Source organism: Moschus berezovskii, chromosome 12 (assembly GCF_049115385.1).
Source record: "Moschus berezovskii isolate FMDL1 chromosome 12, NW_MosBer_1.0, whole genome shotgun sequence".
In the NCBI taxonomy this organism is placed as follows: Eukaryota; Metazoa; Chordata; class Mammalia; order Artiodactyla; family Moschidae; genus Moschus; species Moschus berezovskii.
In genome coordinates this window covers 67,527,926-67,588,873 of record NC_142471.1, presented here as the reverse complement: position 1 = coordinate 67,588,873, position 60,948 = coordinate 67,527,926, and the positions used below count along the sequence as shown (strand labels likewise).

Genomic DNA, 60,948 nt, shown 5'->3' with positions numbered 1-60,948 from the left:
ACGGACCTTGGTTGGCAAAGTAATGTCTCTGCTTTTTAATATGCTATCTAGGTTGGTCATAACTTTCCTTCCAAGGAGTGTCAAATTTCCTGGCTGCAACCAGCATCTGCAGCGATATCCAGAGCTATATATCTGCCTGTCAGGTTGGAAGTGGTCTTAAGCTCTGCCTCTACTCTGCATGGCTTCCCCTTTCTTTGTGCTGAGCTCCAAAAAAAGGAAGCCAGGCCAAAGGTATTCTTTTCCAGTCCTCTTTGCCTAATAAAAGAAAATACCTTCACCTGGATTTCAGAAGGTAAGATTCACGAGATCTGTTTGCACTGTTCACCACTGAATCTTAAAAACAGTGCCTGACATGCAGTAGCAGTACAGCTGTTGAATGCTTGTACTGAATAAGGTGATGTAAGAAAGAGATTACCAGATTACCACATTCCAATGGCAGAGTATATAGCAAATTATTAACTGGGTATATAACAGTGAACTGTGTACAACTATGGCTCGACATGGTTCCTTTCCAGAAACAGGAAATATCAAACTAAAAAACTGACTGAAGAATCCAATCCAAGACGATGAAATAGGTTTAAAAACTAGGAGGGGCAAGGGAAGAAACAGGACGTTCCAGATACTTAACCATCCCCACTCCCAAATAAATATTACCAAACACGTGTTCAAACTGAGAAAAAGCCATTTTAATAGCAGACACATACATTCATAGGACTTTAAACAAGATGTAGTATAAAATCTGTTAAAAAAAAAAAAGGGAGGAAAAATGAAATCTGCATTTACTTGTAAACTTCCTAAAAAGCTGGTGGATTACCTGGCTCACAGGACTGCCCAGGGAAAACAAATGCACAGATAATGAGGTGCACCAACACTGTTAATGAGTAAGAAATAACTGCAGCTCCCACGTGACATGCCCAAGCCATTGTACTCCAACCTGCCTTCTAAAGAGACAAACCAGAATGGTCCTCCTCTGATTCTCCAACTCAGTCACTCGCTAATGGGTCACTTCTTCAATTTTTTTTTTAATTTCAAAATTACTCTTGGTTTAAAGACTCCACACATTATTACTGGCCCATCCCCACCAACTATACCTATTTTGACAGAAATAAAAATGCAAATACTCCAACTGAGCCTGGATGATAACGCACCATTTTCTTCTACGTCCGGGGAGATTTTTGTGAAGTCAAAAGTAAGCTATTACTTGTACTTAAAAACAAAAACAAAATGCCAGCCTTCTAAAAGGTGACAAAGGCACCATTGTCACCAGGAGACAAACAGAAAATGTACAAACGTTATTTACTGCTACACAGATGCATTTTGTGCATGGAAAGCCTCTTCACTTAACATGAAATAACCAACGGAATTATACTTTAGATTAACAAGAAAAGCAGTTTAGATAAGGCAGTTACACACAAAAGCATAAACACTTGCAAGTACCTTAATTTTCAGCTTGCAATAAGGGCAATAAGTTTGACATACAGATCCAGAAAATTAGACAAGGTGATTTTTGACACAGTAATATTGCCAAACACACCACCACTCAGTGCAAGCTTTGTTTGCCAAGTCCAAAAAGTGACCTGACATTCTCTGTGCAACAAACATATCCCACCCCCCACTACCATCCCATTCACAGGGCAACAGCAGCAGGAGGGAGACAAAGCATGGGGACTCAGAGGGTGAAGGATAATACTTGATTTGGGAGAAAAGCCATGGGCTACTTGTGCTAAAGAGACTCACAAAAATTTTTGAGAGCCCCAATGAAAATACTGTTGGAATATGACCTGGAGACTAAGGATATCTACCAAGTCATAAATATAACGGTTCAAATTGATGTTTGGCCATTTATTTTAAAGGGACAGATGAACTTTTTTTCCAATGGAGAGAGACAATTAAAAATAGAGACTTTTCTTACTGGAACTCCTAAATAAAACGTATCAAAGTGGTTTTAAATTTGATGAGCAGTTATCTGCTGAAACTGCAATACAAAAGGGTCACTTAAAAAAAAAACCTGAATAACCCACTCATTCCCCTTTCAATGTACACGATTAGAAAATATTTACACACTGTAATTACAAGCAATATAAGCACTATTTTATACTTTGAGATATTGTACACTTTACACAATGCAAAATGAGAAAAATATGAACACTTATAAAATTACACACAAATAATGTATATCTACAAAATATTAAATTACAGAGTGAAAGCCCCCACTGTTGGGCAGATAGATGCCAGAGTTTCAAGCTTCTGTCAATATAACTCTTTGTATCTATCTCATTAACCATAAGTGGCATTTTCTAACAATACCCTTGAGAGGTAGTATCAAGATAATAATATTCTTACCAGTAAACGCAACAGAGAATAAAACTTTTGTTGGTCTGACTCTTGAAGCCTCATTCAGTCAGGGTTCTTAGGGACTAGATTAACTTAGTCTTCCCTATAAAATCTCTAACTGCTCAATGTTTGACATGGGCTCAAAAGTTACTACTGTAAATGAAAATTGAAGATAAAATGCTTTTTTACTGCTAAGCCTCAATTAGAGGTAGAAAGCTATTTTTCAAAATTTATTTTCTCCCCTCTCAAACTATAAACATCAAGTCCAAATCCCCTCCCCTTTATCCTTCTCCCACAACTGGAGGCAGCAGAGTGCTCAGAAGAGCAGTGTCATCCAAGTCAATATTGAAAGAAAGAAAAACAAAGCTGGCATCATCTTTCAAGAAACCAACCCTCCTAAAGGGACACTCAGTCAACAAAAGAATTCTTCAGTTAGCTAGTAAGAGTCTATTACTACCGAAGGCTTCAAAGGGCCCTGGGCTAAGACTAGCATGTGCATTTCTCCTAACCCTCCACCATTGAAACCAAAGGATGGCTTTCCAGTGTTTAAGAATTTAGAGCAGCTGTGGTTTTCAAGTGCAACAAATTTAAAATACAAGCACACACACGCACACACACACATACATACACACGCGTGCGTAGTGTACTGAAGAAAAAATGTTATTCAGGTCTCGGCTAAGGTTATATACTCATGAAAGTAAAGTTTTCGGAAACCTGTTCAGAGCTTTAGCTTTTACAATACAGACTTCTGTAATATGGCTACAAAGGGCCAGAATTCTTAGATTTAACCAAGATACTAAGATTTAACCAGTATTAAAAAATATATAAATGCATGTAAAATAAATCCAAAACAAACAGCAGATGTATGTTTTGGAATAAAAACAAAGTCACTATTTTATAGCTTAAACTCTTCCCCTTAAGGGGATCTGACAATGTATCAAACTTCTGTTTCTCAACTGTTTGTTTAAATGTATTTTAAAAATCCAAGAGATTTATAATCTTGAATAGCGAAGAAAAATGCATGGATTGAAACACCCCAGTGGTTTTACAGGTAACAGAAAAGATTTATCCTTTCAATTACTAAATTCAGTTCTAAGCTTTCCCTTTGAGTCATAAAATAACTAAAAAGGAAAATTAAATCAAACTGGAACTTGATCTTGGTTTCCAGGTCCAGCTTTTCAAGTTGGTCCAAGCCCTTTCTTACATACTTCCTGTGATTATCCAAGTGCTGCAAATATAATCCAAAAAAAAAAAAGATAACAGGCTTATAATTTAACAAGAGTAAACAGGGGAGGGTTAGATATGCAACTGTCAGCTGCTTCTACCTCTCCCCTCTTAAGAAATTCCTCTCTTTTAAAAGGCCAGTTGCTTTAATTAATCAGATTATATTTCATATCTGCTTCAAAAATGGCAATTTCTTCATTACCAGCTTCATTCTAGATATTCAAGTAGCACATCTGCTGCACATTTTCTTAGCTTTCCATTGGATTCTGTAGTATTCCTTTAGGAAAGGCTCTTACTGAATTTCTCTTGGTTCATAATTTTTTTGCTGCAACTCCTGTTAAGAATCTGGTACCCAAAAGTCATGAAGTTGCCCCTAGAAAAGGGAAGGGAAGAAAAATACCAGGATAAAGGAAAATCAGATTATGAATTAATCAATATAAAACCACTAATCACCAGACAATGGGCTTTGATAATGAAATTCATAAAATGTTGACACAGTACATTTCTCTGATAATTTATCGTAATCAGATTCAAGTTTCACATTTTATAGTCTAACAATTTAAACTAAGTATAAAGTATTACCAGATGTTTTCCTCAGCAACACACACAGGTGGAGGGATGTATTTGAAAAGATTAATGAAAATGTTAAGCTGATTAACAAAGTTTTGGTATTAAATTCTCTTGTGTTTTAATGCTACATCAGCCAAAAAGGCTGGCCTAAAACAAGTCTATGGAGATTAGTAACTGAAACAAGAACAACAAAACATTAACATAATATTTCTCAAAGACTTCTGTGTTCCTGTTACTTTGATACAATCCCATTTATTACTGTAGTTGGTCTGTAAATAAACAGGATGGTAAACTTTATAGCAAGTGTTTAAACAATGTCCTTCTTATGGAAAGTCTCCTTAGATATAATACCAAAACCCTAAGAGACAAAAAAAAAACAAAAACAAAACTGGACTTCATCATAATGAAAAACTTGTTCTTTGAATAATATCATCAAAACAATAAAAGACAACACAGAGAATGGGAGAAAATATTGGCAAATTATGTACCTATTGGGGAAATTTGTATTTAGAACATATGGAGAATTCTCAGTTAAAAAAAGGACAAAGGATTTGAATAGAGACTTCTTCAAAGAAAATGTATGAATGGCCAACAAACACATAAAAAGATGCTCAACATCATTAGTTATTAGGGAAATGCAAATTAAAATCACAATGACATTCCTTGTCCAACTCCCTACATCTACATTTGAAAAACAGATAATAACAAATGTTGGAAAGAATGTGGAAAAACTGGAAACCTCAAACATTCTGGTGGGAATGTAAAACAGTGCAGCCACTTTACCTATACACAAATGTTCATGTAAGCATTATTCACAACAGCCAGGAAGTGGAAACAATTCATAATAAGTAGATATGTAAATATACTAATAAGTAGATATATAAAATGTGATATATGCATATAGTGGAATATTATTTGGCGATACAAAGGACATACAACATGCCAAACATGCATTAATTTAACATTATGTTATAGAAAAGAAGCCAGTCATAAAAGACTACATCATATATGATTCCATTTGTATGAAATATAAAGAATAGGCAAATCTATTTAGAAGCCACTCCAGTACTCCTGCCTAGAAAATCTCATGGATGGAGGAGCCTGGTAGGCTGCAATCCATGGGGTCGCTAAGAGTCAGACACGACTGAGCGACTTCACTTTCACGCATTGGAGAAGGCAATGGCAACCCACTCCAGTATTCTTGCCTGGAGAATCCCAGGGACGGCGGGGCCTGGTGGGCTGCCATCTATGGGGGCGCATAGAGCTGGACACGACTGAAGCGACTTAGCAGAGCAGCAGCAGGGCTTGCAGGGAGTGGGGATGGGAGTGCAGGTGCTTGGGGAATGAGGAGTGACTGCTGATAGATATGAGTGTCACTTTTTGGAATGACAGAAATGTTCTAAAGTTAAACTGTGGTGATGACTGAACAACTGTGCATATACTAAAAAATACTGTATACTTTAATTGGGTGAAATGTATGACGTGAATTTTATCTCAATAGAGATATTAAGAAATACTCCACATGAAAGAAGCCCCACTGGATGCAGTGTAACATTTTAAAATAAATGTCAACCACCTTTGAAAATAAATTAATGAATATAAGAACAAAAATTTTTAAAACATACATAAAGGACTATATTGGAATTTTCAGTTTATCTTAAGATATCTACAAGTATTTTGTCATGCTTTTTTAGAACAGTATGAAGAAATAACATCATCAAACCAGTCAATCCTAAAGGAAATCAATGAATATTCATTGGAAGGACTGATGCTGAAGCTGAAAACTCCAATACTTTGGCTATCTGATGCGAAGAGCCAACTCATGGAAAAGAACTGGATGCTGGGAAAGATTGAAGGCAGGAGAAGGGGACAACAGAGGATGAGATGGTTGGATAGCATTACCGACTAAATGAACATAAGTTTGAGCAGACTCTGGGAGATGGTGATGAACAGCGAAGCCTGGCGTGCTGCAGTCCATGGGGTTGCAAAGAGTCAGAAACGACTGAGTGACTGAACAACAACAAATTGAGAACAAATAAAACTGTTTAATAAAATGACACCTGAGTAGGCCGACAGTTCTGGATTATTTCCTGCCATTTTCCATGTATCCTGGCAACCAAGTCTTTTACCTTAAAAATACAAAGGGGAAAAAAGATCAGATCAAAACACTTTAAGACTTGACATAAAAGACCTGATAACTGTGACAGACCCACCCCCAACAACTCAATGTAGTTTCTGTCAAGAAAGAATAAACTCCTCAACTTACAGAGGAGTTTCCAAGTCACAGTGATTAACTAAGACCTTTCTTCATTATCATGTCTAAGATGCTTAGGACTCCATTTTCGCTTTAGTTAACTAAAGATCATCCAAAAAAAACATATTTTCTTCCTTTAGGACACCTATTTTCAACTCGCTGGCTTCTGAACACCCAACAGGAAAGCTGAAGAGTGGGCTTCCCACTCTACAGGACCCAAGGCTTTGGCTGTTCCTTGCCTTTCAAGTTCTATTTGATTCAATGTCACAAAACAGGGTTGTTATTCGTTCCTTTTCACATCAAGTCGGTGATGCCATCCAGCCATCTCATCCTCTGTTGTCCCCTTCTCCTTCTGCCCCCAATCCCTCCCAGCATCAGAGTCTTTTCCATTGAGTCAAATATTAATAAAGCCAAGGATAAACAAACAACAAAACTCTTAAGAAAAAGGCATACTTACCTTAGTTCTATAAAACAGTCTTGCATCTTCCCTAATATCACACTTAACGTGCTTTTCCAAAGCCCCACAGAGGTGCACAAAGTGTTTCTATGTAAAACAAAGTATGAAAACAACTTTAAAACATTACAAATGAACAAAGAGATTATGTAGCTAGAACTGACCATCATTTAAAAAAATCTACCTTAGCAATTTCTGATATTAACTGTCCAACACAGTAGCAGTCATATAAGTAAAATGTAGTGAATGCCGCAACAGTCAGACAGTTATAGCTTATTGCTAGTTAATGCATAAAACATACACAAAAATAAAGATTTTTGCATGTATTAAGACACATTAATGAAAATTAGCCCCAGAGTTCAGACTATGATGTAGTGCCCAGAAATGTTAAGTCCTTCTGTTAACATGATTTCTAATGAAATATTCAACTAACAGCTGACCTATTTCTCTATGAACAAAATAAGGTTTACTAATAGTTCTTTGAAAAATTAAGTGTCCTAAGTTTTAGAAGTGTACAGTTCAAGAGTCCCACTCATATATATACTAAGGTGAGAATTAAAATGGACACTTTTGAGGAGGGAAATGTGGTAACAATCATTTTACAATAATTAAAATTTGAAAACTTTATAAATTTTGATTTAGCATTTCTACTTCTAGGAATTTACAGAAATGCTTCGAAAGGTTCATGTTAGTATTGTGTATAATCAAAGAAAAAGGAATGTTCATCAGTAAAGATTTTGGAATTCTATAGTTTAATTAGACAGAAGTGCTAAGTAATTTACAGTGGAGGAGAAAAGACAAGTTGCAAATAATGTGAATAGCATGACATCATTTTTTAAATAAGTAATTATGTTAGAATATCCATAAATTAAGGAGAAATTTACAGGCGGGCACTGGATTATAAAGTCTTTCACTTTCTACCTTACATGGTTTTATAGTAATTGAGTTTTAACACAATAATTATTGTTTTCTAATCAGAAAAAATTAAAAAATTTAAAGACCATATATAAGAACAGATAGATGACTGCATGCATGCTAACTTGCTTCAGTTGCGTCTGACTCTTTGCGATCCTGTAGCCTGCTAGGCTCGTCAGTTCATGGGATTCTCCAGGCAAGATACTGGAGTGGGTTGCTCTGCCCTCCTCCAGGGGATCTCCCTGATCCTGGGATGGAACCCACGTCTCTTCTGTCTCCTGCATTGGCAGGCAGGTTCTTTACCACTAGTGCCACTAGGGAAGCCCCACAGATGATTATATTAGGTTCCAATCAGGAGAGCAAACATAGTTCTATGTTCAACAGTGTTTATAAAAACACAGGAAGCAGTCTTGTGTCCTTTTTGATCATATTCCCTGGTGGCTCAGAGGGTAAAGCGTCTGCCTGCAATGCAGGAGACCTGGGTTCGATCCCTGGGTCAGGAAGATCCCCTGCAGAAGGAAATGGCAACCCACTCCAGTACTCTTGCCTGGAAAATCCCATGGACAGAGAAGCCTGGTAGACTAGAGTCCATGGGATTGCAAAGAGTCGGACATGACTGAGCAACTTCACTTCACTTCTTCAAGGAGATACAAAGTTTTAAACAGGGGTTGGATTACCTAAAGTGTGAAACATGGAGAATTAAACAAGAATTTTCCCCACAAATGAGGAACATGATAATAGAGGAAGAAGAAAATAATTCAAAATGAAAATCTTAACATGAGGAGATAACTTAGGAATGTATATCTCGAGTAGCCTGATTTACCATCAGTTTAATTTTGAAGGCAAACATTATTTCTAAAGAAAAAAGGAAATGGAGTGGAAGCAGAGATGGGAATGGAGCTAAGAGCTAGCTCATTTAGTATTTGGTGATCTTGATATTAATGTATTACACTACTGCCAAGTTATCACTGGCACAAATTACCAAGTGGTTATCAAGTGATAACCAAGTTATCACAGTGGTTAAGTTCCACTCCAATAAACAGAACAAACATTTGTAAATGAATAATTATCAACAATATGGCTGCAATCCCAGGTTAAGGAACTAAGATTCTGCAAGTCTTATAGCAAGGCAAGAAAAAAAAATGTTGAGTTTGGATGTCCCTCGTGGTCCAGCAGTTAGGAATCCACCCGCCAATACAGGGGACACAGGTTGGTCCAGGAACATTCCACATGCCATGGGGCAACTCAGCCTGTGAGCCACAACTACTGAAGCCCACACACTCTATAGAGACTGTGGGCCCTAACTATGGAGCCTGCAAGTTGCAACTACGAAGCCCACATATCCTAGGGCCTCTGCCCCATAACAAGAGAAGTCAATGCAATGAGAAGCCCACACACTGCAATAAGAGTAGCTTCTGATTGCTGCAACTAGAGAAAGCTTGCACAGCAATGAGGACTCAGTGCAGACAAAAAAAAAAAGGCTGCAAGGTTACTATCACTTCTCCCTTTCCAGTATACATTGTTATTTTGACAGTGAATCCAAAGTGAATTTGATAAAAGTTATTATATTTTCTCATATAAAAAATGATCATTAGTCCATCAATAGTGACATTTATTAAAAACAAAAAGGATGAAAAAATACCTACCCGTTGTCCAGAAGAAAAGGAGTGAGAACAACTAACCTCACCGATTAAATGAAGAAGAATGTAGGTCAGGTAATATGCCTAGTAGAGAAATGAATAAAGTCAACACCCATGGATGAAATTAGCTAGAACACATGTCATCCCAGTTTAAACATTAGGGAAGTTGCCCAGGAAGGACTGGATTTGCAAAAGTTAACTGGACTGGTAGTAAGCAAAAGTCAAGCATTTATCCCAGATTTTTGATTTCTAATTCAAGTTCATTCCTTTTACCACCTCATGACTGCCCTAGTGAAGGGCTACGAAAAATACTCGCAGTATTGTTACCAACAACAATCCTTTTATTTCAACCTTCAAGTTAACTGAAGGATTTTATGACAGCAATAAACAAAAATATCGTTCACCATGTAACTATGCTACAATGTATCTAGTCTCTAAATTCAGAAATGTTATGGTTAGGAAGCTGTCACAGGTTGTGCTCAAATGTACTCTTTTGAGATGATCTAGCCCTGGATACCTGCTTTTCAAGTTCCAAATGAATACTATCATCAATAGTGCCATTTGGTTGTTCAGCTCTTTTCTTCAAGACCATTTTCTTCAACAAATCTGAAGGCTTCATTTGCACAAGATAGCGATGTAAGACTGATATCTATCAAAGGAAAGAGGAGATAATGAAACATATGAGGCAATACACTTGCTCTTTCTTAGGCATTTTGTTTTTCAGTGTCCTCTGTCCATTTTGCCATCTCTAATTTAGCTTCTTAAAATTCAGTGATATCCATTTACTCTTTACTTAAAAGTCCCCAATCAAGGGACTTCCCTGGCAGTCAGTGGTTAAAAACTGTGCATTCCCAATATAGGGGGCACAGGTTTGATCCCTAGTCAGGGAAGATTCTGCATGCTATGTGGTGCAACCAAAAAAACGAAGTCTCTAGTTGACCCCCCAAGGTTCATGTGTCTTTTATATACTGTTAAACTTCATTGTAATAAAATGAGAGGGGAAAAAAATAAGTCAACTGCTTAAAAGGGATCTTAATTTTAATTTTTTTGGTTGCATTTTGAGGCTTGTAGGATCTTAGTTCCCCAACCAGGGACTGAACCCAGGCCCTGGCAGTCAAAGTGCCAAGTGCTAACCACTAAACAACCAGGAAATTCCCTAAAAGGGATATTAAATTTAAGATTTAGTACTTTTAATTGAAGATAAAAACTTAAAGAGGAGACCAAACTGCACTACCTAACAGAGGTCAAAGGGAATACTTTTTATGAAAAATTATTTGAAAGTCAGCAAAGTTGAATCTTCATCCTTGTGAGAAGTAGTCACTGAACTCTGGAAAGAATTCTCTTTTTGATGGCAGTAATATCACTGAAAGGACTGAGAGCTATTTCTAATTACCCTGGTGGCTCAGGTGTGGTCCCCCCCATAAATCTAGAATCAAATCTACTTCAACTCTACTATCAAAACAGCGGTCCTTTTCAATCTCTCTGTCCCACAGCACCCTGAGCATACTTCTGTCACTGTTCTTGCTACTCTGTACCACCAAGGTTGGTTAATTGTTTCAACCACTACAGTTTGTTTTCAAGGCCAGAATCTCTATCTCCACTTTATTTATTTTTAATCTGTAGGATGTAACAGATTATCTTATACTGCACTGCAATTCAAACAAGAACACAACATCGAGATCGGATTCTATGTTTCAAATTCAACTACAAACAGCCCCACTAGTGCTACTGATGTTTGTAAATAGCCTTCAGGACTTCTCAGAATGGGTTTTCTGTAGGACATGTTTATATACACTCATATATGCATGATATATTCACTATTGAACAAGTAGTTAATTAAAGGGCCACCGCATTTAAGCTCTATAATTTAAAGACTAATATAAAAATATAAAACAGGATGTAATTAACATTTAATAGTTTTGCAATTTCTAATCTCGTGATAAAATTGTTAATGTTGACAAGGTGAAATAATTAACTAATGTCACATTTACATAGCATACTATGATTTTCCCAGCACTTTTTATAAATTAATTCATCTAATTGTCCACAACCATCCTATGGTGTGATACTGTCTCCATTTCACAGATAAAGAAACTGGGTCTCACTGGTTAAATACTATGCAAAAGATTACATGAACAGTATTCGGCCTAAGAGTTAAGCTCTAACTACAGGACTTTTGACATAGGATCCACCATTTTTTTCCTATACCTCTCTCCCACTTATTAAAAGAAAACAAAAGTGCTATTTATACCTGCAGGTTATTCACATTAGGGATATCTTCACGTTTTTCATCCAAAAGCTTTGAAATAATCACTAGGCTGAGGCATTGTCTCAGTTGCCTGAAATCAGAATTTTAAAGTATTTAGGATGTGTTTAATCAATACTGCTTAAGAAGCAAATGAATGAGCCAAAATAAGTTCTTCTAATTTGCAACACAGCTAATGTTTCAAGAGAAGGCTATATAAGAATATATAAAGTTTATCAGAATAGTAACATTTTCATGTAAAATATTTGTACACAAAATTAAAAGTTGTCTGAAGTGCAGGAGAACCATTGAGAGCCTTTATTTTTGACCATGACGATTTACTGTTAGAAAATCTATTTGATTGCTGGAATTCCTTTTTACTAAAGCAAAAAAAAAGCGAACTGATTCATTTTTGTGGTATATGCCATCTATATTAAGTTATCAGATAAGCTAAAGCTAAAATTAACAATCAAGACTATTACGAAGTGATCTGAGCTGAGAATCAGAATCAGGCTGTCAATGCCTTTTCTTACAATTTAATATCAAATAAAAGACTCTGATCTAACATTCAAGAAATGATGAAAGGAAATAAAGGACCTAAAAGCATTTCATTAATGTAAACATGTATTTTTCTAATGTTTCACTCTCACTTTTCAATACCTTCCACGTGATGTCCAGTTAGGGACCAGCTGTACCAACCAGAGAAGGTTGTGGGGATGAGTGGAGAGTTCGTTTATGGCAAGAGAGAGTTCAGGCACCTGAAAACAAACCGTGAGCAAAATTTTTCACATAAGTTAGTGGAATCAAGTATCCAACAGATCATCCATGTCCCTTCTTGACTTAAGATTACAAAAAGAGCACACAGATTCAGTTTTATCTTAAACTCTAGAGTAAACTGAATACATACATTTATCAGAATTTAACTTTGGTGTTTTGTGCTACATTATATCTACATTGATTTTAACAGTCCTTCAAAGAATGATCTAAATACAAATACCAGTTTCCAAAGGTATATAATAAGAGTTGCACAATACATGTTCCTGACCAGGGATTCTTTGAATTTAGGAATCCTCAAGTTTGAATACTATTTCAGTATTCAAAATAATCCCTTAGTGAGAGTAGGGAAGATCTCCTGGAGAAGGAAATGGCAACCCACTCCAGTATTTTTGCCTGGGAAATGTCATGGACAGAGGAGCCTGGTGGGCTACAGTGAATGGGGTCCCAAAGAGTCAGACATGACTGGCCAACCAAATTTAAAAAAAACAAGGAAAGGAAGTATAGGATAAGGGTAAGAGATAAGATTGATTGTGTGCTGTGTTAAGTCGCTGCAGTCAGGTCCAACTCTGTGTGACCCAATGGACTGTAGCCCGCCAGGTTCCTGAGTCCATGGGATTCTCCAGGCAAGATAATTGGAGTGGGTTGCCATGGCCTCCTCCAGGGGATCTTCCCAACCCAATGATCAAACCTATGTTTCTTATGTCTCCTGCATTGGTAGGCAGGTTCTTTACCACTAGTGCCACCTGGGAAGCCGAAAATTGATTACATTTTGATGATTGCTGAAGCTGGATGATAAGTACTTAGGGGTTCATTAAACTGTTTCCCCTACTTTGGCACGTTTGACATTTTTTTACTAAAAAAAGATTGGAAAACATAACTTTTAGCAACCTAACAAAAATTATACATGTTTACCCTCAATGGCCAAAGGAATTTAACTCAAATTCTTTTATGTGTGATTCACTCTACCATTTCATGTAGGTCTCTATTCAAAGGTCACTTCAGAAAGGCCTTTTCTAACTGCCTCATATCAAATAGCAGAGGATCCCTGCCTTGTCCTGCTTTATTGTAATTTGTAGCATTTACTATAACTTAATATGGTATTATAATCTACGTTTACACCGTTTATAACCTAACCCTTTCACTAAAAAGTGAGGGGAGAGCAAGGGTTTTTGCCTTCACACAGCTTTATCTCTAGCACCTGTATTAATAATACTTGGCTCACAGTTAATCCCCAATAAACATAACATGTTTTTTGTTGAATGAATAGCTTCAGTTTTAGAAAAGATTCAGTTTTGTGAATTAAATACAGTTACAGCAAAGACAGTCCTTTTCCTCAATTAAATTTTCATCTGCTGAAGATCTCTCAGCTTAGGTTAGAAACTGTCAAGTCTGCATGCACTAGGAAAGTCAAACTGTGATGCTATACAAAAAACAATACTAAAGTTTTAAGTAATGTTACCTTTGTGTTCCAATCTCTGATGTTTTTCATCAGGTTTATTAAGAGGCTCTGAAAGTCCACTAGAGGAATCTGTTTCAATTCTTTTTCCAAACTCATTTTAAACAACATTAAAATCAGTAACATTATTTCACGATCCTGGTAACCTTCTGGATGTATAGATGTACACAAGCCTAGAAACTTTGACACACATCAGAGACAAAACAACTTAAGGAAATATATTTTGCTTGAAGAGTTTACAGTATAAAAACTTTTCGACAAAAAATGCAAATGGGAACTACACAGAAACCAAAACATCAACTATCTAGGAAAAGGCAAAAAACATACATGTTAATAGCTGAATTGCTAAGTATTTTCTTCTCCATTTTTAATTTTCAAGATTTTAACAGTTAATATCACTATTGATTCGATTCAGTCACTAAAGATGTTTTAATACTGATGAATTCTTGGTCACTAAGGTATACAGTAAATAACAGTTTTTCTTTGTATATTCTAATTCTAGAAAATTATTGGTTTCAAAAATACTAGTTTCAAAAAGCTTCTCGGTAAAGGTATTCCTAGAACTATTTTAATCACATAATGCTGATTTAAAGTTCCCTTTTGCTTGTAATATTAAAACAGAAATAAAAACAGCAAAATCAAGTTTTAATACAAAGAATATTGCTAAGGAATTTCAGACACTAGAAATGCCATGGTAAAACACTAGTGATGTTTTGTTTGAAAATCGCTAAGCAAAAAATGAAATGGTTCCAGCTCTGTGCTAAAGACATACCAAACAGTTTTTTTCCTACCTTAACCACATTTAAAATGTTGGTTTCAGGGAGAGAAGAAAAAATTGGCTTGTAAGATGAATCTTCATTTTTTTTCACCCCCAATGTCACCTGTGTTTCAGAACTATAGAAAAGTGAATAAAGCAGTGAGAAATTAGGAATAAAATTCTGAGAAGCACTGAACAACAAAAATTTTACTGATGTATAATTACATATGATAAAAGAAATATACACATTTAAAAATTTGATGAATATGTATATACTAGTGTAATCACCATCCCAACCAAGAAATAGAACATTCCTATTACTTCCCAGAGTCCTTGTCAGATCTGAGTTAATCAGCTATCTCTCACTCCAGGTAAATTTGATTTCCATCTCTATACATTTGTTTTCCCTTGAACAGCTGCTTTTTATAAGGCAATTTCCCTGTTGCTCTTGGTGTCTGAGAGCTATGCAGAAGGTGGCTCTGACTACAAAGAACTCAAAATACTTTGAAGACTCATTGGTGGCCCAATAAAATTGCCACAGCAATATAAACAATTCTAAGCATTTCAATTTTGGTTGAGGAAATCAGTGAAGGTTCATGGCAGAGAGACAAATGAACCAGCCTTCAAAATATAGGTAATATTTGCTTTAGTTTTTTTGAATAAATAACCCTTTCATATGGTTAAAAAAAGGTTAAGCAATATTAAGACTCAGTGTGCTGAAGAGAATGGTCCTTGCAGTCTAGGCCCTCAGCTGCTCATTTCCCCTTCCCATGGACAATCACTACTAGCTTCAGTTCTTCCTCCCACAGCTATTTTATATACATACAAATAAACATGAATATACCTCTCTTCAATGCTTTAATACTTGTATCTTGGAGATACTCCTATAACTACATGTACAGAACCTTCTTATTTTTTAAAATATCTGAGTAGCGGTAGTGACTATCAGATGAAGTACTATATATTAAGCCCCCAGAACCACGTCTGGCACACAGTAAAAATATGTAAGTATTGGTAGCTCCACTCAAATGAACAGTGCTTCAGGAAGTGAGACAGATAAGATTTTGGTAAGCAGACACTGAGGATGGAGGTGAGGGACTTGCATGAGGAAGATCCAATGCAACAATGGCTAATGTGAAGGAAGAGCAAGAGAATCAATTAGGTTAGAACAAAAGGGTGAACAAAATAGAAAACAGGTCAGAGTTGATTGTAGAGTCTTAAATACAGGTGTAAAGGTTTAAAAGTGGAGAAGAAAATTTTCATAAAAGGAATCTTCCAACAGTGAAAAGAATAAGTATACTGGAGGTGGGAAGCTCCCAGGAGGAAGATTTTTGCCATGCTAGACATGAGAGGAGGATCTGAATAAGGGTGATGCTAGGAATGAAAAGGAAAGAATAGCTGTGAGATAGGTACAGGAAAAGAACACAGGGATGTGACAATCAATGGAATGTAGAATGGAAAGAGGTTAGATCTAAGTCTGTATATCCGCAAGACTAATGCTAAAGAACTGTTACTTGAATCTTTTAATGTCGTATTCTCCCTATCTGAATATTCACTCTAACAACCTTCAAATCTACTATTTGGATGCATATTTGTGAATATGCATACATATAACAGCAAAAACAGGTTGCACATGAGGCCTAGTAAGAGAAGAGTGAGTGCGGTCATATCTTAACAGGATTTAGTCTTGTATTCCATGCTGTTTAAACAGGTATTTCATTATGCTTCACTCATTCCTTCACCAGCTCACTCTTGCTCATCTGTGTTCATCTTTGCCTACCACTATACGCAACAGTAACTTATAGCCACCACCTCCTGGCTGCAGTCACCAAACCTGACTGAGGCAACTCTTCAGTTGGTAAATAATCATCAGAAAAATTATTATTGACATTTACGGTGTTATATCTTTATTTCACTGATTTCCACTATAGTACCTGTTCACTACAGTGAAGAGAAAAAATTAAAATCTGCTGCATACATACAAAATCACCACATACGACTCAGTTCATTAAATGTTAAATAATAAAATAGCATTAACTTTTTAAATACACGTATTTGAGTATTTTGGCCTTTTTTGGGGGGGAAATATTGGGGGTTTTGAATGGTCTGAGAAAGCATTATGTTTCCTATTTTTTATTTTTTTATGTTTCCTATTTAAAGTGATAGAATACAGTCTTCATGTGAAAATTTGCTATCTAACGTATTTTCAGATACAGGTTACATCTAAGCAACAAGGAGGAATCCTGTATGTGGTGGAAAGAGATGGAGGGATGAAGATTTTGGTTCTGGATATACCAAGTAATAAAAATTTGCATTTTTAAAAAAAGTTAAGATGAGTATATTTTCATAAAGTTTAAGAACTGTTTTTCCTTTTCTATTTACTTCCATTGTCCATTTTCCTAATAGTTATTGAACTTTTTTTTTTTACTAATTTGAAATTAAGCCTTTATCCGTTACCAGAGTTCCATTCATAGTTGACATTACACAATGCAGGGGCTGGAGCACCCACCTGCCACAAAGTCTAAAATCCTTGTATTAGATATAATTGGCCCTGTATACATCTGCAGATTCAATCAACTGATGATCACATAGTACTGCAGACTCTTCAACAACCTGGGTTTGAACTCCGCAGGTCTACTTAAAAGTGGGTTTTTAAAAATAGTAAGTAAAATAGCACTATTATGATATACATATTCTCCCTTCCACCCCTCAATTTTCTTTTGACTTTTGTTTGTGGTGACTACTGTCAGAGATTTTCCTTTAAAAAAGTGGTCAAATATGTTAAATATCTCCTTTTATGGATTTTGCACGTTCAAACAAAATCATCTTCCCTTCTTCTAGGATTATTAAAAAAGTCTTCTATTACTTTGTGATTTCATTATATACATTTAATCTTTGCTGCTTCAGTTTGAAGTATGGAAACATTTTTTTTTTCCCTAGAAAGCCACCTTATTTCCCAAATAATGGGTAATATCAAATACGGAATAGCTCACCCTTTCCTCATTTTTTTGAAACACTACCTTTGGCATTTACCAAATATTTGTGTTTCTTTTCCAGGCTTATTTTCTTCCACTGATGGAGCTTTGAATCTCTATACCTGTCCCATGTCTATACATGTCCCATCTGCTAAGGTCAATCCTGCCTCATAACTTTTCAAAACTTTCCTGGGTATTATTTTTTCTATATGACTTTAGAATCACTTGTAGAGTCCCAATTCCCCTTGTCTCCACAAAAACCTGACTGGCATTTTTTAAATTTTGCTGGAGTATAGTTGATTTACAGTGTTGTGTTAGTTTTAATTTTTAATTAGAATCTCATCAAGTTCAGAGTTTACCTTAAGGGGAGCTCTAATGTATTTTTCCTACTGTTCTTTTTTGTTCTTTAGTAATTTTACACACACATACACAACTTCTATTTAAGCTTATTCCTAGGTATTTAACATAATTTTCTTTCTTACTATTGTAAATTAAGCATATCTTTTAGTTAGCTCATATACCCAAAGGTTAGTAGCATCGTACTAACTCTTTAACATCGTACCCTGGCATCCATACCAAATTTTCTTACTAGTTTGTCACTGCTTTTCAATTGACTCTTAGGCTTCTATGTATACATTAAATCACCTTTACTGCAAACAATGAATCTTTCACCATTTCCAATCTTTGTATCTTTTTGTTTCTTATCTAATTATTTTGACTTATTGTGTATGAGCTTTCCTCTTCCCAGGCTTCAAGGCTGAATTCTTTCTTACTTTTGGTTTCTGCCCTCTAAGGTTGGTCCAGAGGTTTGTGTAAGCTTCTTATAGGGTGAGATCTGTGCTGAGTTTTGGTTTGTTTGTTTCTCCTCTGATGGGCAAGGCTGAGCGAGGGGTAATCCTGTCTGCTGATGATTGGGTTTGTATATTTGTTTTGTTTGTTGTTTAGATGAGGCATCCTGCACATTGGTGGTAGGGTGATGCCGGGTCTTGTATTCCAATGGTTCCCTTTGTGTGAGTTCTCACTATTTGATACCTTGGGCTTCCCTGGTGGCTCAGAGGTTAAAGCGTCTGCCTCCAATGCGGGAGACCCGGGTTCGATCCCTGGGTCGGGAAGATCCCCTGGAGAAGGAGATGGTAACCCACTCCAGTACTCCTGCCTGGAGAATCCCATGGACGGAGAAGCCTGGTAGGCTACAGTCCACGGCGTCGCAAAGAGTCGGACACAACTGAGCGACGGAATGAACGGAACGGAACGGACTTAGCAGCAGCAGCAGCAGGGTTAGTTCTCCGGTAGTCTAGGGTCTTGGAGTCAGTGCTCCCACTCCAAAGCCTCAGGGCTTGAACTTGAGTATTGCATGGGGGCCGACATGTTCTTTTCTGCTGGTCAGGTACTCCTGTCTGCTCTCAGTTGGTGTTTGGCATGCCTAGTGGCTCAGATGGTAAAGTGTCTGCCCACAATGCGGGAGACCCGGGTTCGACCCCTGGGTGAGGAAGATCCCCTGGAGAAGGAAATGGCAACCCACTCCAATATTCTTGCTTGGAGAATCCCATGGACAGAAACCCTGGTAGGCTACAGTCCATGGGGTCGCAAAGAGTCAGACACGACTAAGCGACTTCACTTTTACTTTCTGTGTCTGAAGGTGTATTCCTGATGTATCTGTGGAGAGAGATGGATTCCATGCCCACCTACTTCTACACCATCTTGTTCTTCCCCTGAATTAAACAATTTTTTTCATAGAGAATAGAGAAAGCCTTTGTATGGAGATTCGGTAGTTCAGAATTTTTCCAAGGGGAGCTGATGGAGAAAGTTCCTTTCCTTCTTATAGACCATGGACTCCACTACACAGAACAGCTTTGCTGGTGTGGGCAAGGAGCTAGGCCTGCAGCTCCTTCAGCTCCCATCATATCTTCCCTTTAGCCTCTCCAAGTCCTGGGCCTCTCAGTATATTTTACTTGATGAGCTCAGATACAAAAATGATCAGGTAGATGAAGAGCTTCTCTCTGTAGGCAGCCCTGTCCTGAGGCAGAGGGTGCCCAGAGGAGGGTGGGGCTGGGGGTGAGCCAGAGGTGACCAAGCCTGAAGCAACTGAGGTGACTGAGGCGGCAGTAGTTGCTCATGGCCTAATTGCTTTGGCCAGTAACCCCCAAATAGTTGTAAATAACAATGGCAGTCTCAAAAAATTGTTTTTTAATTTAAAAATGTTTCCATTTTTTCCCTGTTAAATACGATGATGGCATTTAGATTTAGACGTTAAGAATGTCTTTCATTCAAGATCCATTTCAACTTTGAGAGATTTTTAAAAAATCAAGAATGAATACTGAATTTATCAAGTGAATATTGACTTATATAAATCGTTTAAAAGTTAATTTTTGGAGTTAATAGTGAAATGAACACTTACACTAGATTGTCTTCATTAAAGTCTGGCTGAAGATTCTCCAGAGGAAATAAAGATCTAAAATCAATTCCCATATTGAAAAACACAGCAGCTATATCAGATAATGATGGAATCCAGGGCCAAATTGGTGAATCACTGAAGGTATCTAGTTAACAAAAGAAAATATTTTATCCCAAATCCTGGGTTCACAAACCCTCAGTTGTAAGATGATAGTTTGCATGTGAAACATGGATTATTACCATGATTTCATAGAAATGGCAGCTGGTAATAAGTTAACCATATAGTTATTTAGAATAATCATATAGGAATTATAGATTTTCAAATAAATATGAAGGAAATGACATTTATGAACAAAATATCTGTGAGTGATGGATGATAAAACGGTGTAACAGAGGAGGAACATTTTGAGAAGACTGGAAAACAACAACAGTAAGAACAGTAAGAAACCAAATACTGCTAACACAAAGATCTTATCATGTACAGTGTCTATGCAGCCCCAAGTCTTACAGGTAAATCATAATGCCTGTTTCATTAAAAGTGATCCCAAAGGTGAGAATGCAACTGTCATACTCTTACAGAGGATACTTTCAATATTCTCAGGCATAATTAGTACAATACTGTCGCTCACCAAAAAGCCATCAAAGTTAATTGGCTAATTAAATATATGAACTATTTCTCTTTATCCAGCACAGTAGGCCATGACTTGGTAAAAAATTAGGTAAGAGCTGCCACTTGTAAGATCTTATACCCCTTTTCTCAATGCAACTAGAAAAATGCACTCTATTAGAGTTTCATTTTATAAATAAATACTTTATATTAAAAAAACAATTTTTATTCTATATTTCCAAATATCCTAATGTTTAGTAATATGAAAGAGATCATGTACAAAGCAACCAAAAATTCATGCTACTAATCACAGTAAATTTGTATACTCACCATTTCTTATTGTTATTTCCATTAATGTACTTAGAATCTGCATAGATACAATACAGTCTGTATGAACTGACATCATCTGTTAAAAGTAGATACAGAGTATTGAGAGAAGAAAGAGCAAAGAGGGTCAGAGAGATTCATACTCCATCCAATATAACATATCAGTTGGAATTTAAAAACAGATCTGATTCATAAGTCAGAGCCCTTCCCATTCTAACACATTGCTTTTTCTCATTTATAATTAGATAAAATAATATTTAAAATTATCAAAGTACATTTCTAGTTCATATCATACCATGAAACCAAAAGACCATAAAGGAGAAGGCTACTAAGCTGATCGTCACATCACGGGCAAAAATCAAATCACGAACTAGTAGAAAGTATTTTACAAATATACAAATTAATCTGTCAATGTGAATTTTTAAAAGCTACTCAATATCACTAATAATCAAAGAAACGCAAAAAAAAAAAAGACATATCATTAGTTGACTTTAGGACTGGTAAAGATCAGGAGTTGGGATAATACTCAGTGTTCACAAGAGTACTAGGAAAGAGGTAGTATGCCCAATGTGAGTGTGATTTGGTAAAAACTGTAAAGTCTATTTGGTAATGTTTATGCAAAGTCATTGTCCTTACACTTTGATCTACTCAGGCTTTTTTATGTACAAAAATTAACATACAGAAGCATATAATTAGTGTAATTCCTACAAGACAACTTTTGGGAATAAAATCTCAAGTTTAACAGACATTAAAAAAATCATAACATATTGAAAGTTATTTTAAAGTGGTTTTGTAGAGGAAACATATCGTGCTTCTATTTCTTTTGTTTTGGAACCATAGATTATAATAAATTTAAATCTAAAATGTAAGGATGAAGAGCCTAAACTCTGGTTTTAGTCAGTCATATAACTTGTGTCATTTCAAAATCAACCTATGTGAAAAAAAGTCTCTGCTACGATGTTTGAGTCATTACACTCTGCCAGCACAGGCAGAATCATTCAAAGGCCTCCTGGTTACAGGACAAGTTCTAGATAAACAACCTTTTTGTAGGGGGTGATGAACTTTAAGGTGGCAATACAGTGAAAGTGAAGGCTCTGTCTGACTCTTTGCGACCCCTTGGAATTCTCCAGGCCAGAATACAGGAGTGGGTAGCCATTCCCTTCTCCAGGGGATCTTCCCAACTCAGGTCTCCCACATTGCAGGAGGATTCTTTACCAATGAGCCACCAGGAAAGCCTGGTGGCAATACAGAACTTGGAGATAAATAAGTAAAGATATATATACATAAAACAATCTAATATCTGTCAATTGAGATTGGATTAAATAAATCAATCATGATATAGCACTACAAAGGAATACTTTAAAACAATTAAGAAGAATGATAACATGTCTATATCAAGATGAAAATAACTCAATAATTTATAGTTATCTGAAGAAAAAAAAAGTTATAAAACAGTCTGTATTCTGTTCACATTGTCTTTCTGGTCAACTACATTTATACACATGATAAAATCATGACGAGGCAAACATTTCAATTACTTTAACAATTCAATTTCAAACTATTAGGATTATAGGATTAAAATGAATTTTGACACATTTTCTGGGAAAAAAAAAAAATATATATATATCTCTAAGTTGGTAAGTCTCCCCATCATGAAAAACAGACTTGGAATTGAAGAAATGAGACAAAGTGTCTTACACGGAAAAAAGCACTTAACAAATGATTATTAGTTTGCTTTTCAAAGAATAAATATGAAGAGTATAAAAAACTGCTTACACGAAGGTATGTCTGTATGTCATTATTAGGGTTTTAAAGGCTATAATGATGGGCTCACATCAACATGATGAAAACAAAGATGAATGCAAAGTCTTACTTGTAAGTTTAAGAACAAATATATTACACAGAGAATAATGGGAGTCCTGGCATGACAACAAATGAGGTTCTGAATTGTGATAAATATCTGGGGGCGGGGGTTGATGGGTAGAGTCTTGCTGGAAACTGTTGGCAATAAAGATCTTATATGGAGCACTTGTTCATTTATTGGGGAGAACAAAGAACAATTTAGGAGTGAAAGTGAAAAGCTAAAGGTCATTCAGAAGGGTGACCGGTAAAGGGACTTGAGAATATTTAGTGTGGGAAGTGATGACTCATGATAGTTGTTCAAAATAACTGGACTGTTAGATGAGGTATATTGTGGGGAGCTATAGAAAAGATAATTAGTACTACTAGATAAAAAATATTTGGAGGCAAATTTTGATTTAATTAGGATTGTTAAGAAAAAAAAAACTACTGGAATCAAAGAAGTGAGCAATTAACCACAGGAAGCAAATGTTCCTACCCCATAGTCTGTCCCACCTGTTATTCTCTCTGGCTAGAATGCTCTTCTCTCATTTATCATTTGACATTATCTATTAATATAAATGTACACACACCCATTTACGGTCTGTCTCCTCTATACGAGAACATGGGTTTCAAGAAATCAGAAACAGTTTTTTTATTACTGCTCTCTCCAATACCTGGAACAGTTGGCATTCAAATATGCCAGCTATATGAAAAATGCATGAGAAACTATATTGGAGTATCTGCTGCTGCTGCTGCTAAGTCACTTCAGTCGTGTCCGACTCTGTGTGACCCCATAGACGGAAGCCCACCAGGCTCCCCCATCCCTGGGATTCTCCAGGCAAGAACACTGGAGTGGGTTGCCATTTCCTTCTCCAATGTGTGAAAGTGAAAAGTGAAAGTGAAGTCGCTCAGTCGTGTCCGACCCTTAGCGACCCCACGGGCTGCAGCCTACCAGGCTCCTCCATCCATGGGATTTTCTAGGCAAGAGTACTGGAGTGGCTTGCCTTCTCCGATTGGAGTATCTAGTTCTTGCCAAATATGAGATTTTCTGAAATGCAATCTTAAAAGTCCAAAATAGAAACTGCATGTTTCCCCTACGTCTCGCTTCATACATATAGTAGTTCTCTGATACCACTGATATTTATAAAGTTACCATGTGGATATCACAAAATTAAGGTAATTATTTAAATGGATTTAAAAGTTAAATATGGAACTTCCCTGGTCGGTGTAGTAGATAAGAATCCGCCTACCAATGCAGGAGACAAGGGTCCGATCCCTGGTCCAGGAAGATTCCACATACCATGGAGCATCTAAGCCTGTGCACCACAACTACTGAGCCTGTGCTCCAGACCCCGGGACCACAAATACTGAAGCCTGTGCACCCTAGAGCTACGCCCCTCAAAAAGAGAAGCCACCGTAATGAGAAGCCCTCGCACTCCAACAAAGAGTAGCCCCCACTCACCACAACTAGAGAAAGCCCGTACAGCAACAAAGAACTAGTGCAGCCAAAAATAAAATAAATTTAAAAGTTATATATGAACAGGGACGAGAAATACTCAGCTGGATTTGCACCTCCCCAAATATGAATGGGGGAATATGAGCATACAATTCAAATCCTAACAATGTATGGAGCTGCTGGCACAGAAATAGGGGGGAAAGGTAGGAGAACTTCAGGTACATAAGCATTAGAAGACCTTTTCTAAGGTGAACTACAATAGTGATTTACCAGTGTGATGAAATGTCTTAGGCACAACTAGCAGTACTGCCTATCCTGCACAATGTCTACACTGGCATTTCTTTGGCAAACCTTTTCCTTAAATTTGTATTTATTTATTGGCTGCACTGGGTCTTCGTTGCTGCATGCAAACTTTCTCTAGTTGTGGCAAGCAAGGGCTATTCTTTGTTGTGGTACTTGGATTTCATTGGTTTCTCTTGTTGCAGAGCACAGGCTCTAGGAACTTGGCCTTCAGTATTTGCACCACACCTGGGCTCAGCAGCTGAGGCATGCAGGTTCTAGGGCATGTGGGCTTCAGCAGTTGTGGCACAAGGGTTAGCTGCGTTGCAGCATGTGCAATCTTCCCAGACCAGGGATTGGAACCCGTGTCCCCTGCACTGGCAGGTGGATTCTTATCCACTGTACCACCCGGAAAGTCCTGGTAACCTCTTTATACCAGTTTTTAACCCACTAAAATCATGGGTTTAATATGCTAGATTTTTTTTCTTTAGCAATATGCAAATTAAGATTATATTTTAAAAGTTTACTTTTGACTGAAAAGTACAGAAAGAGATGCTATCTCAAAAACATTTCTCTTACCCGAAATAGCCATTTCAACACAGGTACAGGACACTGGACATAGTGATAAGCCGAGGTAAGGAAGCCTTGTGTTGTCAAAAAAATTTGATCTGTTTTTCCTGATCTGAAAAAATACAGTGAAATCAATTATGACTGCTATATTCATGGCAAGAAACTTGTACCATCAGGGAAATGAACAAGCAAACCATTGCAGTCTGTGGAGGTGGACTCTGCCCTAACGTGGATAGGTTACTCATTAAAAAATTCAATCAATGGCCTGAAGCTGAACCAACCTGTTGGCCTGGCTCCAGATTTATCTAGTGGGTGAATCTACATTAGCTGGCAGTGTTAAAGAGCCTATCAAGTCTCAGAACACTGTCCGCTTTTGCCAGCCTGGGTTTGTAATTCCAAAAAGCTCAGCACCAGAATTAGTGCTCTCTCTCTCTGGGTCTGAACTATCATGTGCCGCGAGAAATCAGACTAGTTTGGGTATTGTGGCAGAGACTGTTAGTTGCCTATTCTGACATCTATTCATGTCTTTCCTCTTGGTAAATGAACTGTGGGGTTTTTAGCTGGGCACACTGGCTGCCTGAAATAAAAATCACTCCCAGGCTTCCTTGCAGCTAGGTGTGGCCATGCTGACTAAGTTCTACCCAACTAACCCTAAGCTGAAGTGATGTGTGGGGCTTCTGGGAATTTAAATGTAAAGGCTGGAGCTAGCAGCACCTGAAGCAACCAAGTGCTAAAGATGGTGAAGAAGAAAGACTATATTTCTTGTGTAAGCTCTTGTTATTTTGACAGTCATTGTTATTAGATACTGTCTTAATCCTAACTAGTAAAGGCATGAGATATGCCAAACGACTATCTTACACTGCTTCCTATAATTAAATAATAAACACAAAGAGCAATAGTAATAAGAGGACTAAGAAACAGGATAAGTCATAATAGAAATTAACCTTTCAGAAGAATTGCATCAAGTCAGTAATCTTTTAATTCTTATACAGGAAAAAGTTAAACGTCTATTTTCCTACTTACTTTAGAATAAGCTTTTCTACAGCACTTTGTCCGATAAAACCAGAGTCTCTTAAATCCAAAGTATACTGACTGAAAATTTTTCCAGAATTAAGGAAATTAAATATTTCTTCGCCTGGATGATGATCAGGAATAGCATCGATTGTAATTGAAAATTTCTTTAGAAATTCTCTGGGAAAAAAGAAAAAAAAAAGTTATTGAATACTGAACAGTTATACTGCATATAGTTTTGTATTTAAAGACTGGGTGCAAAAAACCCTTCTCTTAGGACCACTATTAACCCTAGATTAGAAGGCGAACATGAGAACACATGTTCTGCTCTTCCCACTTTTTGCTAGTAGTTAATAGTGCAAAGCCACTAAACGTGTCTGTGCAAAAAGAAAAACTAGGAGGGAAGACAAAGAAATGTAACTTGGCCTTAACATTTGCCTTTCAAGTTCACCCAAGATGGATTAAGAACTCACCATATATTATTCATAAAGTAAACAACCACCAATGGTCCATTTATTTTATGAAAAAATTTTTAAATGTATTTTTAATAGAGTGTATTTATGAAAAACACTACCTGAGTTTTCTTTTTTTCCTCTGAATGATTTATTTATCTAGTTTTATTGACGTATAATAGACATACAGCATGGGATAAGTTTAAAATATACAGCATAAAGATGTAACTTACATACATCTTGAAATGATTATCACAAGTTTAGTGAACATCCATCATCTTATACTGGTACAAAATTAAAGAAACAGGAAAAAAATTTTTTTCTTGTGATAGGAACTCTTAGGATTTACTCTTTTATCAACTTTCACTACAACATACAACAGTGTTAACCTTATTTCTCACGTTGTACATTACACCCCTAGTACTTATTTATCTTATAATTGGAAGTTTGTACCTTGTGATCACCTTCATCCAATCCCTCCTTCCTCTGAACCCTCTGCCTCTGGTAACCACAAATCTGATCTTTTTCTGTAGTTTGTTTTGAAGTAAACTAACCGACAACACTGTTAGTTCCTGTTACACAACATAGTGACTTTGTACTTCTACACATTTCAAAATGATCACCATGACAAGTCTAGTTACGATGTACCACCATTTATAGCTATTTACTAATTCCCCACATACTTGTGCTCTTCTAAGAGGCCATCTTCATCATCAGTACTGTCGTGATCACCAATTCTGATTGGGGATTTAATGCCTCGGCCCTGCCTGATGTCTTCCTGTAGTTGCTTTTGCAGTTCATCTAGCCTGAGAATCAAAACAATGTTATAATAAATGGCTTAACCTAAAAATAAAAAATCTTTAGTTTATGTCTAAAAGCAGTACCTACAAAAACTCATTAAAAGACTATTTCTTTATGGCTAGGACTTCAAGAGGGCCTCCTGGATGGCTCAGCGGGTAAAGAATCCGCTTGCCAATGCAGAAGACACAACAGATGAGTTCAATCCTGGGTCAGGAAGATTCCCTGTAGAAGGAAATGGCAACCCGGATAGTCCAGTATTCTTCCCTGGGAAATTCCACAGATCAAGAAGCCTGATGGGCTATAGGCCATGGGGTCAAAAAGAGTTGGACACAACTAAGCACACACCCACACAGGATTTCAAGAATGATGTCCAAATCATTCAGAAGGATTCAGAAGAAAAAAAATCACAAAGCATGAAAACTACTGACTTGATTATCCCTTCTAATCTTTAATGCTCCTCTGACTTCCAGTTAACTAGGTTTTCAGGAAGCAGTAGTCTTTACCATTGTCACTGTCATGATCACAACACTCAACACTTACTAAGCAGCTACTATGACACTGTCCTAAGGACTTTATTAACTCTTAACCCTCACAACAATCCCAGGAGATAGTTTAATATTATCCATTTTATACAATAAGGAAACAGATACAGAAAAGCTAACTTGCTCAAGCTCACAGTGTAAAGGAGCTGGGATTCAACTAGACAGTCCAGTTCTGGAGTCCTTGCTCAGAGTGCTTGCCATGATTAAGTTATTTTAACCAAGGTCCTTATTCCTAGCTCCAGCCCCACAGTACATGAGTAAACACACTGCTTTATCACTACAGGAGAGTCATTAGATCAAACCAGAATCTCTCCCCTTGGTCTGTAAATTTTCAATTTTAAATAAGAAACTTCAGATTTGACCTAAGAAATCACCTGAAATCATGAAACTTTAAAAAGAATTTTACAGTAGACAGGATTTCCCTGGTGGTCCAGTGGCTACAAATTTATGCTTCCACCGCAGGAGGCACCAATTCAACATCTGGTTGGGGAACTAAGATCCTACATGCTGTGCAATGCGCACCACTCCCTCATCAAAAGACTTTTACAGTAGAGACAAATTTATTTCTCTATTAAATTCAGAAAGGGGAATACTTCTTACTTACTGTCTGTAATTCCTATACTTAGCTACTTGGAGACACATACATACCAACTTCAGGCCAGTTGAGGTTTTAGTGAAGTTCTCTGAGTTAGTTTTAAGGATAGTCTTTGAAATAATAAGGAATATTATTTTTTCCCTCTGATAAGCAAAAGCAGTTTGCAACTAGTTACATAAATTTCATTAGGGTTATTATAATTTTCAAACTTTTTGATTTTTCTATGTATGTGTGGGTGGTGGTAGGGTATCAGTCATAATTCTAAACTTCTTCCTCAAAAGAGCAACTTGATGTGAAACGCCCTGTCTAGTAATACTGGTTTCAAAACTTGGACTAGGTGGGCATACAAACATTTAACAAGTATGAAGGTGCTGCTTCATACTTATGTGCACTACTGGCAGGAATAGAAAACGGTACAGCCACTATGGATGACAGTATAGCAATTTCTCAAAAAATTCAGAGAATTACCAAATGATCCAGAAATTCCACTTCTAGATATATACGCAAAAGAACTTAAAGTGGGGACTTGACAAGAGAATTTGTACACCCATGCTGATAGCAGAAAAATTTACAGTAGTCAAAAAACAGAAGAATCCCAAGTGTATCAATCAACAGATAAATGGATAAACAAAATGAGGTATATACATACAATGGAATATTATTCAGCTTTAAAAAGGAAGGAAATTCTGACACATGCTACAACATGGATGAACCTTGAAGACCTTACACTAAATGAAACAAGCCAGTCATAAAAGGACAAATACTGTATGATCCCATTTACATGAGGTACCTAGAACAGTCAATTTCATAGTAAAAGAAAAAGATATAGCTGCCAGGAGCTAGAGGCAAGGAGAGAATAGGGAGTTACTGTTTAATGGGTATAAAATTTCAGTTAGGGAAAATGGGAAAAAAAAAAGTTCTGGAGATGGATGGTGGTGATGTTTGTACAACAATGCAAATGAGTGCTAGGTAATGCCTGTGAAGCATTTAAAAATAATTGAAATGGTCAATTTTATGTGATACATTTTTGGTCACACACATACACACACAAAATACAAAAAAATCTTCTCTACCCATGCTTTTGATCAAGAATTTTAGCTATCAGATACTAGCTGTGGTAAGCAGAAAGGAATTCATACTACTAATTGATGCATATACAATAAAAACCAGGATCTTCCAATTCAGCCTGTAAACAAGAACACCTTATTAACACAAATGACAGTGAAACTGTAATAGGACTAGCACAAAATACCTGCTAATTTCTCTATTTTTTTTTAAGGTAAATTAAAAGCCAGTCATATGAACAGTACATTAAATTTAGCAAGATAGTCATGATGCTAACCTACCTGTGTGTGTCTTCCATCTCCTGCACTAGACGCTCTAAAGTATTTGTATAAGTCCCACTATGAGCATGTTCCTAAAATAAGAAGAAAATTTAGGAATACTTCATAACATATCTTAGCAGAAGAATTGGGATGTTTTAAGTTACTCAGAAACTAAAAAAATATTTCTTTTTCAATAACCTGGGCCAGGAGGATTTTTTTTTTTTTTATAATTTTCACCATCATGCTTTAAATTGAGAATTTTGTAGTGCAGGCAATTTGATTTTATCATCTATTAGGAAAAGGCACTACTTATAAAAACCCTGCTAGTCTTAGGAACTGACTGCCAACACCCAAGGGCTCCATGGCTACCCTGTCTTTATTTTAAAATTCTATTTTACTGGAATTAAACTACTAATTTTTAGGTGTTACTATGAAACAGTAACACCTTCCCCACCAAATTTTACACACATATGAAAACTTAATTCAGTTTATTCCCAAGATAGCATGAAGCACTTCATAAATAAAATTGCACACCACAATTAACAACATTTCTACACTCTACCTTCATTTACAGCAGTGGTCTCCAAAGCAGGGGGTGTGCAAGGTGATCCGTTGGGGTGCAGGAAGAAAATAATAGAACTTCTATTTATATGGAACTTCTATAGAAACTCCAGTAGAACTTACTCTATAGTAACTTCTATATAACTTCTATAGAAAAATACTTTTTCTTCTTCCTTTCATATTCTGTTTTTTTCATATACTTTAGAAAGTACATAGTAGTATAGTAGTACATGTATATAATCTATAAGTATACATATATATAGGGGTACATGCTCTAAATTTGTTTTACTAATAAAAGTGTGTCTGATCAAAGAAGTTTGGAGACCACTGATTTACAGTTATAAAGCTAAGAATGTGGGAAACCCATTCACCAAAAAAGAACTATACTGTTTTCAGTATGAGTTGTAACAAACACTGAATTTTTTAAAGTAAATTCTAACAGATCTATCGCTCTTTCACTAGTCAATCCATTTTTCTCTCTTCAAGTAAAGATAGATGTCGTAGAACTACTTACCGTATAGTCTGATGACTGAGATCTAAGCCCTTTAGAAAGAGCCGGAGGCTTTCCTGTAGCTGTAGGAGTCTGATTGAAGTTCAAAGCCATTATTTCTTCCAGTGATTTTAATGTTTCCTCTTCCTCATCACTCTCTAGGTTATAACCTAAACTTTCTTCATCGCTATCAAAATCACCCCTCAGTTTCCTTTTCAGTGCACTGCTACCTGCATTAGAATTTCCTGAACTCTCTTTATCTGAAGGGGCTTTATCTGAAGGTGCTGGTGGGCTTGGAATACATGGCACAACTTCCAAAGCAGCTGGGGGAGACTTTGTAGGAGTGCCATATTCTGAACGTAAAGATCCCCCAGAAATTTTCCCTGAAGATATGTTAGAATCAGCCTTATTAGTCTTTGCTCTGTATTCCTTGTGTTTGGAGGAATCTGTAGAAGGCCCAGAACATTCTTTAGGTGAAGAACGCTCTTTATCTTTTTTAGGAACTGGAAGAGTGCAATTTTTAGCATTTAATGGAACCCGAGAGGAACCAGCACTTGGAACATGGGAAAGCAAAGGTAGAAGTTTTGTCTCCTGTGATGCCACAGAGCTAGCAGTTTTATTTTTCTGAAGGTTGCTAGCTTTTTTAACTGCAGACTTTTCCTGAGGTAAAGATAAGTGGGGTTTCGGTATCTTAGTCTCTTTGGTACTTGCCACACGGATTTGGTCACTACTCCTGGAAGAATGGTGCCCAGAATTTGTAGGTGTCAAGCCTGCAGAGGAGCAATCAGCTTCTTCATTTGGGTCCTTGGATATATCTTCCAAGCGCAATACATCACCAGGTGTCTTCAGTGCAATATGTCTTATAAATTTTTCTTTCTGATGTGGTCCATCAGGACGCTTCTCAAGGAAGGACTCTTTTGCTTTTGGCATTATAGATTCTCTTGTGCTTTTCAAATCTGAGTCCACAGAGTTCCTTTTTCTTTTGTCAGGGAATTTATTCTGCTTAGAGCCTGCTAAAATTCAATTTTTGCCAGATTAGTGAAAGTATACTTTTCTATCTTATTTAAGTTTATTCAAAGAGTGTCTAGAACACCCTGACAAAGTATTTAAATTCTAAAAGCTTAGGCTGAGATTATCACATATGGAATGAGGAAAACCAGTTAATAATATATTTATTTCTTTGACATACTCATGTCAAAGAAATTTAGTCCAAAGCTAATGACAAATGCTCATTTTCACTCAAAAGCTATTAAAAGTTTATTACCTAAATAGAATTAAAGGTGTTACTTGCCAAAACACTAAAAAGCCGTATATCTGAATCAAGGAAAGGTAATTTTTCAATTAAAAAAATTCCTGTAAATATTTCCCCCTACTATTAAATTGTTTATTCTTTCCCATTTATCCCTCTAATCCTCAGCTGTGTTATGGGTTGAACTGTAGCTCCCAAAATAATATGCTTAAGTGTTAACTCCCAGAACCTCAGACTGTGACCTGAATTAGAAACAAGGTTTTTATAGGGGCAATCAAATTAAAATGAGGTCATTAGGGTGAGTCCTAATCCATTATAACAGTTGTCCTTATAAAAAGGGGAAATTTGGACATGGAAAAAGACATGCAAAGGGAAGATAATATGAAGACACATACAAAGATGCCATGTGACCAAAGTGATGCACCTGCAAATCAAGGAATGACAAGAATTGTACATAAACACAAGAAGCTGGAAGAAGTAAGGAAGGATTCTTCTCCTAGAGTTATTGAGAGCATGGCCCTGCTGATAACCTTAGTTGGGGAATTCTAGCTTCCAGAATCATGAGACAATACATTTTTGTTGTTTTAAGCCATCTAGTTTTAGATACTTTGTATGGCAGCTCTAGGAAACTAATACAACTTGACTCTGTGTTAGGAACTCCATCCAGAAGCACTTTAATTTTAAACACCTCATATACATGAATTAACCAGTTTTTTAATTTCCATGTTTAAAAATGTGATGTTTTATTAATTCACTCTGAAAAATTCACTATTTATATAATTAGTATTCTCAAAATCAAATTTCCCTAAACCAAGTTTCTACACATAGACAGATATCCCCACGTCTCAAGTTGGATTGAAAAAACAAAAAAACTCAAGAGTTAAGCAATTATTTGGATAAGCTTATCAATACACAGTCTGGAAAATCAATATATAAGAATGAAAAATTAATTAATAATCAAATGTTCCGGGACCTCCTTGGTGGTCCAAGTGGCTAATAATCTGCCTGCCAATGCAGGGGACGTTTGATCCCTGGTCTGGGAAGATTCCACATGCTGTGGAGTAACTAAGTCTGTGTGCTACAACTACTGAGCCAAGCCGCCACACCTACTGCCCCAGTGCCCTAGAGCCAGTTTTCCACAAAAGAACCACTGCAATGAGAAGCCCAAGCACCCCAATTGAAGAGCAGCCCTCACTCACTGCCAACTAGAGAAAAGCCTGTGCATAGCAATGAAGACCCAGTACAGCCATAAATAAACAAATTTATATAAAACAAACAAACCAACCCAGGGGAACTTCCCTGGTAGTCCAGTGGCTAAGACTGTACTCCCAATGCAGGTGGCCTGGGTTCAATCCCTGGTCAGGGAACTAGATCCCACATGCTACAACTAAGACCCGGTACAGCTAATAAATTAAAACAAAAACAAACTCAATCCCCAAGAGCTCCTGTCTGCATTCTTCTACAGATATTTCCTACTGGCTGATAAATCATTCTATGTTCTCAGTTTTCTGGGGTTAAATGTCTTAAAATGACAGGGATCCCTTATACAGCAGGATGACAAATCAAATAACCAAGAAAAGAGAAGACTTGGAGAAGACAAGTCTTCATGATTCTTTTTGTGTTTCCTGTACAATCTGTAGGTTGAATGAATGCTTTACAACATTTCAAATACCTATTAATATAGAAAATACTCAGATAAGACAAGGACTGAGTTTGTAAAAAGAGAAAAAGGAACAATCCAAATGCTCAATAGAAGACTGGCTATTAATAATAGAATAAATTAGGGAGGGATTAAGTTGATCCTCAGAATTCAACCATAGGACAGGGCTCTGGAAGATCAATAAGCTAAATGCCTATCCTACCAACATTTCTGACGTCTCTGAACCTGTATGTGATTAATGAATGTGTGATTATGTGTATCATCACAACTTAAGTGTAACGACAATCATATAAATATAGCATAACATCTGGATTAATATCTATTCACTATTTAGGGAATACCCACATGTGATGTGAAGAATCAACTCATTGGAAAAAACCCTGATGCTGGGAAAGACTGAGAGTAGGAGAAGGGGACTACAGAAGATGGGATGGTTGCATGGCATCATTAACTCAATGGACAGGAGTATGAGCAAACTCTGGGAGATAGTGAAGAACAAGGAAGTCTGGTGTGCTGTAGTCCATGGAGCTGGAAAGAATTGGACACGACTTAGTGACTGAACAACCACAAATTCACTATCAGATAAACATGCTTCATGTTATCTAGAAAAAAAAAATCCCCTTATGCTCTTTATAGTCTATTGATAGTCAAATGAAGTATAAATGTATGTTAAAATTATTATATTATACCATAATTATTAATGGGGATTATGAAAATAAAAATATAAGTGAAAGCAATCATCTTAAACCTGCCTCTGAAAATAGAAAGAACCTTTTTCAAGTGGTTTTCAAGAAGTGCAGTATATGTGATTATATAAAAGGAAACCACTTCAGTCACCACTAGTGAAATCTGCAAACCCATGAACTGAAGAGAATTGCTATCTTAGTAATTATCAGAGAAAAAAATGCTGAACAGCTTGTTGGCAACACCATCACCACTGGCCCCTTATACTAGCAGAACTAGTGTAAAGATATCTTGTTTTTCCCTTCAACAAATACGTTAACATAGTGAGTACATGAGCAGTCTCACAGCTGAGAACTTATTGTTCTTTTACTGTAATGTCAAATATCCACTAAAATTTGATCACTAAAACCAAAAATGTAGTGAAAATTAAAACAAACAACACAGATCATTTGGTCAAAATGCAATACACCTCTAGAATGTACAGAAAACAGAGTTTTACATGAAACCAGAAGAAGAATGAGTCAAAACTGTCTCTCTGTACCTGTTTTTTCATCTCTAAAAGCAAAGATGTGAATCAAATGATGATTCACAAAGCACACAGTAAGTGCTCAGTACATGTTGGCTGTTATCAGTACGTCCAATATATCTTACTGACTGTGGAAATCTGTAAAGCCCGCTTTTCAAAGTCTGCAGTCACAGCAGAAAAAAACGAGATATACCAGATTATTATTAATAGCGGGTATTTTTGGTGGCCTTTCTTTTCCTATGTTATAAATTTTGTGGTGGTTGAATTTCACAGGGTTTTATCTTCTAGTTAAAAAGAATCCTTTAAGAACTACTATATTAACAGTAGCTGTTTGTTATGTATTTTATCAACAGATACTGAAAGTATAAACTAATATCATGTAGGTGTCCTTGAATTTGATAATAAAAAGGGATCTTCATATTTGAAATATTAAGAAACATTGTCTTGAACCATAAGTTTCACACTTAAAGCATCTGCAGTATCAAGACCTCAGTCCAAAATTCAAGAATATAAGATTATGCTTCTTAATGTAGCCAAAGATTCAGAAGTAGAACATTGAATTCCAATATGAGAAACACATTGTAAGCAACTGCTGAAGAAGGCAGAGAAGAGGGAGTCAAGACAAACTACTGTTTACACATACTGAATTCAAGAACTATTCCTTCTGAATATAACTTTTCCAAACTTTAACCTGAGACACCCAATTTACCTCTATCAAGGAAACTGTACATTTAAACGAAGTAAAAACCAGTGCCATTAAGACGCAAATTTATTTAGAATTCTTAAATTTATTTTGATTCTACCTGAAGCAGGTCCCCATGAATCAGAAGAGGATCTTTTTCTTGAGAGATGTCCATTTTCCTATTAGCAAAATGAGAAAAAATTAATTAGGAGTTGAGAGTAGTCAAGAATGTGAACTTTTCTTCATTATATTTAAACAGATTTCTAGACTGAATACAGCAAGCATCAAATTTGGAGGTAAATCCAAACTTCTACACCAAAATATTTTAAACTCAAGTCTTTTCTGAAAAATGAAGTATCTCTGTATTATATGTCAATTTTCATAATGTAAATTTAGAAATTTTTATTAATGGCTCAAGATTAATACTAGAGCACTGTACTATTTATTTTAACAAAGAAATAGCCTAATATTTGGAAATCAAACGGGTTCAGCTCCCTCTTCAATTACTTCTGTTTAGGTACTAATGCACCACCAAACATTGAAATCTTATGAAAATGAACCAAACATTACTACATTTATTGATCATTAGGCAAATCTCACTGGTAAAGGCACCAAAGTCCTTGCAAACAAACCCATGAGTTTACACATATATTTCCAGCTATTCACTCTTAGATTGTCATAGTTTCGTTTATTTTTGGTCCATCTGGTTTTAAAACCATAGCATCTTATATTAACATAGCACTTTGTTACCTCATCTTCCTTTAGTTGCTCAATACGTAGAGAAGCTCTTTGAAACAGATATACTTAACAACTTGACTTTCCAGGGGAGAGGGACAGTTTTTACGCTAATCTAAGTTTGGTCTATTCTCAAAAGAGCAATCTGATGAGCTTAAGATGTATTTGGATAGTTTTCTAAGACGTCATCATTTTGTAGGTTTTCCAGGGCCCATACTTAATTATTTAAGACATACATAACATAAACCAGTGATTCTCAAACTTCAGGGCAGCCTAATTTAAAAATGACTGTACTCACCTTTAAAAAAAAAAAAAGAATGCTTATTTTCCTGATTAAGGATTATCTCTGTTCCTGGTCTGAACAAATTAAGGGCAGAAAACACTGTTTTATATCAGCCATCAGAAATGTTCTGATGGACAGTTGGAGGAAACAATCAAACTAGCTTCTTTATCAGTATCTCCTTAACAAAAGGCACCATATTGTTAGCAAACATTTTTATATTTACTATTCTAAATATGATAAAACAGTAGCAAGCTAATTTAGCATTTATTGCACATACCAGGTTTGAAAGATTACTGTTTCCAGCTGTGACATCATTCTGTTTACTCAGTTCCTGCCTTGGTTTGCATTTTCTTTCTATACTAGAAGATTTTAAGGAAAGATTGCTTGCTTCTGAGAAAGAATTTTCTGAGTTGATTCTCTGCTCCATTTGCTCCCTTCTCAATCTCTTTAGTTCTCTTTCTCTGCAGTAAGAAGCTAGAGATAACTGGAACTTAGCTCCCAGTGGGCTTTCTCCTGGGTGGTGCCTGGATAGGCTGCTCCTGCTGCTAAGACTTCGGGAGCTGTTCTTGAAGATGTCAGCTTCTGTCACCGTGGCCTGCTTCTTAGAATCTGCACTGATCCTGCCTCGATTGCCATCATTCTTCTCCCTGCTATTTTCATGAATGAAATGTGACTTCCTTCCCTCTGGAGACTGATGTTTTTTCTTGGTCTCTTTTGACAAGAGATATGAAGGAGGAACGTATTTTGTAACTGCCTTTGAATATTTGGTGTCCAGTGACACACAAGGCTGACGTGACTCATGTACACCATGGTCTCTATGGTGCTCTTTAACACCTTTTATGAATGCCTCTAAGACGGGGCTCTTTTCTGATGGCACTCTTTTGGGTTTAGAACTTTTTGGTGAGGATAGTTTCCTTTCAAACTGCTCTGTCCCACTGATGGACAATCCACTTTCTCCATATTTGATGTTCGATTTTTGTGGAGAATCCAACATACGTCTATCTGAATAGCCAATTAAAACAAATGCACATTGTATGTTATTAAAAATAGCACAAACTATTACACTTGTACAAATATTATAAATTAACACTTAAAACATTAAGCTATCACAAATGTTTTCAAATTTATATTTAAATAATGATACACATTTTATGGGGGGGGAGAAATTAAGACATGATTTTAAAGCCTTACTTTCATAAAGCTCTCTTTCATCACATCATGTAAGTTCTCCATGGCTCTATTTATGAAGTTACATTAATCCAGAATCAAAATAGTATACTTAATGAACATTATTGACTTGAATCTTTTAAATGTAAGAAAGCATAACAGCAGAGTTTCTTTATGATTTTAGAAGTTGTTTATCTTTGTAAACAATACTGTATCTTCTTTATATTTTCAATTTTGAACAATGTTTAATCAAATTAGTTAGTTTAGAGTAGATTTAAAAATCGACTCCATCTCCCTCCCCAAAAGATCCCACAAAAAATGCACGAACAGTATACATACCTTGTTTTGAAGCTGGTTTGAAGAAATCTATAATTGACTGTTTCCTGAAAATAAAAGCATAACTAATATGGGATCACATTGGCAAATATTAAAACTTCAATATTTTGACGTTCTATTTCTTACCCAAATAAAGAACTTGAAATGCTCTCACAAAAAAAACAAATAAATAAAACTTCAATAATTCAGATTAAGTTGAGAATACTAGTAGATTTACAGACTAGAGGCTGAATTTCACTATCTGGCTTAATCATGTTCTGACAATACTGCTTTGCTAAGCTGATTATAAAAAAATTTTTTTTAAATATAGCTCACCAGTTCCTGTAGGAGTAAATTTATAAAAGCAAAACTGAAGTTTATATACTTTATAGTACAAAAATGATAAGATAGAGTGTGGATCTAAGGAATTGGTAGACAGCTTTTTAGGACTGAAAGGCTTGCTGCTATGTGGGAGAATAAAAGAACCCGAAGGGATCTGATCCTATTCCTTGATATCGCCAGTGACAGGTACAAAATTTGTTCTAGAGGTGTTTGCTGAATGAATAATGGAGATTATAAAAACCGATTAAAACTTGAGCAGACTCTTAAGAAGAGTAGATGGTACAATGGCAAATATGGGTGATTTTGTTGGTTTGGAGAGGCAGCTAAAGAGTGTGCTGAGCAGAAGGCAGAAAAAGTTCTAAGCTTATACTACATTCTTTATACACTAGAGTGGGATGTTAATCTAAGTAATAGCAAAAATTGGAATGAGGAGTGTTTCAAAGTCTTAATTTACTAGGAATTCTTAAGATATTTACAAAATCAATGTGTTGCCCGGGAAAAAGAACAAAACAGAGAAAAAGACGTTAAGGAGTAAAGGACAACAAAAACCAAACTTTCTAAGGATTTTTGCACTCTACAATGAACACAAAGTGAAGTAGGACCATATTACCAGAATTTGTACTCTGATTTGTTCATGTATTTAGTTTCCAACTGCACAGAGCAGTGTTACTAAGTAGAGCAAAAATATCACTGTTCTGGCAAATTTTGCTAAAATTTCTTCGTTTTAGCTTAAAGAAAATAAGGGGCAGACAAGTTCCCCTCAACATTTATCCACTATGAGATTGGACTGCTCAGAGAAAACTTGAACAATGTTAAGTCCCTGAAGCTTATGCTGCTTTTACACCTTGCACTCTTTACTGGCCACATCAGAATAGCAATGCCCATCTTTAAGGGCGTACTGAGAGTCTACAATGTTTGTTTGAGATATTAATAGAAAAGCTACCCAGCCTTGAAATGAATGAGTGACACGCTAAGGGAAAATCTATGCATTTTTTCCTCACGAAATAAGTTACATCAGAATAAAGAAATACTACAGGTTTTGCAAAGGGGAGAAGGATAATGCCTTGCTATCGGTTGAATAACGGTAGGTGAGAAAGGACTAAAAAGCAGCTAATTAACTCAAAACAAGATAATATTGAATGTTTTTCCATTAATTACTAAAAGTAACACTGTATCTCTTCCCTAAAGTATTACATCTTTTTGCTCATTACACCTGGGAGAAAAATAGCTTTGGGGATAACACACAAGAAACTTGTAAAATAACCATGAATATAACTTTCAAGAAGTAACAATCCCCTAAATTCAAATGCACAGAAAGGTGCATTATTTATTTATAACTAGTTAAAATTATTTGTAACAGCACACAAACCCGTATCTGAAACTTTATTGGGAACCAATGTGTTTTAGCATTCTGAATTTACTGGATTTTAGAAAGGCGGTAACTTGGATGCATTATGGAAAGCCCCCAATGGGGTCTGAGCCTGCACTCTGTAAGCAAATACGTAAATGTTTTTCCAGCAAAATTTAGACTCACACTTAAAGAAGACCAACTATAGTTCTGGTCAGGTTTGGCTGCCAAGTTAGATGTCGTGCCAAACTTACTGAAAACTTTTCGGTTTTCGTTAACTTTTCGGCTTTCAGAATTAAGATAAGGGGTTGTGGACCTGTACCACAATATCAGAAGATAAATTTACTGTTAAACTAATATTACAAGTTTTCAAACTTAAAATAAAAAAGACAGTACCAAGTTCGAAGAGAATTTAAACATGTTTTATTGTCAGAGAATGTCATTTGATGAAATTCTCCATCTTTGTACATAGCTCCAACAAAATCTTTACAAGAAAACCTGGCCTCTTGGAAAGAAAACACAACACATTCCTAATCTGCATCTTCTTTAAATTAAGATTTATCGTGTGTACTGGACTTTAAAGCAATTCGTGGAAGTGTTTCCCTCATCACATCTTACATAATTTCACCCACAATATAGAAAATGCTTATACCATTCAGCCACTAGGATCAGGAGAACTGACAATGCAGAGAAAACCACTTAAGTATGCATTTAGCAGTTAGGGCCCAGAGTCCAGGACAAAAACCACGTTCTACCTAAGACGGTTGGTTCGAAGCCATCCAGGCTGTGGTCACTAGACCGAGAACACCGTCCCAGCTACAGAAAACGAGACTCGAGCTCCCAGCAGTCCCCGCGTGGAGGCGGGGCAGGGGTTTGCCAGGCCCCGGACGCGGAGGCCTGAGCTCGCGGAGGATGGCGGGAACTGGAAGAGCGACCGTCCGCAGTCCTCCCTCATACCCTTGCCCCCGCGACCCGGCCCCTTCTCAAGCCCTCTGCACGGTACCTGTCCCCAGGCCTCTCTGTTTTCTTTCCCGCTGCAGCAGGGACGGTACTACCGGGTCTCAGATGGCAGCGCGGGGGCGACGACCCCGGGGCTGGGGATGAGGGGAAACCTGGCCTAGCGGGCATGCAGCGCCTTGTCATGTCGGCGCCGCTGGCGACGGCGGCATGAGCTGTAGCTGGAGAAGTTGGATGCGTGGTTGCCGTCTTGCTGCTGGGACTCGGTGATGCTGTCGGAGCAGAGGTGGGCGGCACCCCCTTCCCTCTTCATGGCGGTTCTCTCTCTTCGGAAGTGACTCCGGTGTGAGCGGGAAGGAACCTGAGGACCCACAGGGGGCGGGTCTTACTTGAAGCGGCGCGTTCTTACTGGCCGGCACGGGGGTCATTCCAGTAGTGGTGCAATAGAAAGCCGTAGCCTCTCAGGAGAAGGCAGGGTTTCGGGGGAGGGGCTGGGGAGGAGAGAAGGAACACTGTCCACCCCCCCCGTCACGTGCACGGGGTGGGGGTGGGGCGCTTCGGCGTTCCGGCCGCGTCCGCCTTGGCGGGCACGCGGGGGCCGGAAGGCGCGGGCTGCCAAGGGCTCTGCGGTAGCTGGCGATACCCGTCTTGAGGGCGGCGAGGGGCAAGATTTGCTGAAGCAAACCCGAGCCCAGCAGCTTCCCTCAATGAAGATGGCCAATAGTTGGGCTTCTTGTGTCACACAATTGTGCCTCAGAAATCCCCAGCTGTTCATTAATCATCGTTCTCTTAACATTTTAGGCCGAAGTGCCCTGATGCTGTCACCATTTCCTCGGTAGTCGGCACAACCCAATGTGAAGACTTGTTCATTGTGTGAGGGTTCTTGTTGAGTGCTGGAGTGGCTCCTCTCTCTCTCTTTCTTTATAAGAAGGAAAAAACCTCATTGAAATAAAGACTTCGTATTACACAAGCGCATTTTGTTTCTCAGTTGCTGTGATGAGTTATCCATAAAGTCTCTGCAGACAGATTCGTGGAGATTTTTGAAAGGAACATAAGATCAGCTTTAAGTTACTCATGTTAAGTGTGGACAGCACAGATTAGTGAAAAGTGCCAGCATCCTCTAATCCTTTGTAAAGGGTTTGTGCTTTGGAGGCTGTTAGCTAGGGTTTTCCCTACAAACTGAGAGGCTGGTCTTAGTAGCTCTGAGCTTCAGTTTCCACATCTATAAAATGGGCATTCTACTTTTCTGGGTAATTGCTTATAAAAATGATAAGCCATGCAAAGTGCACAGCTCAGAGACTCTGATGTAGTAAGTACTGTGCGGATTAATGTTCTCTTGCTATTGTTCTTTAAACAGACTGTTTAACTTACTATAAAATCTTCCAGAGATGGGTCTGATATTGTTATAATAATTATTAACCAAAATTCAGTCTTAATGATGTTCAAGCCATAACTGTCAGGCCTGTTCAATCAGTTGGATGAAACAAAATCTTAAATGAAAATGAAGAATTTAGACAGGTCTTTCAAGTTTATTGCACTGAGATTTAACTGCTTCTGTAGCTAAGCATGCCTAACTGGCCTGAAGTTCACCTCCTTCCCTCACCTGTTAGCCCTCAGGAGAAAGAATTAATGAGGAATAAAGTGGCTAACAGGGAGGGCAAAGTGGAGGGTAGAAGGTAAACTGAACATACAGGTCTCTCATTCATCCCCAAAGTATATATACATAGGTGGATACTAGGTAGTAGGGATGTAGGAAAGGAGCTGCTGAAATAAGGGGCATATTTCTGCTTTCAATATCTAAGAAGTTACTATACCTAGCATTGTTTCTTAGATAAAAAAGAATAATAGATGCTCAAAATGTGTTGTATGGTTCAGTTCAGTTCAGTCACTCAGTCATGTCTGACTCTTTGCGATACCAGTTGTATGGTTAGTGACTTGTTAGTGACTTATATATTTATTGAGGGTTTTTTTACGCATTATTTCCAGCCTCTTGTATAACTGTGTTCTGGATGTTACTAGTAAGTTCCTATTTCTGTAACTGCACATCTATAAAACATTTACTCTGATTCGTTTCATTGCATGCTCAGTCCATAAAAAACAGTAATGCATAAAAGCTCGTTCTGCATGATCAATTAGTTGCTTTTCTTGGATTATGGTATTTGAATCATCCAGCCTCCAAGGTATCGCTTTAAAGGCTGTACTTATGCTAACAAACAATAGTTTTCGAATTTTCTTAATCTGAGCAACAGATTATGGAGTTAAGTGAGGCAAGAAATCCCTCGATCAATAAATGGAGATGGAGTCATAATAAAAACACAATTTAAAAAATCTCTTCTTAACAGGGAAGTAGTTATCTAAATCCTCAATAAGCATCAAGGCTCTTTGTTTAAACTGTGTTTGAGAATGATGCAGACTTAGGTTGCAGGATGAAATACGCTCTACATATCAACCAGAACAGCTGGGAGCTTCTGAAGCTCTTCCCCCTCCTGTAAATAATGTTAGTCTTATTATGTGTTTTTAATCCCTTCTCTTACTTTGAATTTGTGTGTGTGTGTATCTCTATCTCTATGTACATAAATGGCCTGGAAGCTGTACTAAGTGAAAGATGCTGCTGGTGAGGAGACCAGGGGAGAGAAAAACGGCTGGGGCGAGTGGATGATGAATAAAGTAGACAAGACTGAATTAAAGATTTAAGACCTCAGCCAAGATTAGAAAAGTAGATGAAGAAATGAAGGCCAATGACCATAAAAGGCTAGTCTGAGAAGATTTCTGTGGACCAGGAAGCAAAGACCACAGGAAGGGAGTGGCTTTTAGGCATGAGGGTTCTATGGGGTACTCAGCACAATTTAGCACCCTGTATTGTTAAAGACAATAGATGAGCACAGGCCCTGGCCTTGATGGGAAGGGACTAGTCAGTCAGTCACAGAAACAATGTTACGTGGCAAACAGATCAAATTTGCTGGGAGCGTCAAACCCAGCGTGGGAATCCTGAAAGGAGTGACAGTATAGCTGATGCCAGAGATATAAACAGTCACAAAAAGAGAAAACAATTTAGGGAGATGGGCTCAGGAAGTACCTTTGCAGGCAGGGACTCTGAGAACAAAAGGTCAGTAAGTTACACAGAAAATTACTAACAAGCTGGGAACTCTTTTGATTCTACAGTAATGACACAGTTTTGCTCTGACACTGCTACACTCTGGAAGAAACCCCAAGGCTCTTATTGGAGGGTGCTCCAGGGCAGACTGAGACACAAAGATGGGTTTGCTGCAGAACTGCCTGCTGGTGGCCAAGAATGTGTGTGTGGAGGGGAGGGTAGAGGGTGACCTGGGAAAGGGGATAAGGAGCAGACTCTGAAAAACAGGAAATAATTAACTTGAAAGCCTGACTGAGAAAGACCACGTGATGATCTGAAGGAGGGAAGGCGACCTCCAGCCTCTCAAGATCTGCACAAATCACTTTGCAAATAGATGCCGAGCTCAAAACTGCCCAAGTGCTTGGAAAAAACACTGTGCTCAGTCACTCAGTTGTGTCCGACTCTTTGTGGCCCCATGGATTATAGCCCACCAGGCTCCTCTGTCCATGGGATTTTCCAGGCAAGAATACTGAAGTGGGGTGCCATTTCCTATTTCAGGGGATCTACCTGACCCACTAGCTTGGTTTTAAGGGGCTGCTGGGGAAAAACCAAATGTAATATGATATCATGTCATGTTCTGAAACTTAAGCTTCCTGAGAGTTAATTAGAAAAACTGCAGAAACAGATCTAATGTTAAGGAAAGTTTCTTGTTATTTCATTACAGAATGGTGCAGGATACTGTTTCCCACACTTTAGAACATGAGTAACATATTTGTAACTTTTGACATACCTGAATGTTTCCTATATTAATATTTAACTAAAGAAAACTTAAAAATCATTTTCCCACTTAGGGCTAACCTTATAAATGAAAGCTAATTCTAAAAACTGATAAATAATAACTAGAAAAAAGTCTCTGTTTTTTTCTAGAGACATCTTGTTTACTAGTTTGGTAGGCATAGATATGATTCATCTTATCTGAAAAGTAAGAGACTGTAAATATTGGTTTGGAACTCCAGCCTGAATCAGGTGTTTTTCACACTGGGTTAGCCACTCATCAGAGGGTTTTGAAATTGATGTAATGAGGCACAGGCCACATGAAAAGAGAGAGACAATGGAGTGGAGAGTGCGCATAATCGATGAGTATGTGTTGTTTTGCAAGACTTTTACTTATTTCAGTTGCACATATGTATTTTATATGACAATGATGTAAAAGGTATTTCTGTGGCCCTTCTGTGGGCAGTAGTGGAAACTTGTGAAAGTTGTTGCTGTAATCTGTATTCATATTTCACACTTCTGTGTATTGGTGAAATAGAACAGCAGAAGCTGCTTGGAGGGCAAAAGATAGGCTTTCTTTGGTCACTCCTGCTGGTGGGGAGGGTGGAGAGACATAACTCGGGCTCCCCTTATGCCCTTTTAAGACCATATTTTCCAGGAGCGGGGGAGGCTTGAAGAGGGAGGCACACTGTTTTTTCAAGGGAGCGTGCCTTTACTCCTCCCAGGCTATAAGAACTTCAAGATGGGGAGGAGTGGCTGAAGTGGCCCTATCAGATCCCTCGTTGTCTTCAGTAATCTTGAGACTGTGAGGAAGAAATAGGAGGAAAGGGAAAATGATACAAAAGAGGTAGAAGGACTTTATATACCTTGTCCAACTCACCTCTCACGTGAAACCCTACCACCCTGCAAAGAAGAGAGTCTCTTTGAGGATAATACATCTGATCTCATACTTTTGCAATGCTCTTCCCAGAATTCAACACACCTGTGATGACCTGTAAGACCTTTATTGGGTTATAACTTGCCTCTTCAGAGGCATTCTACCACCACTGTTCCTTAAGCTGTAAACTTGCTCAGCACCGAAGTACTGAACCCTCTATGCCAGGCATGACAAGATGGCCTCCTGAAGGAGCCATCTTTCATCACCTTTTTAAACTTCCAAAGAGTTCTTTTGTAAAGGTATGGGGTAGCATTTAAAAATCAAGAGATTTCACACAAAATTCTAGATTTCTGGCTCCAAGAAGTACAAAGAGGCATCTCATATTTCTGTCTACAGAGGCTAGATAGATAAGTATGTGAAATCAGGTCAGTTCAAGGCCACCAAAGCCTGCTTGGCCACACAACATGGATGCTGAGGTAGCAATAAGATGGAGTAATTTAGCTGAACTCTCAATACTTGTGATGGCTTCCCAGGTGGCTCAGTGGTAAAGAATCTGCATGCCAATGCAGGAGATACTGGAGATGTGAATTCGATCCCTGGGTCCAGAATATCCCCTGGAGGAGGAATGGCAACCCACTCCAGTATTCTTGTCTGGAGAATCCCATGGACTGGGAGCCTGGTGGACTACAGTCCTTGGAGTTGCAGAGTTGGACGAGACTGAGCTTGCACACACTCAACCCTTGTTAACAATATAAACTAGTAAGGAACAATCTCTGAGATACCCTAAGTGAAAAATTGAGTTGCAGAACAGTATATGCTACAGTGTATACATGTGCTATTGCTTATATAAATAAAAAGAGGACAGGGGAGCCTGGTGGGCTTCCGTCTATGGGGTCACACAGAGTCGGACACGACTGAAGTGACTTAGCAGCAGCAGCAGCAGCCAAGACTATCTCTGGAAGGATGCTGTGCTTTCCAAGTAACTTCCTAATGCAACATAGTATTCTACTGTATGGACTGGCTGGTAACTTAGTTAAGTTAGTTCCCTTTCAGCTTTACATTACTAATAATGATGCAATGAATACCTTTATACCTTTATACTCACCTTTGTGAACATAGAAGCATATCTCTATACATTGGGAAGGGAATTTCTGGGTCAAAGGACATGTATGTTTTATATTTTGATAGACAGCAGCCATTGGTACTTTTGACTGTCTAACCTGAGCATAGGTAAAGAAGCTCATAACAGCAGTTGCCTCTGGAGAAAGGTTTTCCCCTATTTGTGAAAATTATTTTATCAAGTGCATATATTATTTTTCCAAAGAAACACATATCCCTATCTCTCCCTATCTATTTATCTATTATATCTTTCGTCTGCTGCTGCTGCTAAGTCACTTCAGTCATGTCCGACTCTGTGTGACCCCATAGACGGAAGACCACCAGGCTCCCCCGTCCCTGGGATTCTCCAGGCAAGAACACTGGAGTGGGTTGCCATTTCCTTCTCCAATGTGTGAAAGTGAAAAGGGAAAGTGAAGTCGCTCAGTCATGTCTGACTCATAGCGACCCCATGGACTGCAGCCTACCAGGCTCCTCTGTCCATGGGATTTTCTAGGCAAGAGTACTGCAGTGGCTTGCCGTTGCCTTCTCCGATCTTTCGTCTATCTATCATCAAATAAAAGGACCAATGTCTATCTATCATCAAATAAAAGGACCAATGGTTTTGGATAAAAATTTACACTGTGTTACATTAATTGCTTTCTATGAAGACTTCACCAGATATCCTCCACTATTTCTATTAGCTTCTGTTCATTTCTCCTTCATTTCCCTTCCACTTGCCACTGACACCCTTGTTCCTACTGCCTCTTTTGGAGGGCAACATGGAGACCATTAAGTTACCTTCTCTGACCAGGCATTTGGTAGTAAAAACATTTGTGGTTGGGTTCTCAAACTCAACGTGTCTTTAGCAGAACCTATTATCTTCCCTCCCTGACCTCCAGATTTAAGTTTCTCTCCTCCTGTATTTCTTATCTCAGTGAATGGTTTCATCATCTTCCCTCACCTGTCACTCAAACCACAAACCTGGGAGTCCTACTAATCTCTCCCCTCTGTCACGCTCAGCTGCCACTTGTTATGTCATCAAATCAGTGATTTTGCCCTCTAAATATCACTTGTGTCCTTTCTTAGCAAAAATAAAAAGGATGACAATATAAAATATTTGAGCAGACATGAGGAAAACAGTGCTCTCATATTGCTAGTGGGACTGTAAATTAATTTAGCTATAACCACGCACACACATATCTGATTCTTTTTAGAACAAAGATATAGGCAAATACAAAGAATAATATTACAACATATTCACCATTCTGAACTCACAACTATTACAAATTTTTAATCTTTTACTTCTCTTGTCTGGTTTTCTTTAGTTTTCCTTTATTTTTTAAAAAGTTTTTATTGAATTTGTTATGACATCTCTTCCATTGTTTATGTTCTGGCTTTTTGGCCGCAAGTCATGTGGGATCTTAGCTCTCCGACCAGTGATCTAACCCACACTCCGTGGGTTGGAAGGTGGAGATTCCCAACCACTAGACTGCCAAACAAGTTCCTAGTTTTCTTTAATTTCATAATAAAACATATGTTTTAAAACATATAACCTTATTTATGGGAGTAGCTAAGTCTTTTTTTAATTGACACTCCAGTTTAATTCTCTTCTCTCCTACTCCTGTGGTTTTCAAGTCTGCAAGCCTCATATTCCTCATTTTTTCAGTTCAGTCGTTCAGTCATGTCCGACTCTTTGCGACCCCATGAACCGTAGCATGTCAGGTCTCCCTGTCCATTACCAACTCCTGGAGTTTACCTAGACTCATGTCCGTTGAGTCGGTGATGCCATCTAACCATCTCATCCTCTGTCATCCCCTTCTCCTGCCTTCAATCTTTCCCAACATCAGGGTCCTTCCCAATGAGTCAGTTCTTCTCATCAGGCGGCCAAAATATTGGAGTTTCAGCTTCAGCATCAGTCCTTCCAATGAATACCCAGGACTGATTTCCTTTAGGATGGACTGGTTGGATCTCCTTGCAGTACAAGGGACTCTCAAGAGTCTTCTCCAGCACCACAGTTCAAAAGCATCAATTCTTCGGTGATCAGCTTTCTTCACAGTCCAACTCTCACATCCATACACGACTACTGGAAAAACCATAGCCTTGATTAGATGGACATTTGTTGGCAAAGTAACGAATCTGCTTTCTAACATGCTGTCTAGGTTGGTCATAACTTTCCTTCCAAGGAGTAAGCATCTTTTAATTTCATGGCTGCAATCCCCATCTGCAGTGATTTTGGAGTCCCCCAAAAATAAAGTCAGCCACTGTTTCCACTGTTTCCCCATCTGTTTGCTATGAAGTGATGGGGCCGGATGCCATGATCTTAGTTTTCTGAATGTTGAGCTTTAAGCCTACTTTTTCGCTCTCCTCTTTCACTTTCATCAAGAGGCTCTTTAGTTCTTTACTTTCTGCCATAAGGGTGGTATCATCTGCATATCTGAGGTTATTGATATACATGTATTTATATCTAGTCATAAAAGTATAGAGGATTATTTTGTATATATTTTAAAAATATGTACATTTTATTTATGTTTGCAGTTCATATTTGTCCACTACAAACAATACTTCATGGACATCTCTGTACATGTTTCTTTTTACCCATGTGCAAGAATTTCTATGGGTTATATAATCAGAATGGAAATTGCTGGGTCATAGGGTATTTGCATTATCAAGTTTATTGTATGCTACCAAACTGCTTTCCATAAATGACTGAATTAATTTACAGTCCCATTAGCAATATATGAGAGCACTGTTTTCCTCATGTCTGCTCAAATATTTGATATTGTCATCCTTTTTTTATTTTTGCTAATCTGAAGGGTGAAAATGATTTCTCACTGCTTTATTATAAGCATTCTCTTAATTATTGGGTTGGATATCTCTTCATAAATTTGGTAGTGGAGCATTTAGATTCTTCTTTTAGCTACCTATTTCTATATTTCATCCACTTTATAAACTCATCTATTTTTCTTATTGTTTATAAAATTTAAAACGTGCATATTTTAAATACTCAAAAAATCCTTTCTATCCCCCTGCTGCACCCCAATACAGGCCCTAATTGTCCTTTGCAAGGTATGTTGCCATAGCTTCCAGACTGGTCTTTCTGACTTGTATTTGCCCTTCTTCATTCCATCTTCCACACTGCAGCCTGAACCATCTTTCTAACAAGCACATCTGAGCAAGTCACTCCCCAATTCATTACTGATGGGGAAACGAAGCAAAAACTAAAACATCACCATCCACAACAGAATCACCAAACAAACCAATTTTAAAGGCCTACACCAAAGCCTTTGACTGTGTGGATCACAATAAACTGTGGAACATTCTGAAAGAGATGGGAATCCCAGACCACCTGACCTGCCTCTTGAGAAACCTGTATGCAGGTCAGGAAGCAACAGTTAGAACTGGACATGGAACAACAGACTGGTTCCAAATAGGAAAAGGTGTACGTCAAGGTTGTATATTGTCACCTTGCTTATTTAACTTATATGCAGAGTACATCATGAGGAACGCTGGGCTGGAAGAAGCACAAGCTGGAATCAAGATTGCTGGGAGAAATATCAATAACCTCAGATATGCAGATGACACTACCCTTATGGCAGAAAGTGAAGAGGAACTCAAAAGCCTCTTGATGAAAGTGAAAGAGGAGAGTGAAAAGGTTGGCTTGAAGCTCAACATTCAGAAAACAAAGAGCATGGCATCTGGTCCCATCACTTCATGGGAAATAGATGGAAAAACAGTGGAAGCAGTGTCAGACTTTATTTTTTTGGGCTCCAAAATCACTGCAGATGCTGATTGCAGCCATGAAATTAAAAGACGCTTGCTCCTTGGAAGGAAAGTTATGACCAACCTTGATAATATATTAAAAAGCAGAGACATTACTTTGCCAACCAAGGTCCGTCTAGTCAAGGCAATGGTTTTTCCCGTGGTCATGTATGGATGTGAGAGTTGGACTGTGAAGAAAGCTGATCGCCGAAGAATCGATGCTTTTGAACTGTGGTGTTGGAGAAGACTCTTGAGAGTCCCTTATACTGCAAGGAGATCCAACCAGTCCATTCTAAAGGAGATCAATCCTGGGTGTTCATTGGAAGGACTGATGCTGAAGCTGAAACTGCAATACTTTGGCCACCTCATGCGACGAGTTGACTCACTGGAAAAGACTCTGATGCTGGGAAAGGTTGGGGGCGGGAGGAGAAGGGGGCGACGGAGAATGAGATGGCTGGATGGCATCACCGACTCTGTGGACATGAGTTTGAGTGTACTCCGGGAGTTGGTGATGGACAGGGAGGCCTGGCGTGCTGTGATTCATGGGGTCGCAGAGAGTCGGACACGACTGAGCGACTGAACTGAACTGAACTGAACACTCTTTGGTATACCGTATAGGTACTCCATGATTCAATTCCTCTCTACCTGTGAGAGGCCATCACCCTGTTCTTCCCCTTACATCTTACCCATTCAGAACAATGGTACTGGCCATTCTTTAACCACATCAGCCTCGCTCATGCTTTTTGGCTTTTGTGCACCCACCTGGACTGCAATCTTGTCCCCCTAGAAAAAACTTCCCTGACATCCCTAAAAACACCTAGTTGCTCTTTGCTCAACTCTTATGTGCACTATGTATGCTTCCTTGCTTCAGTCATGTCCAACTCTTTGGAACCCATGGACTATAGTCTACCGGGCTCCTCTATCCATGGGATTCTCCAGGCAAGAACACTGGAGTGGGTTGCCATGCCCTTCTCCAGGGACCTTCCCAATGCAGGATCAAACCCATGTCTCTTACATCTCCTCATTGACAGGTGGGTTCCTTACCACTAGCACCACCTGGGAAGCCCAAAGGAAGAGTGATTTTTTCCAGGCCCCAGTTGCTTTAGACTTACGTGTAGGCTGGGAGTATGTAGAGCAAAGCACTGAGCAGCACCTCACTCTCAGCAGTTCAACACAGCTTTTCTGTGTTCCGTGTCACAGTAACTCCACAACACTCTTTATGACTTCGCATTGAATGATTTTTGTATTTATAACTTCTCTCTAGACTGGAAGCTTTGATAGCACAGGGCTCTGTCTCTTGGTCTTAAGAGGCAGTGTATCAGAGTGGTTAGGAGTGTGGGCTCTGAAGCTAAACTGCCTGGGTTTGAATCTTAGCTGTGTTACAGTTTGGGAAGTTGCTTAGCTACTCCATGTGTCAGATTCCTCATTTGTAAAGTAGGGATAATAATAGTACCGATCTCATCTGCTTTCATTAAATTAGTTAATAAATATAAAGTGCTTATTAACAGCCAAAAGGTGGAAGCAAGTCAGGTGTTGATAAACCTGAGTCTTCTGTGTCTGCATTGCAGATTCTTGACCACAGAGCCACCAGGGATACCCGAATAAATAAACAAAATGTGTATATATATACATATATGCATACATATATATATACACACATACAATGGAATGTTTTTCAGGCTTAAATAGGAAGGAAATTTCTGACATGTGCTATAACTTGTATTAACCTTGAAGACTATGCTCAAACCAGTCACGAAAGAACAAATACTGTATAATTCCAATTATATGAGGTATCTGTGATAGTCAAATTCATAAAGACAGAAAGTAAAATGATGGTTACCAAGGGGTGCCAAGAGAGGAAAATGAAGAGTTAGTGTTTAATGGATATAGATTCAGTTTGGGAAGATAAAAAGTCTAGAGATGGATGGTGGTGACGATTGTACAACAGTAGGAACATACTTCATGCTATAGAACTGTGCACTTAAAAATGGTTAGGGAATTTCTGGGTGGTCTAGTGGTTAGGACTCCATACTTTCATTGATGAGGACCTGAGTTTGATCCTTGGTTGACAAACTAAGGTCCCGTATGCCTCACAGCCAAAAAAAAAGAAGATGACTAAAATGGTGAATGTTATGTTATGTATACTTCAGTTCAGTTCAGTTGCTCAGTCGTGTCCGACTCTTTGCGACCCCATGAATCACAGCACGCCAGGCCTCCCTGTCCATCACCAACTACCGGAGTTCACTCAAACTCATGTCCACAGAGTCGGTGATGCCATCCAGCCATCTCATTCTCCGTCATCCCCTTCTCCCACCCCCAACCTTTCTCAGCATCAGAGTCTTTTCCAGTGAGTCAACTCGTCGCATGAGGTGGCCAAAGTATTGGAGTTTCAGCTTTAGCATCAGTCCTTTATACTTAGTTACAGTAAATGAAAAAAGTGCTTATAATAAGGTCCAGTATATAGTGGGTGCTCAATAAAGGTTAATTCTGATTCTGTTTATTAACAACACATTATTAATAATCATTCATTATTCTCACTGTCCTTGAGCTATTGTATCCTCAAGTGGGGCTAGCTCCTACAGCTGGGTCGGTTCCCCCTGTCTGTCTCCTGACCAACCCTAACTTCCTCTGATTTCCTGATACAAGGCCAGTTCCTCAGAAGGAGATTTCTAGGAGCCTTGCTAGCCTAGGTGACACTTGGTTATCCCCCAACTAAAATTTCAGGAGTAACACCCACTCTGTACTTAATCCTGGTTTGAGTCTTGGTCAGTAGTGACCCCTGCTTCTTCCCTTCTTTTCCCAGTTCATCTATCCCAGGCACCTAGCTACCATACCAGAAATAACTGGAGGCATTAGAAAACTGTGCTGTGCTGTGCTTAGTTGCTCAGTCATGTCCAGCTTTTTGTGACCTCATGGACTGCAGCCCACCAGGCTCCTCTGTTCATGGGGATTCTCCAGGCAAGAATACTGGAGTGGGTTGTCATGCCCTCTTCCAGGGCATCTTCCCAACCCAGGGATCGAACCCAAGACTCCTGCATTGCAGGCGAATTCTTCACCGACTAAACCACCAGGGAAGCCCATTGGAAAAATACAGCACATTAAATGAATCTGAGAATATTCTTTGCACTTTAAAAACCTGTGCTAATTCCGCTCTAGTCCTCTCCAAGCCACTCACCAAACCCACACTTTCCCTCTACTCTTCACCCACGAGGCAAGCTTCAGTCTGAGGTCTTAACCTGTGGTAAACCCAAACCATCCATTCCAAGATTTCTCCAGAATCCAGTTTCCCATGTTGGGGCCTCAAATAGTCTTTAGCATAATGTTCTATCTCTGAACTCTTTGAGGCACAAAATTCTCACTTTGTGTTCTTATGACCAGAACAGAAACAAAACTTTTCTGGGTAGTTGGGAGCAGCTTTGTTTTTGTGTTTTAGAGCACAACCTAGAAATGCCATGCCTGATTTTTTAGAGGCCCTTGAAGTGCTGCTGGCTTAGATCACAAATGAAAAATTCAGAAGTAGACAGGTGTAAAAGTCAAGCACTCATCCTGGGTGATTCTGGGTGGCTCCAATTCAGCAGAGCAAATGGCAAAACAACAGGTGTCCACAGATGTACTGACCCACAAGGCACTCATACTCAAAGCTCGCCTTGAGATTGAATTCTCTCATTGAAATCTGCCCCCTCAGTCTGACCCCCATCACCCAATCTCTGCAGGGCTCGGGAAATTATGCATTCTGCTGGCCTTATGTTACAGGTACCAGGAGGTTATGTGTGACTCACCCAGGATTAGCGGGCTTTAGGACTCAAAGTTCTGACATTTTCAAGCTGTTTATTAGTCAGAGGACATTGCAGCCTACGTACAGAGGTTGCATAATAATTAAAAACTATAGTTGGAACAAATGCTCAGGGGTGACCACACAGGACAGAGACTTGCTGAATTGGGAACTCAGTCTAGAGTCCTCAGAGCCTTAAAGAATTGTCTTGAAATAAGACATTTGCAGGATGGGGAAGAAGGAATACGATGGAAAAAAAGAGTCAATATGACTTTCCCTAATTGGAGGATCAAAAATAGGGTTGGTAAACCTTGTAAATCAGGTATTCCACTTACTGTGTCTTGAGGTAGTCAGGAACAAGAGCCAAAGACTATTAAAGTAAAAGCTTTATAAGCTTTGTACCACATCTGTTCTTATTATTATTCTGTGTTTGTTTCTTGGTATGATAATGTGCAACCATGCTCAGTTGCTTAGTCTTGTCCGACTCTTTGTGATCTCATGTACTGTAACCTGCTAGGCTCCTCTGTCCATGGAATTTTCAGGCAAGAATTCTAGAATGGGTTGCCATTTCCTACACCAGGGGATCTTACACATGCACACAGTTGGAGGGAACAGTTCACCCAACAAAAAACTGAGCTGAGCAGCAGCAATTTCATGTGTGAACAAAGGTTGCTCATAGCAACACTGTAATAGAAAATTGGAAATAACTCAAGGGTCCATCAAAAGGGGATTGTTAAATATAAAGCAGCTTCACTATGGAATACCATTCAGCTATTAAAAAGAATGGAGAAGATATAAATGTGCTGATATAAAAAGATGCCTGAGATATGTCAAGTGAAAAAAGCAAAGCTCTAACAGTATACATACATAAAATCCCATTTCTATATGGTGCTTCCTTATAAGGTGAGGCATGTAATATGTATTTATACTTTCTTGTATGTATATAGACAGTGTCTGTTGAAAAGTTAATTGTGCCACTTCCCACCTCTGGGATTGAGATTTAGGAGAGCTATTGGGGAATTATTGCTTTCAACTTTGTAATTTTTATTCTGCTTGAAAGTTTAAAAAATGTGTATAATTAAACTTTTTTTTTTTTGGTAAATCTTCTAAGGGTTTCAGCCAGGATAATTTCAGGATTTATAATTTTTGGAAATCTGTCCTTCAGTTCTAATTTCAAATAGGAATGTGGACTTTAGTTTCCTGATTTCTTGTTCCTTCACCCAGGATGGTGGACAAAGCTGCAGGTTTTTTTTTTTTTTGTGGCCACATGGCATGTGGGATCTTAGTTCCCCAACCAATGATTGAACCCACATCCCCTGCATTGGAAGTGTGGAATCTTAACCATTGGACCTGCCAGGGAAGTCCCAAAATTGCAGTTTGAATATATATTCTTTTCAAGCACATGTGGAATATTTATGACCATGTTCTAAGTCACAGCAGGATTCAACAATATGCCAAGGAAATGATAGCGTATAAACAACATTCGCTGTCTACAATGCAATAAAATTACAAATCAGTAACAAAAGTACCATATTTAAGCAATAGTTAAGTAACCAAATCAAAATGTAGTTTCATTCTAAATTCTCTAACAGTGATAACATAAAAGAAAATCTTCTATTAATGAATTTTCTCTGATTTTTACACTCACCCTTAATCATGATGAGGATATTCACTGCTCCTAAGTTGAACTATGCTGTGACTAAATGAACAAGTCAGTTTATTTGTTTCTATCTTATCTCTTCCCATAAAGGTTTGAAAGTGGTTCAGTTGCTTGAACTCAATTCTGAATATGGAGGAACTTCCCTTGTCATTGGTTGTAATGCTAATATATTAAAGCCATAAAATTGCTCCAAGATCCTAAGCCATGGTGACAGGCATGTTGAAGGATCCTGTTTTCCTCTGGAGAGAAGCCCACACCTGCCAGTCATAATAAACTTTAGATACTGACATGGACAGATGCCCAAGATATATCTTGTGTGAAAAAGAAAAACAAGTTATAAGACAATGTGTATTATATGTAGTATTAGATGATCTAATGTGAAAACCAGGGGTGTGCCTGGTGTGCCAAGGAAGTGAAAACAATTTTCAAAAGAATATATATTTAGTTTAAAGTACTGAAATAGTAATTAAAGGAAAAATAACAGCTTTGATCTTCGCATGCTTGTTTTACTGTTTAATATTTTTATTTTGAATGAAACGTGGGTAGGGTAGGGGACATCATAGTAACCCTTTTTAGGATTAGGGTTGCCTAAGTTCTATTGATAAATCTGGCCATGATTTAATAATACGATTATGTAAAATTTTACATATATAGTAGATGTTCATCTATGCAGTAAAAGCAATCTGGATAAATACACTTAAATACACCTCTAATTAAAAGTGGTTATCTCTGAAGGATAGGGTTTTAATTTCCACATTACAGATTTCTGGAACTTTTAACATTTTTTACAGTGAGTAGGAATTCTTTTGTAATCAGGAAAAGAATGAAAATTGAAAGAACAAAATAAAAAATTCCTTTTAGGCAGCAGGCAGTTAGGGCTTGTCTGGAAATATCACTCATTAATTGTGTGCTTGTGTAGTCTTACTACCCGATTTCAGCGCCTGAGACATTGCTGCCAAATTCAGCTACAAAATCTTTCCCACAAGCACAACCTGAAAGCTCAGCCTTATACACTGCAGTTTCCCGTGACATCTTTGTGACCTTCCGCTGCCACCTCTGATCTCTGGCCACACTCTACTTGTCCCCCTGTCTAGCTTGGCTCGGTGGGAATTCATCTAACTGTTAAGAATCCCAATCTGTTTTTCTCTTTTCCAGCTTGGCTCAATCCCCTGGGATTGACATTACTGCAGACCTTCTAATGGAACCTTCTTTTTCCTATGTAAATAGAGCTTCTGGCCATTTTTGTGCATGATTCATAACTTTATGTAAATGTTCAGGCAAGCTGGATGAATGTAAAATGTGGACGTGATCCATTAAAGATATTGAGCACAATAAGTTCCTAAAGCTGCACTTGAATGGGAAATGGTTGATAACAGGCAGAGGATGCTTGCCAGTTTCCTGACAGTCTAGGGATGAAGGATAAACCACTGCAAGAGAAGAGCAAGACAAGAGGTGGTTAGTTGGCAGCGAGGAGAGCAGTTTGGAGAAGTGAGGATACCGAGTGGTGGTGAAGGGTTTTGACAGATGAGAGACTTCTCTGGATGAAGAATTCATCAGGGTCTGAGCTTCCTGAAGACAAAGGCTATTATGGCCACCTGGGATTTACTGGGCTTTAGCTAATCCTGGGCTTGGAGACACACAGATTACCTGTCTGGCCTATTTCTGGGTGTGTCATACAGAGAACAAAACCCAGTAAAAGAGATGGGAGAGCAGAACTCCTGTGAGGTGGAAGGATCCTTCTCCAAGGTGAAGCTGATGGCAAGTCAGAGTATGTAGGTCTTGCTGTCCAGACGGATAGCTGGCCACACAAAGAGAGAGGCTCTGAGAAAGACAGGGAGAAGGAAAGAAAGGGGACAGAAGCAGGCCAGTGAGCACTTCCAGTATTAGAAAGGAGTCAACAGCCAGGACCAGGCACCAAACCTGGAGACACCTGTATGATTCTTTCTTTAAAAAAAAAATAAAATTCTGGCTGTGCTCGGTCTTTGTCGTGGTGCATGGGCTTTCTCCAGTTGCAGTGCGTGGGTCTCTTGTTGAGGTGGCTTCTCTTCTTTTGGGGCATGAGCTCTGGAGCTCATAGGCTCAGTAGTTGCCAGGGGTTGGTGGATCTTGGTTCCACGACCAGAGATCGAACCCGCATCCCTTGTACTGGAAGGTGAGTTCTTAACCATTGAACCACCAGGGAAGCCCAACACCTGTATGATTCTTAACTGTTGCGTGACTTCCCTAGTTGTGGTATTTATGTTTTTCCATGTCAGTTTCTATGGTGATTAGCTATAAACCAGTAGCAGTAAAACAGCAAAAGCTTTGAAATGAAGTGGGTTTGTCTTTGGGGGCAGCAAGGATATGGGGAGCTGGGGAGGCTGGCAAAGGCACCATCCCAAAGAGACAAAAGCCTGCTGGTCTCCTGGGTCCACTGTAAGATGGTAGAGGAAACCCAGACCTAGCATTAAGCTTGTGCAAAGGAGGCCTTTAATTTAAAAAAAAAAAAAAGTTTTCCCTGTGGGATTTTCTTACCCCTACCCCATTTTACTTATCCCTCTATTGTGGCACTTATTTCACACCTCATAGGAGGAAATAACTTGTCCTGTGACTATTTGCTTTTATACACTTCGCTAGAATGAAACCATGTCTCATATGTTCCTATTTTATCAAGAACCTTATATAGAACTGAGCGTGTATCAGAGGCTCAATATATATATATTCATTTTTGTGAATCAAAAATAGTTTTACTTTTATACAGATATGTAATGCATAAGTGTGTCCTTTCCGTTTACTATTTTTCTTTGTCTTTGCCCTCCCCGGCTTCTCATAGTCTTATGCCTGTGTGTGTGCTAAGCTGATTCAGTCGTGTCCAACCCTATGGACTGCAGCCTGCCAGGCTCCACTGTCCATGGGATTCTCCAGGCAAGAATACTGGAGTGGGTTGCCATGCCCTCCTCCAGGGGATCTTCCCAACTCAGTGATAGAACCTGAGTCTCTTATGCCTCCTGCATTGGCAGGTTCTTTACCACTAGCACCACCTGGGAAACCCCATATTCTTATAACCATGTGTTAATATTAGAACACACACATATTCATGTCTTTTTGTGTCTGTCAATTGATGTTTTACAAACATTTAATTATGTCATTTGGAAAATTTTCTTTCCCTTGGTTTTCTTCCTCAACAATATCTCTTGAAAATCTACCAAGTAAACTTCTATAGGATGATCTCGTTATTTTTAATAGCCGCATAGCAGTGTAAGGTGTGGCTTTGTGATAATTCACCCGAGGTGAGGCTGTGCTGGAGACCTCAGCTTTCTTGAGTTGATTGCTCACGTCTCTTCCCAGTTTGGCGTTCAGTGACACTAGGATGGTTGCTTGAGATTGGGCAAGGTGGGAATACTTACATGATAGGAATATGCAAAAGCTACAAATTAGGGCTTTTTCCAGTGGTTTTTTAACTAGCAAATTACTGATCTCTATGATTGGGTTTTAGTTTGTTTCTAGTTTTTTTTTTCTGGGGTGGAGGTGTAGTGAGCCAGTATAAATAGACAATGCTGACACACAAATACATACATACATATGTGTTACATACGTATATGTGTGTATATATATATATATACATATATGTGTATATACTTGTATCTCCTTATGTACTGGTATTTTCACTTCTGTGGGATATAGGAGTAGAATTGATGGATCAAGGGAATACATATTTTCAGTTTCAAAAGATGTTGCCAGATTATAAAGGACTGTAGAAATTTCTACCAACAGTATAAAAACTGTGCATCCCTGCTAGCAATAGAAATTAGCCTCATTTTAATTTTTGCTTTTTTGAAAGGCATAAAATAATATCTCATTGTACTTTAATTTGCACCTCTTTGAATACTAATAATTTTGAGCTTTTTTTCCTAAGGATATTGACCATTTAAATACACTCTTTTGTGGCATGCTTCCTAATAGCTTTTGCTCGTATTTCTTCTGGGTTATTTGTCTCCCTCTTGTCCATTTACAAAACCTTTTTGCTTATTGTTTTTATTTATCTTTCTGTCCTCTACATTGTATTTTCCCCTAAATCTATTGCTTGTCTTTTGACTTTATTTTGTCTATTGCCATACAAATTTTTTATAGTCACAAGGGAAAATATATACATACTTTCTTTTATGACTTCTGGATTCCAGTCTTGGTTTACAAAGCCCCCTGAACTCTCACCTCTATATTGAACATGCAGTCTCCTAAATTTTCAAGATGGTTAGTGTCTTATTTTTTAATTTGTTTTTAATCTATATGGTGTTTATATTTGTATGTGGTATAAAATAGGAGTCCAGTCTTCTTCCAGATGAAAGTTGTCTTGGCACCATTTATTAAATAACCCATCCTTTTTCATGGAATTGAAACACCAACTATGTCATAAAGTAGATTCTCATATATATACACTTGGTCTGTTTCTGGGTTCTCTATTTTATTCCAATGATACATTTATCTATTTCCATGCCAATACTGAATTGATTTAATTACAGTAGTTTTATAGTACACTCTGATATCTGGTAAGACAGATCTCACCCTTTTTCTTTTCCATGTTTTTATTTGCCAATCTAAAGCATTTATTCTTCTATATAACTTTAAGATCATTTTATTCAGTTTTTCCCCAAATCAAAAACTTTATTATCTAATTACAATTGCATCAAATGTGTACATTAATTTGGAAAAAATGACATTTTAATCAATATTCTTTCCAAAGATATTTACTGAGTACCTACTTTGTGACAAGCTCTGGGGATATAGCAGTGAAGAAGACAGATGCCTTTGCTCTCTTAGAGTTCAGGGTTTTTTTTTCTTTAAATAAATAAATAGCCCAGCAATTCCACTCTCCTACCCAACAGAAATGAGTGCTAAAATCCACCAAAATATTTGTACAAGAATACTCATGCAACAAAAAGAAAAAGCAAACAAGCAAAAAAAAAAAAAATTACTCATGGCAGCTTTATGTATAACAGAAAAACCCTAGAAGTAACACCAATGTTTTTTCAGTAGAATGGCCACATAATGCAGATGAATCTTAGAGATACTAGGTTGTGCATAAGGAGATGAACACAAAAGAGTACATACTCTATGGTCCCATTTATATGAAGTCCAAAAACAGGTAAAGCTTATT

The 60,948-nt window shown here is 38.0% G+C and overlaps 1 protein-coding gene across 3 annotated transcripts; it reads right to left on the bottom strand.

Moving 5' to 3' along the window:
• Positions 1 to 664: 664 nt before the first annotated feature.
• Positions 665 to 41,140, bottom strand: SLF2 (SMC5/6 complex localization factor 2). Of its 3 annotated transcripts, none has more exons than XM_055424851.2 (20): positions 40,848 to 41,140; positions 38,179 to 38,222; positions 36,950 to 37,674; positions 35,776 to 35,833; positions 30,878 to 31,866; positions 29,824 to 29,894; positions 27,223 to 27,345; positions 26,100 to 26,267; positions 25,086 to 25,188; positions 20,933 to 21,008; positions 20,000 to 20,141; positions 14,661 to 14,763; positions 13,873 to 14,049; positions 12,297 to 12,394; positions 11,643 to 11,730; positions 9,909 to 10,040; positions 9,398 to 9,475; positions 6,840 to 6,926; positions 6,189 to 6,257; positions 665 to 3,931 (listed from the first exon to the last, which is right to left on the bottom strand). In XM_055424851.2, exons 1-20 carry the CDS (start codon positions 40,985 to 40,987, stop codon positions 3,896 to 3,898), a joined length of 3,507 nt encoding a protein of 1,168 aa, XP_055280826.1. In that variant the 5' UTR covers positions 40,988 to 41,140; the 3' UTR covers positions 665 to 3,895. The 3 variants fall into 3 exon arrangements, with proteins under 3 accessions (XP_055280826.1, XP_055280827.1, XP_088698395.1); XM_055424852.2 differs by having other exon boundaries at positions 30,878 to 31,863; XM_088842269.1 differs by lacking the exons at positions 665 to 3,931; positions 6,189 to 6,257; positions 6,840 to 6,926; ... (14 more) ...; positions 36,950 to 37,674; positions 38,179 to 38,222 and having other exon boundaries at positions 38,250 to 41,140.
• Positions 41,141 to 60,948: the final 19,808 nt, after the last annotated feature.

Bases quoted from the DNA above. Each gene is read 5' to 3' on its own strand.
- SLF2 (XM_055424851.2), bottom strand. From the start codon at position 40,987: ATGACAAGGCGCTGCATGCCCGCTAGGCCAGGTTTCCCCTCATCCCCA. The intron at 29,895-30,877 runs GTAAGTAGTTCT...TTCTTATTTTAG, and splicing joins CTCAGTCATCAGACTATACG to GAACATGCTCATAGTGGGAC. The intron at 12,395-13,872 runs GTAACATTACTT...GTTTGTTTTCAG, and splicing joins TCAGAGATTGGAACACAAAG to GTGCCTGAACTCTCTCTTGC.